Below are 68,863 nucleotides of genomic sequence, written 5' to 3' on the forward strand. Positions count from 1 at the left end.
TTTGAAACCAGGAATGGTAGAAAGCACACAGAGGAAAACCGGGGCTCTTAGAGGTGCATCTGGCCTAAGGAGGGCCCCAAAATCACTTCAGCCCATCATCACCTTCTCAGTCCTGAAGCATAGGGTTGAGCAGTAAGCATACGGCCCCTCCTCTGCATTCTCTGTAACCAAGGATCCCCATGTCAGGGGCAAAGCCAAGGAAAACAAGACAAGAATGATTTACCTGAAGATGAGCTATGATTTGGGACCCGAGGCTGAGGAAAGACAGCTTCCCAAGGTCAGTGTTCTTGGAGGGTTCAAGGTTAAAGATCCCATTTAGAGCAGAGCTTATAAGGACAAAAAAAAAAAAAAAAAAAAAAGATTTTCTGCCAGAATCCTTCACAAGGGATGAAGTCATCATTAATGATCTTCATTTCAGAATGACACTTATAGTCTAATGGAAGCATCTGTGGGGGAGATTTTCAGCCCCGGGCATGTGGATGCCTTTTCAATTAGCAAAGAGAGTTAGCACCATGTTTTAGAAAGGTTTTACATCAAGGAAAATTAGGACCAGGTAGACTTGGGTCGTATTTCTGTCTCTCCCTTGTGCCCTTTGAGTAGTTACTGTGGTCAAAATACAAAACACACAACTCTCTGGGCCTTGAATTCCTCAGCTATAAAATGTCAAAGGAGCTTTCAGGATTAGAAAATAAGGTGGAACAAATCCAGCACTGCACACTGCACATCCCGAGTGTTCCAGGGAGGGCAGGGGAGGTGGTGGTGATGATGGTGAGCCGGATGATACAGGCAGCCCTTGTCACCATTTTGTTCTAATGCAACACAAAGAAATCTAAGATCAGACTCAGATGCACTATACGGCTGAGTACATGTATGTCTCCATCCACTGGACGGGACTCTTCACACTTCCTTTCCAAGAGCAGCCAGACTTTATTTCTAATGCCATTAGCATATGAAGCCCTCCATGGGGAAGCATGGTTCTAACTATGCAGTTGTTGGGGACCGCACTAGCCCCACGTTGGGGTGGCCAAAATAAATGTTGCAGCCCAGGCAAAATGTTGAGGCCCGGGCCGACCCACATTTGGTTGGCCACTGTATCCCGGCCCAAGCTGCTGCTTCGGTCTTCAGGTCGGGTTTCAGCAAGAGTGAGGGTGAGGCCAGATTTTACCTAATGTCTGAGATTCGTCTCTGATGATCCCTCTATAGTCTCTGATCTCAGTCTATATTCTCTGATCTCTGGTTCTGTCTTCTGTAGTCTGACTAATGTCTTCTATCGTCTCAAATCTGATCTGTTCTGTCTCTGCCTTTTATATGTCTCACTTCTAAGCCACGCCTCTAAGTTACACCTTTAATCATGCCCTTAGGTCTTGTCTCTAACTCTGATCTCTATACTTCTAAGTATACTATTAAGTCACACACCTTTAATCTCACACACCTTTAATCTCAAGGTATCTAAACCAAGATTATCGGAGTGTGCTCAGCTGTTGTAGGCTATTGTAATCCAAGTCTCATGTCAGGGTATATGGCTCAAGATGGCTGCAAAGCTGATAGCCGCTTTCTGCTAAAAGTCGGCCCCCAACATGCAGTCTCTTAGCCTCAGCTGTACCACTACCCTTCACTGTGTGAAATCTCCTACCCCACAGTTTTGTTAAATAAACACTGCTTCTCACCCCACCCCATCTGCAACCCAAAGATCTTTGGTTTAGCAGTGCTGAAGGTATGATCTGGGACATACTGGCGAGGGTCTGGGAAACATGGGGAGACGAGATGAGAGCCAGGCATGGAGTGACAGTGTGGGCCTATTACAATTCATCCAGGACCAAAGAGGTTTCTGTGAGGGCAAAGGAGAGAGTAGAGATATGACTAATGTTTAAAGGAATTACAGTAAATTCTTCGTGGATTAAATGAAGCCATGCTACCACCGAACACTTCATGTACAACGCAGATGGTGTGGATCCTGAGAGGAAATGCAAGGATGAGCAAGGTACAGCCCCCATCTCAGGACTGTCCAGCTCACTCTTATCTACTAAGTGTAGACCAAGTTCAAGGCTGACTACTCTGGATACCTGATCTTGGAGATCTTACAGCCTTAGGTGAAAGAATGCGTTAAGATCATATCCAAGAACAGAGTTGAAAGTGCTTTGTAAGTGGGAAATCTCTTTGTAAATATCACTGATGTTTGTATTCAAATTGGGTTAGACTAAGGTCCAGTCTGGAGGGCAGGCCACGCCAAGTGCTGAGGCAAAGCTTTGACTGTAGGTAGCCATCCTTTGAAGGAAGAGGAACGGACCTTAGAACAAGGTGCTATTGTCTCTTTCAACAGATAAAGAGATGGAGTCTCAGAGATAGCAAGCTGTCACTCAAGGCCACCATGGGCTTAGTAAGGAGCAGGAAGAGATGTAAATCCACACAGAGTGATGACTTGATCTGGGACAGAAATGCCGAGGGTGGGGGGTCAGAAAGGAAGAATGGCCTCCAGTATACCAGGCTGAAAATGACTACCGAATAAAGAGTTCTCACCAGCATCTCACATTGTATACAAAAATTAACTTGAAATAAGTAATAGGGATCATGTAAAAGCTAAAACTATGAACCATCTAGAAGAAATTTTGAGCTATGAGGACATAGCTCAGTGACCCAAACACCTACCTTACATGCATAAGGCCTTAGGCTGGATCCACAGCACTGGACAAAAAAAAAAAAAAAAAAAAAATTTTTTTTTTAGTTGCTGAGAAGTCACAAGAGAAATTTACAGCCCCAGTAAGCAAAACCTTTATTTATATGCAGATAGAGAAACATAAACTGTAACAGAGAAAATTGATGCTATACTCCATTAAAATAAAAAGGAATGTCTTTAACTCTGAAGGATGTTATTAAACGCCATGAATGCGCGCCACAGTCAAATGAAATGTTTGCTATGGGAAGGCAGAGTCGTGCACCAAACGCATGTAAGGGGCAATTAAAATTGGATGAAAAGAAGGCAGCTCAAAAAAAAAAACAGCCAAAAGATTTGTACACTACAAGAAAAACTGTTCAGCATGAATAGTTACCAGGGAAACGGCATTAGAATGTCAAGAGAAGCGGTTCTGTAGCACTTGGAAGGATACACATTGGATATCAATCTGGCAGTTTGCTATAACTTACCCCATAACCCAATAATTTAACGCCTAGGTATCTACCCATAAGATCTGAATGCATATGCCTCCCCAAATTTATGACTAAATGTGCATAATAACTATATTTGTAGTAATAAAATGAAACTGGTGTAACTCAATGGCTGGACAAATGGCAGGTCACCACATCATAGCCGAGTTCAGCAGTAAGAATCAGTGACCCACATGTCCATCATTGGGGATGTTAGAAGCAGAGTGCTGGATTGGGTGGCTGGAGGAGGGGGCACAGAGGAGACAGTGGCCTGGACCAGAGGCAGATATGACTTGGTTCTGAGAGCAACTTATAGCCTCCCCACTCCTCCTCGCATCCCCTACCTTCCTCCCTAGAAATCCATTTTCTCAGCCTCATGACTATGCTGTGGGAGGGAGTGCGGGGTCAGGCCTGAGTCTTTCACATCCTCCTTCAGACAAGTCAGAGGAATCAGGCTAGGACAATCCCAGCACCCTTCAGACATCCTCATAAGTACTATTCTTTTAAAAAGTTGGAAGGTTAGTTAAGGAGTCTGAGACTATTCTTAGCACTGAACTCTATAAAAAGGAAATACCAATGACAATCTTAGATGGCTGTATTTTTACAAGAGTTAATTCCAGCCTCCCTCTGAGAGTTCCCAGTCTGCAGAAATCCTCAATAAAAATACTACCTCGGATCAGACCCTCAAACCCCCTCTTAACATTGCTAAGATTCTTTGGGGACTATTTGAGTCAGGGACTGACTCGAAGAATGCTTATTGCATCCACTCGTATGGACACCCCTTCCTGAGATGCCTCTATCTGTTCTATCAGCAGAAAACAATTAATGAGTGGACCGACAGACAGTCAGACATTTCTGGTGACTGGACAGAGAGGCAGCATGCCAAAGGAATTAGTAAGTAGCAAGCTCTTGTCAGGCTCACCTATGTTCCAGCCTTATTAGGAGGTCCCTCAACCTCTCTGAACTTCTTGCATGAAAGGGACAGTTGTGGGACCCACGAGTCAGTGCCTGGTGTGGCCACTTAGCAGATTTTCAGCAGAGGTTAATGCATCATTGTTGTGTGTCCAATACACAGGGATTATGAAAAATGTATTCCTGCCTTTGAGAAGTTCATGCTAACTGTTATAGGCAGCATACAAGCAGGATAAGGAAACAGAATTGGTGATGGTGTGTATTACAGAAACTACTGCAAGCACTGCAGAGATGGCTCAGTGGCTAAGAGCGTGTGTACAGATTTCGCAGAGGACCCAAGTTTTGTTCGAGTCAGGCAGGTCACTACCACCACCCCTAACTCCAGCTCTAGGTGATTTGCTCTTCTGGCTTTTGAGGAGACCTGCATTTGTGCATTCACGTGCATACCCCCACTCAGACAGACACTTACACATGTAATTAAAAATAAAATATATTTAAAAGAACATGCCTTTTGGTTTTCACACAACACTAGTCCCCTGCTTTGGACTTTGTTGGCGACCAATTTGTTACTCTCTCTCTCTCTCTCTCTCTCTCTCTCTCTCTCTCTCTCTCTGTGTGTGTGTGTGTGTGTGTGTGTGTTGAGAATTGAACTCATGGCCTTGAACATACTAAGCATGTAGTCTCCCACTGAGTTACACATCCAGCCCCTCAAGGGTTTTAAAGATGCCTTTTGCTTTTGACCTAGATTTCCTCTTGAAAATTTCTTAAAAAAACAAACTCATGGAAGGCAGCCTGGCTGTTTTTATTCAGAGGAGAGACAGAGAGAGAGAGAGAGAGAGAGAGAGAGAGAGAGAGAGAGAGAGAGAGAGAGACTAAATGTCTAACAATAGAAGTACATGTAATGTAGATATCATAAGTAATGACTGTTTCCACAAAGCAGATGACAAAGCAGAGCTACAATGCGGGTTCATTCTGAGGCTATGGCCCGAAGCATTGTTTTTATTAAGGATTTATTGTAACCAGAAACTCTAAGAAGGAAGCCTGAACTTTTCCCATATAAAAACACAGGCACTGAGATATTTATATACACACATATATGAACTTTGGCTTAACAATAGTGCTGTGTGTAATTTTTGAGAGGACTTTTTTGCTTCATTTATTTTTATTTCTATAGAGACTATTATATATACATACATACATGTACACAGAAGCAAAAAACAAAACAAAACAAAACAAAACAAACAAACCACGAAGGTAGGTGAATCTGAAGTGTCTTTGGTTTTACTTGATGCTGACATTTCTTTTTCTATTCTTTCTTTCTTTTTCTGCTGCCCCACCCCCATACCCCTACCTTTTTTAAAGACAGCTCTGGCTGTCCTGGAACTCACTCTGTAGACCAGGCTGGCCTCAAACTCACAAAGATTCACCTGCCTCTGCCTCCAGAGTGTTAGGATAAAAGGCATGGCCACTACTGACCACTTCACTTGACATTTCTAAGAACTCTATATCCTTTATTTAGCTTTTCCCAAATATACTGACTGTATGACACGGGTCGAGTTCTTCCCGTCTCAGGCTCCGAGTTTTTCACCTATAAATGCACATGTTAGGCTAGGTCAGAGATAGCAAACTGCTTTCACCCTGAGAACAGCCCCACATCTCGGGAAGTAGCAGGGCCACCTCTGCCAACAGAAAGGATATCTGCTAGGAGGTGGGAACTGGTAACCACTGGTTATGTCTTCTGTGGATCTAAGACTGAGAAGCAGCATAGGAGAACTATGCAGCTCTCATACGTAGAATAGAAAACTGTTAAATTTCCTTACACCTGATGGGTCTGGAACATCTTTAAGCAAAAGTGTTAGCCTCTACTTTGAAAGTCCCAAGTGTTAGAGATACCAAACTTCATACATTCAGTTTTGGCAAGATTGTACTAGATCACCAGGTTTCGACGGTATACCAAAGATTCCAAGACATAATTTAAAATTTACGGATTGAGGGCCGAAGATGGCTCAGTGGTTAACAGCATGTGCTGCTCTTGCAGAGACCTGGGCTCGGTTCCCAGCACTCATATGATGGCTCACAACCATCTGTCACTCCAGTTCCTGGGGATCTGACACCCTCTTCAGACCTCTACAAGCACCAGGCATGCATACAGTACCCAGATATACATACAGGCAAACACTCGTGTACATAAAGTAAAATAAATCTTATTTTTTTTTCCCACTGAAGAAAATTCACCACAGCACTGTCTCTGTTGTATTTACACCCATTGCCTACCACACCAAGATCAAGAAATAAGCCTGCAGCTGTTAACGCAGCTTCTTCAACCTGAAACAGTTTGAAAGTGACAGCTGTTGCAGGCATAAACCTGGTCTTGGCTTTGACCTTGATCCATGTCTCAAGTTTCCTTGAATTCTCTGAAAACCACACTTCAGAGAAGTGTGTGCTTCTAATTACCTACCCCCATGCTGGGGGTGGGGGGTGGGGGAGAGTAAGCAGAATATTGGGATTTCCAGCATGGGACAGCATCAACTTCCATCTTGAGTTAATGGTCCCAGGTCGACACAGGGCTGACACTATACCCAAAGTCATATGTTAAATTTAATCAATCGCTAATCTTACTCAGTTGGCAAACAAACATGGATTGACAGAAGTCAGCAGTGGGCTCTAGTGGCTATTTGGAGGAAGGGACAAGCTAGAGGGCTTGACTGCATCTCAAATTAACTATGCTAATCTGTCATAGCTTCCACAAAGAATAGCAGGCTGCATTCAGGGGTCTGGGCAACAGCTGTGCCTTCCAAAGCAAGACCCTGTTCAGGAAGATGATCCGAGTGTGGGCTGTGTGTTTTAGCAGGATTTACTGGGACTTTCCAACTTAAATGGCCCTTTGTGCTTTTAAAAGTCGGGACGCTGACCTCACGAGTGGCTAACTAACGCATGATGTCTTGGAGGTCTTGATTTACATTTGGCTGGTGGCCGGCCGGGACTGAACTGTCAAAATGCCCAGATGACTGATGGACAGTGCTGGGCTTGTTCAGGCTTGTTTGGAGTGGAGTGGGTGGATTCTAGGACACTTGCTCTGTCCAGGTTTGATAAGCTAAACAAAGCCAGACTGTTAGAAGGGCTGACTCCACAGTTCCTCTCTGGATGCCAGGATGTAGAGTCTTTAATCAGTCATCTCTTCATTGTCTTTATTTACATTCCCCCTCTGTATCTACTCCAGGGTCTACTGGAGCACTGCCTATTTGTTCCAGGAAACAATCCTGCCCAAGACTGGCGATGAATCTTGTATCTGTATTTGTCTTTTCTACTCGACTCCTAGAGTCATCTGTTTGGTCCTCTCTTTTTCAGGAAGACACTTTGCAAGTAGGAGGTGATTCTAGATTTCTTACTGCTCTGGACTATCACAGTAGATACAGGATGTTAGAAATGGAGCAGCTGCACCCTGCCATTTAGGCACCGGCATTAAGCTTGCTCAGTACATCTAGGAAGGAACATGTTTTTACCAGCCTTCCTTATCCTTCAAACCAGAATGGAGGACTATTTATGTTTGGGGAGGAGCTGAGGTTTTATGGATCCTGTGGTAGTTCAGAAGTCTTAATTTCTACAAAGTATATGGTAGAAACACCGGGCAGCTTGAGCCCATTAGTAGACCCAATGACCAGGAAGATGTCAAGACGGGATAGCTAAGTGCTATACCTGTCATGAGGAGGACAATCACCCAAATAAAAAGTACAGCTAAAATGCTTTCACGGGCCACATAAGCAGTAGCTGCAAAACAAAACAAATCTAAACTTGAAAAGAGATCTGAAATAATCCAATGAAAGAAAGAAATGGGCTGGTCATGATGGTGCATGCTTTTAATCCCAGCATTCAGGAGGTAAAGGCAAGTGGATCTCTGAGTTTGAGGCCAGCATGGACTATAGAACGAGTTCCAAGACATCCAGGGGTACACAGAGAAACCCTGTCTCCAAAAGGAGGAGGAAGATGTGGATGAAGAAGAGGAGAAAGAGGAGGCAGAAAGAATGAAGAGAGAAGAGAGAAATGAAAGGAAGAGAAAAACTGAATGAATGAACACCTGGGATAGCAATAAAGGCTAGTACAAAGGCAGGGAGAGGCAGAGTTCCATTCTGAAGGTGTGCACATTTGTTGGGTGGCCTTGAACTGGTGCTATCTATCCTCTTTAAGGCCTCTTTTAACTGGACAAATAAAATAAAGACCATAGCAAATAAAGACCTATGGAGAAACTTGTTAGGAGAACTGTGTGAGGTAGTTACATAAATGATCAGCTAGGAGAGAATAGTAAGAGCTCAGCAAGCGTGGCTTCTGTTGACTGATTCATCAGCTACCTATGGAGTATACCCTTGTGCTTTAGGTGCCATGCTAGGCTCTAGAGGCCACACATTCAAACGAGAACTGTAGTGTTGCCATTCTCTCTCTCTCTCTCTCTCTCTCTCTCTCTCTCTCTCTCTCTCTCTCTCTCTCTGTGTGTGTGTGTGTGTGTGTGTGTGTGCACGTGCATGTGGGCTTATGGATGCCATGGCACACATACAGAGGTCAGAGGACAACTTTTGAGAGAGAGCTCTCCACTTTTACCAGTAGGTCCTGGGAATCAAACTCAAGTCATCAGGCTTGGCAGCAAGTGCCTTTACCCATTGAGCTATGTCACTTAGCCCTATTTGTAGAAGTATTTTTTAATGTCTTTAATATTATATTGCTGTGTGTGTGTTGTATGTGTTTGTGTGTGCGCATGTCATTTGTGTGTGTACAGGTCAGAGGATTACTTTCCTTTCACCACAAGTTCCAGGGACTAAGCACAACTAACCAGGCTAGCATGACACATGCTTTTACACACTGAGCCATCTCACCAGCCCTTTACAATTCTTATTTTGAGACAAGGTTCTCATTAAATTCCCCAGGCTGGATTTGAACTCACCCTGTAGAACAAGTGGACCACAGACTTGAGATCCTCCTGCCTCACACTCCAAGTAGCTGGATTAATAGACCAGAATCACCAGGCCAGTGCTAAAAATAAATAAAATGAATAAATAAAAAGATTTCTCAGTTTATATTTTCCAGGGTACAAATCATCCTGGGAGGATTTTGAACCTGCTATTTTACCCTCTTCCACCTCTATGTTGTCAAGAGCAATTCTCAGCTGGGTAATTGCTTTGAGCTTTAAATGTGGAAAGGCACTGAACTGTTGGGCCTTAAATTGGCATAGGCAAGGAAGGAGAGTGGAAATTTTGCGGGTGTTATCATGAAGTTCCCCAGCACGATTTATCAATCTCTTCCTAGTGGGCTTTACAATCAGCTAAGGAGCCTTGCTTTTCAGGGCTCAGACTTTAATATTCAGACTCTGGAGAACCAGGATGATATTCTTTTAGAGGTGCCTAGGTACTACTTAGTACCTAGGGACATGGGGAGCACTGCTTATCTGATGCCCAATGAATTTCACTGGCCTGTGAAGCTAAGAATGTAAGGCTGCATCCGTTGTCATGTTCACCAGTACACACGTCTTTCTGGTCTGTAGAATATAGCTTTGGTCCTAGTTGATCACAAAGGAGCTTAAACTCTAGTGACAGATGTACACATCTGCCTTGTGGCAATGTAAAGCAGGAACTTGGCTTAGGCTGTGAGGGCTTTTGCCTGCGTTCTGGAAGACAAAAGCCTGTATTAGGAAGAATCTGATTCAGCTTCATGTGATAGAGAAAACCAAATTCTTGTGGATTAGTGTGGCTAGATTTTCTTTTGCTTTCATACAATGTTGCCAATCCACCCAGTCCAGATGTGGTGCTCACCTTGTCTTCTTAACCATTTTCAGAATGACGCCTATACAGTCCAAGATGGTTGCTAAGATCCCAGCTATCCCTACCATATTCCAACTAATAGGAAGGTCACATTGGCAGAGAGGCATAGCATCTCTCTTTAAACATAATTTTGGGACTATCCCTTGGTATCTTAGGAGTCCAGAACTCAGCTACTTGACCATATCCTACTTCAAGGGCTGAAATAGCGTATTTCAGAATGGCCACATACAATAGAATTGTAGGGTTCTGTTACCAAAAGAATAAAGGAATGCAGTCACTGGTGACAGCTGGGAGTTGTGTAAACTGAGATCTGAGGAAAGAGGCAGGGCAGGGACAAAGTGTGGCTCAGAAGGGACTGGAGTGGCCTTCCACGAGGTCTGTTCACCACCCTTCATGCTGTGGTCCAAACTGTACCTGGGGCAACTTTATCTGCCCCAGCTACTCAGTTCTGGTGTCGACACTTCCACCCAATTCCAACCTCACATCCCAGCACAGAGAAAATCCTCTTTTTGTCAGAATGAGATCACCTGGAGATTTCACCACAGGGTTGGTAAACTGGAGTCCTTTTCTGTCTTCTGATGACATGGTTAGATGGGTTTGTAAAACAAACTTGAAAACCTTGTTCAAATGGTGCAGTGTCAAGGGGAGGTGTAAGAACTGCTAAAGAAGTTTATCCAAGATGTAATCCAGCCGGGTGGTGGTGGCATGTGCCTTTAATCCTAGTACTCAGGAGGCAGAGGCAGGCAGATCTTTGAGATTGAGGCCAGCCTGGTCTACAGAGTGAGTCTCAGGACAGCTATGGCCACAAGGAGAAACACTGTCTCAAAACAAAACAAAACAAAAACAAAAATCAAGCAGATTGCACTATAAAGATTCCGGCTTGCCACACTCAGATGGAGAGAGACTGATTCTGTGCATCTAAGGAACAGTAAGTAGTCCCTTTAACAGGGGCCTGGGGTGATTTTGTGCTCGAAGAGGTTCCTAGAGACAGGATCGGGATAACAGCTGCTTGAGTCACAAGAGGTGAAGGTAGGGACTCAGACCAGGTGTCCACTACCACATGGGACCTGGGGCTGGAACTCAGATTTTTAGGCTTCGAGGCAAACCATCTGACCATAGAGCTGTCTCAGTAGCCCCACAATAAAGTTTTATTCAGCTGTAAAGACAAATGAAAGTATGTCATCAAAAGGAAGGTAGATGAGAGATACTGTATGAAGCAAAATAAGCCAGAGTCAGAGTCACGTTTTTTGTCATGTGTAGAATCTAGATTTTATCACACACACACACACACACACACACACACACACACACACACATTGAAGGGGGAGACTTTCAGGGAAGAGACAGGAGATTATTGGGGAAACTGAGGAAAGGATAGTGGAATGTGAATATGGTCAAAGTAGGTGGAAATGTCCTTAAGAAATCCTTCATAGGTACAGTGAATTTACCCTAACACAGTTTTCTTAAACATGTCAAATGTAACTCCGACTTCTCCCCCAGGCAGAACTCTCCTGACAGCTGGTTGACAGTTAAGAGCACATCTGCCTCTCTAAATTCTTGAATACATTGTCATCGTTCATTAAAGACCCAGTTTAATAGCCAGCAGTGAATTACAACAATTACAGGTTTCAATTCTTTAATCTTTGAAGACTGTTAGACACAATTTTTTAAAAAGTTTATTCAGACACTGCTTTTGTTTAGCAAAGCACTTAAGGTAACTGTTGTGGAAATCTATGTGTGATGTTCACAAACCTAAGCCACAAGCTGTCACTTGACAGCATTTTCCAAAGCATGGACTAGGTGATATCAGTAGACACTGTTAAAATAAAAAAGGAGTCACAAGAAGGTAAGTGTGAAACCTTGAGACATAAGACCTTTGGTGACATTATCATGACAAGTGGGGCATGACACCAGCTTCCAAAGTTGTCTGACCAAATTCAGTCAGAACATGGAACCGCTGGAAACGTTCCTCTCTCTTTCCTAACTTGGCTTCTCAGGACAGCACCTTTCCTGTCTCCTTGCAGTACAATGGGGGTTTTTAATTTGCAAATACTTGGGAGTACTTATGTCTAGAGTCCTGAACAGTGTGACAAGTGAAGCCTTCTGACATTAGAATATGCTTTGAAAAGGAGATTTGCATAAGAAACCCCACAAAGTCCCACTTAAGAACGAACCAGTCAGAAACTACTTGTGGCTTGGAGCACTGAGATTTCCCTCACTAGTGAGAAGCAGATGCCCTTGGGGGAGGTGTGTTTAATCTTCGAACCTCTAGTCATTGGTTTAAAAACTTGTAAACAGGTGTGAGTACTTTGGAGGCTTGCTCGATTATCTGTAGTTGGTCTTCCCTAAGTAATATGCAGCTTTCTGATCCAATTCACACGGTGGTTCTAGAAACAGCCTGAACTCCTGACCTCTGGTGCCTGCCTGGAGAAGAGGAGATAAAGCCCTAGCTACTGCACAGCTGTAGAAGGGGCTGAAGAGATGGCACAGTAGTTAAAGGCACTCCCTGCTCTTCCAGAGGACCCAAGTTCAGTTCCTAGCCCCTATGTTGGATGGCTCACACCCTCTTGTAACCCCAGCCCCATGAAACCCTATGTCCTCTCCTGGCTTCCGCTGGCACGGCACACAATGGCGCACACACAAACATATCCACACTGAGTAATAATTCCTTTAAAAACAACTGTGCACTGACTGCTCGACCAGAGGCCCTGAGTTCAATTCCCAGTAACCATATGATGGCTCACAACCATCTGTAATAGGATCTGATGCCCTCTTTTGGTGTGTCTGAAGACAGCGACAGCGTACTCACATACATACAATAAATAAATCTTTAAGAAAATAATGAAAATAAAAACAACTGTAGAAGAAATCAGAAGTGAGAGGCTACCCTAGAAACAGGTAATTAGGAAATGGTGAACTATGACCTTTACCTTTCTGCTGTTTTACACTGTGATGTCCTCAACCAATCTGTCTGCAAGATAAGATCTATGATGAAAGCCTTTTAAATGAGATGGGATAAAAAAGGTCAAGCTGTTGCACACATTTCTCCTAGACATTAACTCTATAACAGATAGTCAGTATATAAACAATGTTCCTTTAGTTCACACATAAAATGACATGATATTTGGATCATCCAAGAAATTCAGGACTTGTTCTTTACACCAAAATTTCCTGTGCTGAGCAATTAAAGGATATCAAAGCTGGAGAGAGGGCTCAATGGGGGAAGTTGCTTGTTTTGCAAACTTGAGGACCTGAGTTTATATCCTCAGAATGCGTGTAAAACTTAGGCGCAGTGGCACATATCTGTAAGCCAGAACTAGGGAAGACGGAGACAGTGTGCTCCGGGCTCAGTGAGAGTGACTGGGGAAGACAACCATGCCATCCTCTGGCTTCCAGGCCTGCATTCACAGGTGCACACACACACACACACACACACACACACACACACACACACACACAAAGAGCTTCAAACCGGAAAATAGAAATTATAGACGTGCAAACATTACACCCACAGCTTGAGAGTACTGAAACATTAACAACAGTAACTTTTAGTTTAGTAACAAGGCTGTGGCATCCCAGCAGTGAATGATACACACTGAACACCACTCTGCTCAAATGTCTGCTCTATTATGGGACAATCATGGTTTCCAGCCGATCTGAAGTTCTAAAGAAAGCTTTCCTGGACATAACTCTTGAGTCTTAAAAAAATGTTCAAAGGTTCACCTCAGAAAACAAACATTTTTCCTAACAGCTTTGCAGCAATACTTTGCCGTTAACTTTCAGATGATGACAACAAGGTCTCCTTTCAAAAAAATCTCATCTCCACTATCCAGTCACTGGAAGCTCACACTTACAAAGTTTAAGTAAGGAGACTTCAGTTTATACAATTTACACAGATGCCTGAGGGAAGTGTCCCGATTTGTGGCAATTTCCCAGCAATTCACTTTCTTCCTGGTAGATATCTTTTAAAATGATCTCACCTCTGGCCATCTTACTCTATTCTGAAGGGGGTCTTCTTTATTCACAAACGGATGCTTGCCAAGCTGTGACATCACAAATGGCATTTTTGTTGGTTGTCAGTATGAGTTAAGTCTCAGAATTGTAAGTAAATTCCATGGTCTTTGATGAACCCAATAATCCCTTTGAGCAGTGTTAACATAGCGGACTTGCATAATAGCATTAGAATATACATACACATCTTTGACGGTTCAATTTCAAACCTCTTGCAAACTGTGATAGGAGATAAATGTCTTGGCGTGTCTGAGGAAGTCTGTAGATCAGGTTAACTGAGAGGGGACGGCACACTCTAAATGTGGACGGCATCATCCCATGGGCTGGGGTTTTTGACTTATAAAGAGGAAGCAACCTTAGTACCATATTCATCTGCTGCGTCCTGAGCACAGCTGGAATGTGGCCAGCCACCTCACGTTCCTGACACCATGCATTCCCCCATGATGCACTGCATCATCAAACCATGAGGCAAAATAAATCCTCCTTCGAGTTTTCTCAGGTATTTTGTCACAGAAATGACACATGTAATTAATATATGAACTACCAGGGTTCTGTGCCACTCTGCTGGTATCTAATAAAGTATCTGCAGGTGGCATAACAGCTAACACTCCTGACCACACTCTGCACTCATCTACCTCCTCTCAACAGAAAACATTTAACAAGAGCATTTCCATCTGTTTATTTAGTTACAACAACAATATAACAATGCATACCAAATGGGAAAGATAGTTAAACTGATGATAAAATGTCCAGTAACAGAAATGACTATATCTGAAGGAACTGCCCGGTGTCATTAAAATACATTTTTAACTTATAATTGGTTATTAGTGTAAATTAAATTTAGCAACTGAGTTCTAGTCCATGTCTACAAGTTATCAAAATATTTTCAAAATGTTACATAAAAACTGACAACATCCATAAATATATAAACACCAAAATTTTTTCAGAAAAATAAAATAATGTACCCTGAGATAAAAGGCTAATCACACTTGCCATGTAGATATACTCACAGGTGTCCTCACATGCCACGGGGAGCTTTCTCTGTTTCGAATTTTCCAAGATAACGTAATGCTATCACATGTTGGTGCAAGTTTCAGCCATGACAGTAACTACTTTAGGTTTTATGATCCCTATGCTGAGGCATCGGGAGTCCAGGGTCACTAAGGAGAGCTTAGGAAGACATGAACGGCACTTGGTTCTGACTCCTCACATCATGGCTGAACACGCTCAGCAAAGCATCCTAGGCTTTTTTTCTCACACCAACTGACCCAGAATGTATTTTAAGAAATGTTTATTTTCTGCGCATATTTGTTTTAAACTATAAATTCCTGAGCACTTTTTCTTCTTCCTCCTCGTCGCTGTCAGTGACATTGACTTGCTGGACACCAGAGGGAGCTGACGCTGGGGCTGTGAAGACATTCTCCAAGGCTCCAATGTCCAGTGGAGGCATGGGACTCAAGTACTCTTCCCCACTGTGGCCATGGCTGTTGTAGTACGGGGGTCCATCCATGCTCTCACAGCCCCGAGAGTCTTCACTGTGTGTGTGCTCATCTGGATAGTCTCTGAAGGGATAGTCTCTATTTAAAGCTGAAAATATAGCCTCATGTTTTTGGTACCTGTCTTCATAATAACCGAGACATTCTGGCATTGAACTTGGAAAATTTCCATAGCCAAAGGGAGGCCGACTATAAGGGCACGTGCTGTGACAGAAAACAAAAACAGACAAAATGACATCAGATCTTGCCCACAATGCCTGGCCCACAGACAGGGTTAGGTGCGTTCCCTTGAGGGCCTGGAAAGCATTTCTTTGACATCTTCCCACTGCCTATCCATTCCCACCCAAAACACACAGGCAGTTTGAATGGACGCCACCCCCGACATGATCACCTCCTCTTCCTAGTTTCTAGCTCCTTACCTTTGATAACCAGGATAAAGATAGCTCCCCGCCCCCACCACCTCTCCACTACCTCACACCACACAGGGTTGGACATGGAAATACAAGTTGTATGACAACAAAAAGGGCAGGTATAATGTGTAAACTGTAAAGTCGCTCCTGTTCTTCCTAGAATGGGAAAGGAGGGGCTGCTAAATACTGCAGCCTTGGAACACAAAACTCCAGCTTAATTTTACCAATGACACAGTAACAGAGTACATTAAGAATATTCTCTGTACTATAAGACATTAGAACTGATTCCACACTATGCTTTTGCAAACAAACAAAACACCATGGAAAAAGACTGGAAAAAAACTTCTGCAGTTTTACAACTGACTTTTGAAAGGCAAAGCTAATAATCTTGTCACTCAAATCCAGTTGCCAATTCTCTTTAAGTATTCATCTCTTTGGAGGTGAAGATGAATTACACAGAAATTGGGGTCATGCACGCCATCTAGTGACAGCTAACACAATGACAACATTCATTTGTAAAACCCATGGAATGCCAGTCACAGCTTGATGAGGAAGGAGAAAGAGAGCAAGGGAGAGAAGAAAAAAGGGAAGAGGGTAGGAAGGATGGTAGGATGGAAGACCAACTCTCTTTCCTTTCAAATGTATGAGAGATGGACCAGACCACTGTCTCAAACTCTCTGAAGACGTCCACTCCCAACCTTGCAATACAAGGTAACTTGCTAGCATTGAATACCACAGATACAAGTCAGTGTTACATTTTTTTAGGTTTACAACCATACTGCATCATTCTACTTCAGGTATTTAGAATTTAAAGCATGTGCTCTGACTTTGTGCCCTCACTGCCGTGACTTTGATCACACAGCTGAAGGAGGAAGCCTTCAGGATCTTCCATCCACTGAACTCCATGTGGATGTCAGAGAGCATATCAAATCTACTTCCCATATAAAGTCTTCATTTACTGCAGACATAACTGCTCAATTAGGAACTGTCTTTCAAAAGATCCAGTTTCAAGACATGGTAGAAAATTTAAAAACCTTAAATCCTGATATACATCAGACATGTGCTATAGTTTGAAACACCAATATTGCAAGACTGTATGTACTGTATGGGAAAACCAAGTTAGTGTCATATTCACAAGTCAGTTATGACAAAGCTTGTCCAGGGTTATGTGGGTAAAAACGAGTAGCTATAAAAGCATTCCCTCCATTAGGAAAAACATCTGTTAACTTGATTAGAAAAATAATATTAGCCAATACACAGAAAGAATATTGTATGCCTTCTAGATACTGGCTGAGGGTTTCACACAGAGCAAATGAACCTTACAGACATGTATGTGTCATCCAACAGAATGGAGCACATTCCTCTCAACTGCACATGGAACATCCTCTCAGATAACTCATAGAGTCGGTACACCCTAAATCAAGTGTTGATAATGCTTTTAAATCTGAAATAATAGCATGCACCTCCTCGGAGCACAATGGATAAACTTACAAATCAGTAGCAACAAGAAGAATGGAAAGTGCAAAAACAGTGGACACCGGGAGGAAGAAACTAATGGGTAACTGGAAAAATTAAAAGGAGAATAAACATTTTTTAGCAGCAAGTGAAAACAAACCTCCCAAAACTATGTAATATAACCAAAGAGAAATGTATAGAAATATCCCCATACATCAGAAAACCAAACAGCCTAAAGCCAACATTGAGCAGTGCATCTCAAGCAACAGATCAAAAATTAATAGAAGGAAAGAAACAGGGAAGAAATAAACTAAAGGAAAAGAAGATGGACAAACGTCAAGGTAGACCACACACACACACACACACACAAAGAGAGAGAGAGAGAGAGAGAGAGAGAGAGAGAGAGAGAGAGAGAGAGAGAATCTCAAACAAAATCAAAGATGAAAAAGATAATGTAACAAACAGTCCAGAAACACAAAGGGTCATAAAAGCTATCATGAGAAAGTACATACTGAAATAACTAGACGCCTAGACGAAGGGATGAATCCACGAGTAGCACACACAAAGCACCACAGCCGAGTCAGTCATAAACAGAAGTAGGCACGGTGGTTTGTTTGTAACTGCAGCACACAGGCAGAAGTGGCAGGAAGATTCAGGCTGGAGGCCAGCTAGGATTCATACTGAATTCAATGCAAACAGTGTGGCTGGCTACACAGAGAAACAAACCTTGGAAAGGTAAATGGGAGCAGGGGTAGAAGAAAGAAGAGATGGAGGTAGGGAGAAAAGGAGGGAAAATCTAAGCTGAACAAACCAGTTCTGAGTAGTGAGACTGAAGCCTCAAGTGTAAAGGATTTTCCAAGACCTAGTGAATTGACTACTGAATTATACTGTTCATTTGAATAACTAGTTCCATTTCTTTGAAAACTATTTTAAAAATTGAAATGGAAGGAACTCTGCCAAACACTTTTATAGGTCCAGCTTTTCTCATCACCCTGGTATGAAAATCAGGAAAACTATAGACCCATATTTTGGATAAACATGGCTGAAAATTTTCTCGATACTCGTGACCCATATTTATTGGTACATGAAAAAGTTCAAACTCCATGATAAAATGAAATTCGAGAATTTAACATATACAAACCAATAAGCATAACACATCACCACAATTCAGGACTGTAATATATCTTCATCACCATACACAAAGAGTGTGCAATAAGATTCAATATTCTATCACAGCAAAAACACCTTTACCAAATGATATACAGAAAAAAATCCCCTAAATACTAAAGGCTGTGTATGCAAACCCCACAGCCTATATGACACCAAGCAAGAAAACTGCAAACATCTTCTCTAAGGTTGTAAACCACAAAGGTATCTATCTGATTTCACCACTCTTATTTAACACAGTACTGAGAAGTCTTAGCATGAGTACCAAGAAGGAGAAAATAGAATATCTAGACTGGAAGTTAAATTATCCATATTTGCATATGAGATTTTTTATAGAGAGAAAAAACTAAATTTTCCATCAAAAAGCTGTTAGAACTGATACATAAATTTAGTAAAGCTGAAGACTGTGCATTAAGCATACAAAAATTGGGCTTTCTCTGGACAGCCCTGGCTGCCCTTTGAGCTCAGTATGTAACTATGGCTGACCTCACCCTTGTACTCTCCCACATCGTTATGATGTGCTCTAAGATTCCAAACACAGGCTATACAATGAAATTGCTGGAAAGGAAAATAAGAGATCAACCCACTCACAAAAGCCATAAAAATAAAACGTTTACAGCAAGGTGGACAAAGAAAATTGGGTCTTTTACTAAAGAGTGCTGGAACAATACATGTACACAGGCAGCAGAACACTGCATCCCATCCTCTCACTGACAGTGGAGCAAAGGCCTACACGGAAAACATGAACTTCTAACATCACTGCAGGAGCAGGAGGAAGGCTTCCGTACACTGCTGTGATGTAGGCAATGACTTGGTTTTAATGACAGTACCCAAAGGCACAGACAATGAAAACAGACAAACGGGATGATGAACTAAGTTCTCACCCAGTAAATAAATGAGATCTACAGAGTAGAAAAAAAACACTTGCAAATTATTCATTCAATGACGGATCAATATTTAGAATACAGAGCCACTAAATACCCCAAAAGGAAATAATCAAATGGCCATATGCAAGTCCCCAGCTAGGTAAGACACATTCAAAGCTGAGGTCATTATACCAGAAGATACTTATATTCCCATATTTCTTATTGTACTATTCACAAATACACAATCAGTCCAATGCCCTTCAATGGATGAACAGATAATGATGCTGTGGTATCATTACACACTAGAATACTATTCAGTCATAAAAAGAACAGAATATGAAAAACCATTTGCAGAAACGAGTAGAAATGGGAATTATGTTAAGTGAAAAAAGCCAGACAGAAACACAAAAGCCATGCTATCATTCATTTCTGGAAACTAGTAAGTTGGTCTTGGGGAAGAACAATGGAATCTGATGGCTGGAGCCTGGAAAGGACAGAGGATATGGCACCAAAACACAGAGTGACAGGATACTGGTTCTTCTCTACAACTACTAGGTAACTACTGGTTCAAACAATCTGTGCTACATCTCAAAATGACTAGACAAGTAAAATTTCAAGCACATAACATGATTAATACTAACAGATGGAAATCTTTTTATTATCCTTTATTACATATAGTGTAGATACATCAAGTTCCATAAAGATGTACAGCCATTAAGTCTCAAATACAAAGGAATGCTGCTGCTAAGGCTCCATCCATAGCTTCTGATTTTCTCCACCTAGGGTAGGGCCTAAACACTTGCATTTTTCAAGTTCTAGTGCATTCTCAACCTTCCTAATGCTGCAACCATTTAATACAGTTCCTCAGGTTATAGTGACCTCCCCATAGCCATACAATTCATTCATTTCTGCTTCCTAACTGTAATTGTGCCACTGTTATGAAACAATGTAAATATATGCAACCCCCAAAGGGGTTGCAACCCATAGGTTGAGAACCACTGTCCTCTTGTGCAAGCAGCAAGCTGCCCGGGAGCTGAGTGTGCACTGGCTCAGCAGGAAGGGTGATGGAGACAAAACCATGCCAACACCATATGGATCCACAGGCATTCTTAATGTCACTAGAGAGAAAACCAATTTTAGGTAGTCCTTCATGAAACACACAACCTATGCAGGTACTATGAAACATATGACCTATGAGAAGGAGGAAAAGGAAAAAGGGAAGAGGGGGAGGAGGAAGAAGAGGAAGGGGAGGAAAGAGAGGAAGGGGAAGAAGGGGAGGAAGGGGAGGAAGAGGAGGAAGAGGAAGAGGAGGAAGAGGAGGAGGAGGAGGAAATAGCAAAGATCTTGGATCTACATGTTGATGCCCCAAGATGTAAAATCCACATCCAAGGTGTGGATAAGCTTTTGTTTCTTAGTAAATGTATAGCCACGGCGAAAGCTAAGGAGATAATCCAATAATAAGGAGATAATACCAATGTGTATACTTGGTTGGCTCTTGATTTAGACACCACTTGTAAAAAGACAGGTTTGAGACAATAAGGAAAAGCAAAGGCAGATGAATTGTTGGTTAATAATAAGGCACATGAAAATTTGAGCTATGAGATGGTAGGCAGTCGTTTTGTAAATCTGTAATGAGTAAGAGTGTGTGTGTGTGTGTGTGTGTGTGTGTGTGTGTATACATGCACACACAATGTATTCTTTATCCAAAATGTTTAGAGCCAGAAGTGACCTGATTTCTGGATGTTGTGGTTTATACGTATTTACTCTGGGGAAGGGACACCTGTACTACTGTGCATGTGGGGGGTCAAAAGACAACTTTGGAGTTGGTTCTCTCTTTCCATCATGTAGGTCCTGGGTACGCAACTCAGGTCAGTAAGCTTAGTAACAAGAGCCTTTACCCACTGAGCCATCTCCCCAGCCCTGAGTCTTGTTTTGCTTTTGAGTTTTGGAGATTTGCATAGGCTTTCTTCACAAATATTTCTGTTTTCCACATTTGAAATTGTGGAAACACTAAAAGTTTCTCCTCCATGGTGAAGGCAATAAGAGCCATCCTCTGTCCTTACACTTACTACGTTGGACCTTTGTACTCACTGGGCTGGTCACTAAGTCCCCAGTGACCACTGTAGCTGGTGGCACAGGTCATCTTCACCTCTAGCTGAATTGAGGGTACCAGAACTCAGAACCTGTTCTTTGAGAATGCCCAGGAGCTGTGAAATGTAGATGCGAGATGACAGCACAGAACCCTGCGCACTCTTCCCCTCCCATGAACTGCTCTGACCTATATGAAATTACACACGTGTCTTCTGCTCCAAAATAAAGTACACCTTGAGTCACTGGCTTGGGAAATGTCTTAGGGGAGCAAGTCAACCAGCCCCTGCTACCTTTGTTTTAAGCTCAATTAGTGGGTTGAAGAGTGCCCCTTCAATATTCATGTCTACCTAAAACCTCAAAATATGATTACTTGGAAATAGAGGTCTTTTCAAGGTGACATTATATTGAGCAGAACATGATTCCAGTTATTTGTGTGCTTATAAAAACAAGGTGTATGCAGGTATGAAAATTTCAAATAATATTTTGTAAAAAACAAGAAAAGGGCTGGGTTTAGTGGGTAAAGCACTTAACATAAAAGCATGAGGGCATTTCAAGCCCCTATAACCCATATAAAGACCAGGTAGCAGCACAAGGCTTATAATCCAGGGAACTTTAAAGAAGCTAAAGATAGAGACAGTAGAATCCCTGAAAGCCCATGGGCCAACTGGCCCAGATTAAGCAGTGGCAAACAACAAAAGAGACTTTGTCTCACTGGTAGAAGACAATGTCCAAAACCTGAGATTGTCCTCTGACCTCCATATCACACTTACACGCGTGCCTGAAATTTCAGCAACTATGAAAGAGTAATTAACTTATACTGTTTAAACCACTAAGTTTACAATAGTTTGTAATAATAGCAATGTTGAGCTATCTGCTTAGTATTCAAATTTTAGATTTCTATCAAGCCTATAATTAACTATCTATAATATAATCTAGCCTATTATATAAATTGTTTACAAATTCCATTCTTTAGACTCTTAATAACTCTGACTCCTTACATCTGTCTGTGCAGATGTCTTCCCTAATGGCAAGCTTCTAACTTGCAAAGAGGGAAGTCACTACTCACTATATACTTAAATGTCCTAGGGAACTGGCAGTTTTCAGAAAAGCCCATGTCACATTCATTTCCACCAGCAATAAATGTGAGTTCTAATTTCTCCAACATGCTAATTTAAATCATTACCTTGGCCCATTCTAGCCAGGGATTCTGGAGTTACATTCCTGTGCTTTTACTGTGTATTTCTGTAATGACTATTGAATCGTGCAGGCCATGTACTTATTGGCTACATGGTCATTTTCTTTCAAGAACATCTACTGGGATTGTGCCTCCTTATAAGATGAATTGCCTTTCATTGCATTGAAAATGTTGTCTGTCTTGATATAGGCTCTGTACACACGATCTGCACACTCACATTCTGTGAGCGCTTCTGTTTTTGGATACCTCTTGACGCAAAAGTTGTTTTAATCATGATGTGGTTTAATCTACTTTTTTTTTCCTTTGTTGCTCATGTTTCTGATGTAAAACCTAAATGTCACCAAATTCAAGTCATAAAATGTACCCTTACAAGAAACCTTTATGGTTTCTCCTAAGAATTGTATGGGTTTAGCTCTTATTCTAGGTATTCAACAATGAGATAAAAAAAAAAATTATAGTGAGGGCTAAGAGTGCAATTTAATTGCAGGTATGCGGCTATTCCTATTCAACTGTTACTGTACCATTTGTTAAACACTCTTCTTTTCCCCACTAAAGGGTTTTGGAACATCCCTGCTGAAAATAAAGTGACAGTAGACTTCCTTTTTTATAACTGAGTTCTACCCCATTACTTACAACATCTATCTTCATGTCAGTACCACACTGGGGTTTTCTTTTTTCTTTTCTGTGCTTCTTAAAAAAATTTTGTCTTTTACAGAAATTTTAGGCTCATAACCAAACTAAACATTAGTACAAAGAATTCCTATATAATTCTCCCTCACAATATACACAGGATCACGCCAACACGTCTTATAACAGAGTGGTCTATGTTAAAAAGTGTATATAGATGTTACTCTTCACGATGTTAATAAATGTGGAGGAAGACACCCACTGACCACAGTGTCTTTCCCAACAGCAATTTCACTGCTCAACACATTCATCCCCCACTTCCCTGCTGATGACTGGAAACTTCAGAGTATGGCTTTGTCTTAGTTTCTCTGTATACCATATTTTTGCACCATCACTTTTACTGGATATAGCAATCTGTTGGGGTTTTTTTTTAAAGAAAATAAAATTTGTTTATTATTTTTATATGTATAGCCATTTGGCTTACACACATCCATGTACCACATGTATGCAGTGTTTACAGACGCCACAGGAAAGCATCACATCTGCTGGGACTAGAGTTACAGAGCATTGTGAGCTGCCATGTCGGTGCACTGGAAGAGTGGCTGGTGATCTTAACTGATAAGCTATCTCTTCAGTCCTTGGATAGATAGCAGCCTAGATTGGCATTTATTTTCAAGGGATGAAATACATCATTCTATGCTTACCTAGTTTTTAGGGTTACTTGCAAGAGATCTGATATTAGCTGATGTGTTTGCCTTTGTAGGTGAATTGGCAGTTTTCCCTTAAAGCTTTTAATAGTTTCTTTGTAGTTCTGGTATCTTAATGATCACAGCAGTTCTAAACTTTCGGTCTAAACCCCTTTGGGAACACATATCCAGATATCCTACACATCAGATATTTACATTATGATTAATAACAATAGCAAGATTACAATTATGAGGTAGCAATAACAACAATTTTATGATTGGGGTCACCACAACATGAAGGAAAGTATTAAAGGGTTGCACAGCATCAGGAAGGTTGAAAATCACTGGAGTATTATGTATTTCAAGACAAGCAGACACTAGGGAAGGTCATTACCATCCTACTAGCACTGAAAAGATACTAACAGGAATATTATACTCAGAAGAAAGACAGCCTCAATCATGGGAACACAGAAAAGGAATAATGTTTCTGAGGACTAGACAAAGGAGAGCTAAGAGGGAACCCATCATATCCAGTACAATGAACCAGCAATCTCTTAATGCTAGTACAGATTAAAAGACACAATGAACAATAACCCAAGCATCAAGATTACAGGAATTGGTAGACATTTTCAGCAATACTTTAAATATAGTCACAATTCATAAATCAAGAAATATGAAGTAGCTGATTAAGTGGGAAAAAAACAAGATCTAACTATCTATAGTTACTAAGAAACATAGCTCATTGGTAAAGCTATCCACAGAATAAGATGAAAGTCAACACATCAAGAAAAACTAAGCCGGAAAACAATCAAATTAAAAACTACATGGAAATTCCACCTTACTTCAGTTATCATGGCTACCATCAAGTAAACTACGAACAACAAATGCTGATGAGGATGTGGGTGAAAGAAGAATGGTGGAAAAGAAGACTCCTATATACTGCTGGTGGAAATGTAAAATTAGATTAGTCACTATTAAAACAGTATCCAAATTCCTAAAACAACAACAACCCCCCCCAAAAAAACCCAAAAACCTACCACAAAACCCAGTTGCACTTCTACTTCTACATGGTACACATTCTAAGAAATATAAGTCAGTAAAACACAAAGATACTTGCATATCCATATTTGCTATGGGTCTACTAACAGTATAGAATAAGCCTAGATGCCATTTAACAGAAGAATAAATAAAATGTGACATATGTAAGTATGTATGTATGTGTAATGGGAGTACTATTCAGCCACAGAGAACATTGGCATTATGCCATTCACAGAAAAATAGATAAAACTGGGGGTTATACTAAGCAAAATAAGCCATCACAGAAAGACAAATATTGCATACTCTCTTATATTAAGAATCTAGATTTTTAAAAAGTATGTATACATAGGACATGAAAGTACCAGAGGGATGAGGAAGAGGAAGGGTTTAAGGGACCAAAGAACAAGGGAGTGATGAAGGGAAGACAAATACTGTATGATTTCTTTTACATATGGTATCTATGTTTATACACACATACACACACATGCATGCACATATACATATGTGACATGAACTGGAAAAAAACTGATAGTGAGGAAAGAGAGTCAGAAGCACAGAGGGGACTGGAGAGAAGGCAGTGTGAGATGAATATTAACAATGTAATGCTACCTGTGTGTGAAAACAATAGAATGAAATCTATTATTTTGTATGTTAATAAAAATGTTATTTACAGCAAGATGTTTTCAAGATTATTCAGATAGTAAATAGCTAAGAATAAACAATATTTGACAATTCCGATATACTATAGATACCTGATCTTCAAAACCATTAGAGATCCACAGAATATGATATTTAAAGTTGTTTCATTATTTTAAAAAAATCTTTTTTGATTATGAGACAGGTCTCCTGATAGTGCCTCCATTCCACTTCAAAGATGATGAACACCAGTAACTTCCATATGGAGTTACTTCAATTGTGGCAAGCTAGCCACTGGGCAAAGAAACTGTATATGCTACAACTACAAACAAAATGCTGCCCAGAAAGGACAAACCAACACAGGGAAGCTGACTGGAGGCCGACTGGAAGCAGATTGCCAAGCTCTGCCAAGACAAGGTAAACAAGTCCTTCACAATTCCTGCTTAACAAAGAGTCTGTCATATACTGGGCCAGAAGGCTGAAGGCAGATACTCCAGTGTTATAGAGACAATTCTGGAGAACTCTTCAAGCAGCCAGCTATGTCTGTTTTTAATATACTCTTGTAAGCTGCTTGCCTGCACTTAGTACTTACTCAGACAACAATTGTTCCTTCTCAAGTCTCAGATGGGGTTGAGGACTAGATAGCTGTAGTCTCATAATTAAGCTTGAGTTGTTTAGGATTTAAGAAGATGTTTTAGGTCTAAGAAGATGTTTTTATGTCAGTAATGCAAGTTAGAATAAAATCTAAATTAGGCACAAAACTTTAAAATACACCAAGATAGGATAGAAAATAGAGATTTTCCCTTAATTGTCAAATAGTATGGACTAACATTGTAAATGTGTATCATATGTCATGGTTTTCATAATTGTTTCATAATTGTTATTGTATATAGTGTATTATTATAAGATAAAGACAAAAAAGGGAAAATACAGGCATAATGTTTTTGTACTGTGTAAAGTTTACCCTTGTGTGTGTTATTTAAATGCTGGTTTTTCTGCCCTCATATTTTGTTTCAATCTAGACATGGCTTTGTTATGTTTATTCTTATACATTCCTGTCTCAGGTTTGTATAAACATTGCTCCTATTTCATTCTCTGCCTTGCCAATAAAAGCCAATGAGCCACTATAGAACTTTAGAGAGAACTAGGTAGGGCTTCCAATTCTAGGAGTGGTAGAGAAAGAGAGAGGAAGTGGAATAAGGAGCCATGAGGGAGGTGGATAAAGAACATGAGGAAAACAGAGCAGAATCAAGAAAGGATGAAAAAAGCCTGAGAGGAAGCCTGACTAGTATGGAGGTTTAGAATAGAGTAATAATTGCTTAGTATTTGGATCAAGGCAATTTTAATAAATCTTAGTTTCTCTGGTTATTGGGGAATTAGCTGGTTAAGAAATACGGCCACCAGATTAATTCACTGCTTACATTAATAGTAAAGATAATTCACTTTACAATGTTGCTTCTATATATCTTTCATCTTCCCTCTTTTATTACCATCAATAGGAAAACTACATCTGTATATATTACAAACCCTAGTATTACTTTATAGAATTTTATATCTACTAAATAAACCAAGATGTGAATGGGCATTAAGTAAATACTTATATAGTGTATATTAACACTATTATTTACCACTTCTGGGTCTCTTCATTTATTCCTGTGTGTTATTACCTGGCTTCATCTCCTTTCTCTGAGACAATTACACATTTACTAGCTGCTTCTGTCAATGTATAACATTCCTATGTATTACTGTCCTCTGCTCCAAGAAAACACAACTGTTCCATGTGGTATCTTTTAAAATCAGTTAAAGGCCATAGAATGACCTTGCCTCTGCTTCCTGAGTGCTATGATCAAAGATGTATGCCACTACCACCTGGCCTATTATAGTATTTTTATGTTATGTAATTACATCAATGGTACTCTTTGTTTGGATTCATGTTACCACAGAATTTATTTAGTTTCAACATAATGAACATCCTTTAAGCCAGGAATAGTGGTGCATGTCTTTAATCCCAGCACTTGGGAGGAAGAGGCAGGCAGATCAAGGTAACCTGGTTTACACAGTGAGTTCCAGAACAAGCAGAAGTAATAGTGTACTCAAAATAAAAAACAAAATAAAAAACAAAATAAAAACACAAAATAAAAACACAAAAAAAAAACCTTCATGAAAACAACAAAAGGACACCCTTTACTATTTGTTTCAATCCCTAGCCCTGTAAAACATTACACACACACACACACACACACACACACACACACACACACACACTTGCATATACATACCTCATATATGTCTTTATCTCAGGTTTTGATTATATGAGAACATATTTATCTTACTGAAAGTTAAGATTCATCAGCTAACAGATTCTTGGTGACCAGTTTTATTCTTTCTTTGGGTGGAAATGCTGACCTACACAGCTTCTACTGGAAAGTCAGTTATGGATCTCTAAGAGTTCTTTTGATTACAATGATCCAACTTTCTCTGGCTACTTTCAAGATGACTTTTTCTTTCAGCATTTTACTGTAATGTGTCTAAGTGTAAATCTCTACTTATACTCAAAATTTCCTGGGTTTCTTGAATATCGTTTTCAACACAATTAGGTAGTTTACAACTTTTTCATGTATATCCTTTAAACTTTAGTATTATTAGTTTGCGCATGTGTCTATGCTGTTGGGTGAGTGCATATGGAGGTCAGAAGACTAAGGAGTCATTTCTTGCCCTCCACCGTGGGGTCAGGGTTCCAGTAATTGATGTTGGGCTTGTGGGATTTAGGGACAGGGCAAAAGGCAGCTTTTATGCACTGCAACATCTCACCAACATTTTAGCCTAGTATTTTCATGCTTCCTTCTTTTTGTACTTCAATTTCATATATATGCTGTACTCAATGATGAATCTGTACTCAAGTGGTTCAGAGGCTCTGTTAATTTCTTCTTCATTCTTTTGTCCCCATTCTGTTCTGACTGTGCAATACCCATCAGTCTATTTTCAAGTTTGGTGACATTTTCCTCTGCCAGTTGAATTCTGTTTGAGGCCCTCTGCTGAATTTTTCATTTTGGTTATTCATATTGGTTCAACTTCAGAATTTCTATTTGTTCTTTTTTTTTTAAGCCATCATCAGTATCTTCAATTTAATTTTAAAAAAATTATCAAGGCTAGAAAGATGACTCAATAGTTAAAAGCACTAGCTGCTCTTCCAGAGGATAGGGATTCAATTCTTAGCACCTACATGGCAGCTCAAAACTGTCTTTAATTCCAGCTCCAGGGGATTCAACACCTTCAACACACATACACACAGGCAGGGAAAGTACAAATGCACTTATAAAATCGTTAAAAAATGATCCATGTCTTTAAGCATAATTTTCTTTAGTTATTTAAAAATATTAGTGATGGCCTATGGTCTTTATCAACTCAATTCTAGACTCCCTAATAAAGTTTATACTAGTTTTCTTTTATTTTTACCCATTTGCTCATCAGTTCATTCATTCACTTTAAGGTAGCTCAGGTTACTTCCTATTAAGTCTAATATTTGTTATGAAACCCAGGCTGGCCTTGAACCTATACTTCTCCTGCTCCAGCCTCTTGAGTACAAGGATTGCAGGCACATGCCACCACATCCAACTCTTAGTTTTGCCTTTGAATGGAGTGTGTTTTATTGTTTTTTTTTAGTTAGTTTGCTGAAAACTGTATATTTGGCTAATATATTGTTACAGCTCAATAACATTTTCTCCTACTTCTCCAAGGCCTATTCCTCTAGGTTTCTGCCTCTCACAGACCATTGTTCTTGCAATACATATATTTTGTATATTTTTACTGTTTCACTTAAAGGCGATTCCAATCCCTATAACTGTATTTCAGTTTAAATATAAGTCTTCATTAATTATTCAAAATACGTATTTTAGTTTCTTGAGGAGTTTTCAATTATCTCATATTCTTGAGATATTAATCCTATTTCTAAGTTCTATGTACTCATTCTTTGTGTGGGTCTGTGTGTGTGTACAGGTGCACATTAGGAAGCACAAAGCATTTATGCATGAGTGTATGTGGAGGCGAAATATCAACCCTGAATATCCCTCCCTCAGCAGCTTTTCACTGCAATTACTGAGGCAGGGTCTTTTGCTAAGACCTAGGATTTGTCAATTAGGCTGGGCTGGTGGGCCAGTGACCCCCTCCTCCATGTATCTACCTGTCTCTGCCTACCTAGAACTCAGGTTTCAGGCTCTACTGACTGAGCCATCTCCCCATCTCCACACTCATATTCTTAATGACTCCTTTTTCTCATGTTTTAACCACTTCTCTGCCCCGTTGAAAAGTTCCAATTTGCCTAGGTAGTGGAAGTGTTCATCTAAAATAATTGCCCATGTAACCTGCAACCAATCACACATGGATTTATCAAATTAAAAATGTCTTTATCAGGTAGACTGAGGGTATTTTACATTCTAAATTAGTGTGTAAATAATGCACTTTAAGAATCAAACAGAACCCCAGGCAAAAACATATTTCTCTTTGTATTTTATCTGAGTTGAATATAAAAGTTTTCTTTTTTCTTTATTAAAGTTGAAAAGGCCTCCTGTAGTTCTAGTTTATGGGGAGGTTTTAGTTTGAGACCATGCATAAGCCCAAGACTGGATGCCTTCTCATGTAGGCATTTAAATCCAACTTTATAGCCATTGAGACCATGTCTGAATCTGAAAGCCATCTCTAGGACCACTAAGTAGTTTTCAGTTTGTTGGCCATTTCGGCTCTTAAGGGCTTATTTTCCTTTCTGATCAGTTCATCTATTAAATAATTCATATTTAAATTCCATGTCTCTAGGTAACTACAGCAGAAAGCATTCTAGAGTAACTAAAGTCATCATATGTGGGGGCTATAAATGTTCCTTCTCCATAAAAGTTCAGGCAAAAGTATGCATGTATACATGTGACTATAAAGAGTACATAATTTCAATCAAATCCTTAGGTCTACAACAAATACTTGTTCAGAAGAATTTTAACCTGTGGGTTTTTTTTTTAATTTGATTGTTTTTTTTTCTGTCTAAATTTAACAACTGATTGCTATGTTTTTATAAATCAGGACTCTCTCAACTGTGTTCTGTACTATATGCATACCATTTGAGTATACTTTTCTTTGAGGGTAATAAGTCCCCATTTATCTTTCATATCATTTTCAATTATTTTTCATTGCAATTTCAATGAACAACATAATGAAGACTCAATATATCTCCCTTGCATATAAAGATAAAAATACACTATAGTGGACTGAAGAGATGGCTCGCTGGTTAAGAGAACATGCTGTGCTTCCCAAGGACCAGAATTTTAAGTTCCCAGTACCACATCAGGCAGCCCACACGTTAATCCAGTTTTGAGATATCTAATACTCTTCTCCTGGCCTCCACATACACATATACACATAAATAAAAATAAATCTTTTTAAAAATATGCTATAAGAAGGAGATAAAAGAAAGATAAGAAAGAAAAGAACTAACCAGAGGAGAGAATGTTGTCAGAAAAAAAAAGAGTTTCACAAAAACACAACAAAATGGCTGATACTCAAAGGCAGGAAGACAAGACATCAAAGCAGTGTGATTGTGTCTACATGTCCATTAAAATGCCTAACTAACTTAATTTTGTTAAAATGTAATAAATACACAAAATACATGTGTATTCCTATTTCAAACACTCACTACAATCATTGTATTGGAGCACTTAGGGAAAATATTCTATATAAAATTCCATTATCAATTTACAGACAAGAAAAACTAAAAGGAAATCAGTTAATTTTGTCCATTTTTCCATACTAGATTTTCTATTTAAGAAAGCATAAATATATTAGTCATTCCCTGGGAAAACCTCTCATCAGATATATATGAACAAAAGTCAGAGAACCATGACAAAGGATTTTAAGTATGAAATAGATCTCATTTTCCATTTTGAAAAAGTATTACCTTGATATTTACATTTGATATACTGCATTGGATTCCTAAGTCCAATTAAATTCAAGTTTAAAAAGTATGATATCACTATTTATGCACTTTATTTACTATGCTAATTAAAAGAATTGTTTCTATATTCCAAGTATTTGTTTTCAAAACCTTCTTATAAAGTTCTTTAAAGTATCAGATCTACCTAACAATAAAAGATTGATACCAAACATTTCAGTACTCTAATCACAACATAAATTGTATTTATATACTTAAGAGCAACAGAGAAGTAGAGGATATTTGCAAAGTGAAATTTCAATTTGCTTTCAATTTGCTGTAGATATTTCTCTACAAAAAAAAAAATCTATCTTGTTGATAATTTACATGGCAAATTCTCTGGTTTGGTAACAGGGACATAAAGAAGACATGTAACTTAACTAGTCATTCTAGCTCTCTTAGCTTGAAAACCTTCCCTTTTCCACCCTCATTATCAAAATGTGATCTATACAAACAGAACTGGCATCTCTTAGGAGCTTATTAGAATGCAGACCCTTAAGCATGGTAAGGCTATTGCTGTACCCTAATAGTCAAGATCTGCATTTAACAAGATGTCACACAATTCATATACATAAACGCAGCTGGAATAAGGGGATCGCATAGCTTCTTATGACTGTTTTCTATGAAACCACATTTAACAACACTGAAACCATCTTCTCACAGGGTAAGAGCTGGCTGGAGTGGAGACACAGCTGCCCCCAATAGATGGTGATGAATTCTCTCTAGCTCTAGCTCCCTGGGTCTCCATGTGGCCCCCTCATCCATTTGAATGGATTGCTTGGTTCTTACTCAGCCTCTAAAGTTGAATGGAAGCCTGACTGAGAAAGCCCAGTTCTCACCAGGAAAAAAAAAAAAAAAAAAAAAAAAAAACGCCTCCCACAGTAAACCCTCATTAGGAGTGTTCTAGGTAAGAGGTAGAAAACTGTTCCTTTACCTTGACGGGAAGTAATGAGGTCCAGGTAGGAAGTAAGGGTGATGAAAGGAGAACCGAGGTGGTGTCCCAAACAGTGTGGCTGGATGGCCAAGGGGCGGGGGCTGATAGACGTGTGAGTGTGGAATGGGAGTAGCTGGGGGTATTGGAGTGCTTCGGGGACAAGAGGAAACGCTGGCATACTCCTTGGGAGGCTGGATAGGCGAGGTTGCAAATCTGGCATGGGCAGTACTTGCACCAGCTGGAATCCTGTTGGTGCTCTCCAAAGAGACTGGAGTGGGTCTCTTCACAGAGCGACTGGTTCCCGAAGGGAGCCTATGAACGTCAGTTTGGGAAGGCCCAGAAAAGCGCTGAGGTGGGAGTGATGGGCGGGGCGTCAGGCTTGGAGGTGGGACGGCCACCGGGCCAGTGCTGGAGACGCTGGGCTGGAACAATGTGATGGGACTTGGGCGCTGGACTGCAGGTGTGGGCAGCTGGATGGCAGGCGGGGCTTCACCTTCAGAAATAAAAATAGCAGAGTTAACCACTATTAGTCTCCCTACTGGTATCTACCACACCGTGAACTTGTGAACTTGAACTTGGATCTTTGAAATTACACACACACACACACACACACACACACACACACATCTCCATCCTCACCTAGTTAGTAGTGGTATCATATCAAGCCACTTTCCTTTTTATTTATAGTATTCTGACAATTCTGAAGTCACTGTCATTTCTTGTGAATCTACATTTTTCTCTTTCTGAACTAACCTCTGAGTGCCATAAAGAGAGAGACCTTCTGTTTTGTTTACGACAGTGAACAAGCTCAGCCTTTACCCAGAACAGAATAGGTAAGTTCTCAACAAACTTTTGGATAGGTAAATAAATGAAAAAATTTATTATTGATAAATTAAAAGAACGAATGCATGAAATGTTGATTTCTAAACAGAAATAACAAAACTACCGGCAACAGTTATCACTAAGGAATGATCACCTAGGGGTGGGGGACAAGATACACGGGTAGTAGGAGACTCTAGATGTTCATCCGATAGTATTTGGGTTTTGGTCAACATGATATATATTAATTTTATTTTCATGTAAACAGTAGTTTCAGAGTAGCACTTTGGGTCATTTTTCCTTCATTTTGCGTATTTTCTACATTTAAAGTTATGGCACATTTTAGTTGAAAAAATTAATCAAGAAAATGGTTTCACTTTACTATATTGAAAGTGAATATAGCTGGAAATCTCCAAAAAGAATAGGATTTACCATGGGTTAGCCATTTGTGACAGACTTGGAAAGAATCCTAGCAGGACATGATTAGAAAGGGCAGAGGTTTTTTTTTGTTTTGTTTTGTTTTGTTTTTGGTTTTTCGAGACGGGGTTTCTCTGTGTAGCCCTGGCTGTCCTGGAACTCACTCTGTAGACCAGGCTGGCCTCGAACTCGGAAATCCACCTGCCTCTGCCTCTGCCTCCCAAGTGCTGGGATTAAAGGCGTGCGCCACCACCGCCCGGCAAGGGCAGAGTTCTTAAAGGTAAGTAAAAGTCATATGATTTATCCTTCCATTACCAATGAAGGCAGCACTGCTGGCTGAGGTGCTATTACATACCACACAACACACGCAGACTAAATTGAACTAAGCTTTCATGACAAAATACAAACAAAAGCCTTCGGAATAGAGTCAACTAGGTGTCTGTTAATGAAAACAGATTCCAAGTACAGATGCTTGGATGACATAGTTCAAAATGTCTCTCAATGGCCCAACATGTAGACCTTCTTTCAACTTTATTCAGGTAAGACTTCCCTTTCCTTCCTTCCCTTGGTAGAGGCAGGTAATGCCCTTCTAAGCCTCAGTAGGAAAAGCCCCATCCATCCATTTCAAGGTGGTTCCCTGCCCAGTGAAGTACATCAGGAGGGTGGAAATGAAGCTGTCCTGATCTTTTTAGCCCAAGATTGGCCTCAGGCTCCCAATCATCCTGGCCCAGCCTCCTGAGATAACAGGAATAACAAGAACTAGGATAGCAAGCATGTATTATCATGCTAAATTCGGTTACTTATGTTTATTACCAGGATCTAGCCAAAAACCTGAATTAAAAACCAGTCCAGAGGGCTTGGAGAGATGGCTTGAGGATTAGAGTGCTTGCTTTGCAGTCATGAGGACAAGAATTCCGATCCCAACACCCATATAGCAAGCCAGGGCCTCACAAGCACCTGTAACTCCAGTTCAAGGATTCAACAGTCCACTTCTGGCCTCTGTACATAGGCATGCACAGGGACAGACGCATACACACATAGAAATACACACACACAAATCTTTATAGAAAGAATTAAGACTTGATTGAAAGAAAACAATTAAATCTAAGCAGACACTTCTCCACTGAGCTGCTGCAAGGAAATCTAACGTGCCTAGCAATAATTACAAGGCTAACAAATTTGAAAAAATCAAAATTTTATTTCTTGAATTACCACCATACTCAAGACATTAACCTGACAATCTATGTTTGACATTGAGCTCTTTTTCCTATACTAAGCATAAGCACTTAGTTATCAGGAAAAAAATATGTTACAAGAACTTTACAGAACAATTGATCAAGTTTCAATCATTGAAAGGGGCACATTATCTTCTCCAGTGTTCTTCCTATCTAAGATAGTTGTATAAAAGAATCGAGGAAAAGGAGGCCTAGAGTGATAACCATGCCTCATTCAAAGACAAGTAACTGGCATATAGCAACTACTTTATTTAGTTACAGAGTTATCTGGAAACACTTTAAATGTTAGAGTTCAGGTTGATAAGCAGATTAAAAGTGTGTAAGCTTTAATAAGTCAGTGATATGGAGGATGGAAAAAATACTCAGTGCTCTAATGACTCAAACAGTTGTTAAGCTAGAATAGACGCTAACCACTAGCAATAAGCCAGTGATTTGGCTTCTTTTTTCTAGTACACAGCAGAACCACAATGCCCTAGGCTCCCTGCCATTTAGGAGCCGCTTAGAACTACCCAATAAGCAGTGTCTATTATGGCTGCAGTGAGTGCACTCACATGTGGTCCTCCATGTATTTGCTGCTTTGTACAGGTTTGAATGCATGAATACAGTGCCCTAGGAGGCCACATTCTAATGATGTCAAAGCTACAGAGGGGAAAAAAGCCTTCAACCATTAGCTGCCTTTTGAAAGAGACATATTTAGCAACCAGAAACATCCACATGTGAGTAAAAGATAAGCTCGCTGTTAAAGTAGACAGAACGGTCCAACCATCACATGAAATAAAGGGCAGCTTTGATACACAGGGACAAAAGAGAAAATTCCAAAATCCAAATAACCAATGCAAGTCTAAAAAGCAGAATAGCTGTAAAAACAAAAATTCCTGTGTGTCTCCATCACCAAAGAAGGAGGAACCACTGCAGCTTTGTGGAGTTAATGAGGAGAACCAGCAAGTGGCTTGGGATAAAGAGAAGAGAAAGGAGGAGACTGACTGAGAATTGGGAAGGTATTTGGGCCACTGTTAAGAAACGTGGATTTCTGGGGAAAGAACAAGGTAACAAAAAACCCAGAAAGATGAGGTGAAGCTTGTGAGGCATCCTCAGGAGAACTTACAGTGAAGAACCGCACCACTTCTCTCTTTTGCTGTTGTTTACTAAAGTAGATTTTTACTGACAACGTCACACATTTTGATGTATTCACTGTCCTCCCATGCACAACTCTTTCCTATGTCCCTTCCACAGCTGTGAACCTCCTCCAATAAATCCCTTCCCCACACTCCTGTCTTTTAGTTTTGTTCTGTGGCCTACTGAGTTTAATCAGGGCCACCTATGTGTCCGTGAGCTTGGAACCACCCACTTGAGCCTGGTGTGCTCACCAGTGGGTAAACAGAATCCACCACTAGCCAGTGGTACAGGCAGGAGGCCTTATGAATATGGAGCCCCTCCTTTCATGCCTGTTGACAGCCACAGCTGCTATAGTTTCAAAGTCAAAATAGTTATGTCCTCCCTAGAATTATGCAACTTTTCAAGGAGATTTTTGGAGAGTCATGGAGAATTTTTAATGGATATAGCAACTTCTTAGAATGGATCTTAAGGCTAAGACAAACCTGCTGACTTTTGGATTAGAACAGTAATGAAGTTTTATTTCTTCTTGTTCTATTTAAGAAGTACATAAGCTAAATGGCACACCAATGCAAATATTGGTAGTAAATATTACTAAAACATTTAGAGAAAAAAGTATGAATTCTGGACAGTATTGGAGTGTCAACAAAGTGGTGATATAACTAACAAAACTGAGCTCAGGCTGGACAAGCAAAACAGAGAGAACTCAGTAACAAAAAAAAATGTGTCTATGTGCCAAGTACATATTTAACATCTGATAGAAGAGATGTATGGTCTACAGAAGTTCCAAAGCCTGTATACAAATGTGAATATTGATATGAAATGAGGATGCTGGTATAAGTACCACCAAGATATTTGGTAAGACATACATGAAGATTCTAGACGACCATGCCATAAGCACTTTCAGAAACTAGAAGCAGAAGAGCTTAGAGTGTGATGTTAAAGCAGAGCAAACGATGCACTGTACAAGACAAGAAGCTGCTATAGAGTTTGAGCCAGGGAATAGAAAGTTTATTTTATCTGTATCTATCTTCTGCACAACCACATTATGAAATCTTTGACAAGACACTCTATGGGAACATATTCCTATTGTCCCTAGGCCATAGCAGGTACCTGATAAATATTAGGGAATAATAGATGGGTCAGACAAGCAGGCTTGCAACTGTGGCCCTGAATTCACTCAGAAGATAGTGGATATAGAAAGACTCATGGAAACAGAAAATCTTTAAAGTGCACTTTCAGTTTTCAAATATATTTAATATTTTAATGTCATGAAGTGTTCTGGGAAAGCATGATGCAAAGCAAATGGTTGCTTATTAGAATATGCAGGAAGCTTGGTAGAGTACACAGGAAAATGGAGTAAGCCTGACTGAACATCAAACAAAAGGAAAGATTACTAGAATGTCCATGAATTTGGTGTGAAATATTTAATAATGCATTTCTAATCACTAATGGAATAATGAGGTTTTACTCACTCTCTTGCATCACAAATGTTGGTTAAGGGTAGAAGGCTACTAAGGGTAGAAGAACAACTATAATAAATCATTCACAGAAAAGTGGCTGTTTAGCCAATAATGCTAGAAGCAAAGAATAAAAACACACTCGTAAATTATAAAGTTGTTAATTGGTCAAATTAAGAGAAACTTATCAAAATCTTATATGAAAAAACTAGTCTAAGTGTTTTAAGTCAGTGCAAATAAAAATTAGGCAGTTGGAAGCTGGAGAGATAGCTCAGCAGTTAAAAGCACTTAACTGATCTTGTGAGGACCCAGGTTTGATTCCTAGTGTAGGCATAATGTTTCTGTGCCTACAAATACAACAATGTGCATTATTCAAATGCTGATTTCTCTTCCCCTGTAACTTGTTGAATCCAGACATGGCACTGTAGTGCTATTCCAAGAATCTCTTCTCTCAAGTTTGTATAAACGTTGCTCCTCATTTATTCTCTGGTTTGTCAATAAAGGCTGATCAGCCAATGGCTGGGCAGAAGAGAGAACAGAGTGGAACCTCTGCCAGTTAGGGGAGAAGAGATGGAGAGGGAGAAGAGGAGATTCAGCCACAAGGAAGGGGTCCTGGAGATATAATGAGAAAACACCTGAAGCCCAGAGAGTCAGACCAATACTAAAATGCAGATATCTTTGGGATCTGGGCTGAGAGGTAACCAGATTAGTTTAGAGGATTAGAATAGATCAGTGACCTTCATTCATTCATTTGGAAGCTAGCCGGGGATAAAGAAAAACTAACACTTTAAAAATTCTTTTACATCCTAGCACTCATGTCACTCACACGTGCACAATTTATACACACACACACACACCTTTTTAAAAAATTGAGTATTTGGAAGAAAAATGACAACAAAAATCAAGTGACTCTAAGGCAACCTGACTTGATAAATTCATCAGAAAAAAACAAATAATTGAAACTGCTCAGATCAATAGTTTTCAAACTTCCTAATGCTGTGACACTTTAATACAGTTCTTTTGTTTTGATGACCCTGACCATAAAATTATTTTGTTGCTATTTTATATCTCTAATTTTGCTACTGTTATGAATTGTGATATAAATATTTGATACACAGTATATCTGTATACCCTAGAGGGGTTGCAAACCACAGGCTGAGAAACACTAGTCTAGGCAGTAATAGTTTCAAAGGCAACTAAAGAGTTGTGGAGCCTCAACACAATGATTCCTACTATCTTAGGATTCCTGAACCTAATTTTCACAGAATAAGTTTGAGAATCTTAGATTATAATACAATAGAATAAGTTTACAAACTGACAAAAATAAATCTCAAGTATCATTTTCATAATTATTGTAGAGAAGCTCAAAGGTAAAGCATAAGATATTGAATAAAGTATATAGAAGTAGTTCTTCCAGAGCAATTTTGCTAAGTCTCCATCACTTCTGTGATGGTTAGCTTTAAATGTTAACTTCATACAGCCTGGAATCACTTGGGTCTCAGTGAGGGACTGTTCATGTTGTGTTGGCTTGTGGGTATGTCTGTAAGAAACTGTATTAATTGATATGAGAAAATGCAGCCCACTGTGGGTGGTACCATTCCCTAGGCAAGAGGTCCTGGTAAGAATAGAGAAATTGGACTGAGTGCAAGCTAATAAAAAAACAAGCAGCATGCAATTATTTAGTTTCTCCGATCTTGTTGGTGGATGTGATGTGACCAGCTATTTTAAGTTCCTGCTGCCTTTACTTCACAGAGATGGATTATGACCCTAGAACCATGAACTAAAATAACCCTTCCCCCACCCCTGAGGATATTTTATTACAACAACAGAAACAAAACAAGAACAACTTATTATTATTCAAATGGTTGATTGCCTAAATAATATCATAAATATATAAAAATTACTAGAATTATTTCTGTAAAAGAAAAAATATGCCTCACTACTTTGATAACATTTCTTCTACAAGAATAAAATGTTTAAATGAACAATATTACTATGACTTTATGTTTAAAACATAAAACTAGCTCAAAGAAACAAAGAAGCAAGGCATTTTAAAATCAGTATCTGCAAATAATAAACCTATGGGTTTTTCTGTTTGTTTGTTTGGTTGGCTGGTTGGTTTTTGAGACAGGGTTTCTCTGTGTATCCCTAACCATCCTGGAACTTGCTTTGTAAACCAAGCTAACCTTGAACTCACAGAGAGACACCTGCCTTTACCTCCCTAAAGGTGTTTACCCCTATGCCTAGCCAATAACTATGGCTCTTTAAGAGACTTGTGACAGCATCTATTAACTAACTTTAGTAATTTTATGGATACTTTAGAATATGAAATTTCCAAACTTCCTAGTTACACTATTACCTCTAAGTAATATAAGCTGATGGAAATAACTAAACATATTTCAAAGTTGCACAACTGTACAGCATGTTATCAGGTAAAAATCCTCACCATAAATAATACTTATCTAAAAAGAATTCTCAAATTATCTTTATAAAATGTTTTGGCTTATCATTTGAGAGCCAAGAAATGAATCTTTACCATCTCTGGCCCCCACAAGAAATATTATTGTAAACAGTATTTTAGAGTAGCTGACAAAGTCTCATTGTCACATTTTGTTTACTGTTGTGCTTCAGAGCTGCTTCCTAGAATTCTGTCTACAGTATTTAAGTAGTAAGATCATGATGCATAAACCCTACCACTATCAGAAAAAAAATCTTTAGTCTTCATCTAGACCACACCTTTGCACAGATGGTGTATAAGTGATATATTGTATAAAGTCTCAGCTGCTTCAAATAAGAACATTGATAAATCTGTACCCAAGAAACATGAGCATTTAAAAATGTACAACATAGATGCAAGTAAAGTCTGGGGTAGGGAGAGGAGGGGACAAAAAGAAGCATGTACTAAAGTAAAAAATAGTATCTAACAGTGCAAAATCAAAACAAAGATATAGTAAAGCCCAGTTTGAAACAATTTTCAGGCAACACTAAGAGTGCCTGACTGTACTGCAAAATTGAGGCTACAGATAAACTTTCTACATCTTCCACCTGAACAGAGGTATCTTGAGTGCAGCTTTGTTTCTCCCATTGGCTAAATGACACAGTTTAAAGGACACTGAAAATGGGGCTGGAGAGACAGCCCAGAAGTTCTGAGTACTTGCTGCTCTCACTGAGGACCCAGATGTCCCAGTGTCCAAACAGCAGCTTACAACTCCAGTCCCAGGGTATCTAACACTTTCTGATACACACACACACACACACACACACACACAGAGAGAGAGAGAGACAGAGAGAGAGAGAGAGAGAGAGAGAGAGAGAGAGAGAGAGAGAATTTAACATACAGGAAAACAAAACACTTGTATATATAAAATAAAAATCTTTAATTAAAAAGTGAAAATGTTTAATATTACTAAGTCCATTTTCATGTTTTATCCACCTCTAACTCATAGGGCCAGTTTATCATTAGGAAAATCAGATAGGCAGAAACTGGGAAGAGCAGCTTTAAGACAAGCAACACCAATGGTGAATGGATACCACTCTCCTTAACAGATGGTTGTAAAAGTTTAAGCCAATGATGCAACAGGTAGTTAATATTTGAGAATCTCAGGTTGTAAAAGTTTTGGAGGAACAAGCCAATGATGCAACAGGTAGTTAATATTTGAGAATCTCAATTTAGCATTCTTTTCTTACCATTCATAGACCAGACTGTAAGGAACATGAACCAAACAAGAATTTATAAAAAATGGATAGCTTCCATCGCTTTTCTGGAGCAGTGAGAGAATGATCTTCAATAGATCAGTAGCCTTACTATGTTCCATTGACAAGATGCCTCAAATCCTGTTAGTTCTTTTATGCTGAAGTGATAAACATCCCTGTGACGTATTTAATTATACTAGCAATTTCCTTTATCATCTGACTCATCTAGGTGCTCACCCTGAATTGCTTACAAAGTCAGAGTTTTCCACATGGATCTACTATTGCTCCTTCTCCCATTTAATGTTTCATTTTCTCCCTCTTTGATATTATTTCTTTACTATTTTCTAAATTATAAATTTAGCAGAAACCAAATTTCAGCTGAAGAGATAAAACTGATGTATGTATTTACAAGTCATCTACAATATGACTAACTCACCAGCTGGATGAGTGATGGTGTTCTGAAGGCCGGGAATTACCACAGAGTAGGTAGGTGAGCGGTAAGGATAAATTGTTGTCGGATTTGTAGAGATGATATTCTGTGTGGTACCAGAAAACACATTGGAAACACTTAGAGGGAAGCGTTTTCGCTTCCCTGGACGAGGCTGATAAACCCAACCTACAGAAAAAGAGAAACTTTTAATATGAATATACAAACTCAGGCTTTTTCATATGAAAACACAGCACACTTTAAAGTTTTAAAATATGGGTTGTCTAAAGTTCTATTTTCCAGCTCCATGCTATTTCTGTGAACAAATCCTGCACTGTGCATTTTAGCATCCACACAGCGTCTAATTCTGTTATGGTAACCCATAATGGGGAAGAAGGTCAAATGCCTTCCACTCAGGGTCAGAGAATGACAGAATCTACTCCCAGGCACTGAGTTTCAATCTCACAGCCTTTTCTCTGGTGAAGAAAAATGTCCCATAAGACATTATTTATCTCCTCCTCTTTTCACATTCTATAATATACAAATGTCAGTGGCTTACAATATAATAGTCACTAATAACCAGTTACTATGTTTATACTTGATTTAAGAAGTCACTCTCTGAGGCTTGGCAATTGCTAAAACCATAATCACCTTAATTTCTTCCCAAAGTCAGAAGTGTGGCACTGTCATGTATACAATCACTGCTTCCGTTCAGGTGATACCTCATAATCTTGCCTCTTAAAATATTTCTGCTTATATTTCAGAAAAAAAAAAGTTCTTTTCCCACTATGCACAGTTCTATAGTCCATAAAGAATGCATAGTTTCCAACCTTTATCTCAATGCCCTTACTGTTGAGGATGAACCAGTTGGTTCAAACTGTATCATGCTAGGAATTAATTAATCAAAACATAGGACCATGTTCTGATAACCACTTAACTTTGAAATGGAAAAAGATATAAATTCCTATATTTTTATTATCTTTTAAGTGGAAACTGTTTATTCTGTTGCCATGATTATTTAATATGTCTAGTATATTACAAAATGGAAACATGGAGATTTGCAGTAAACTGCAAAGCTATAGCTAGCTATGTATGTTTGTTATGTATCTATGTTTATTTCATCAAAACTACAGTAAAACCGAATGTCTCCTGATTTACGGTAGCTGGTAAATATGAGATCAGATATTTCACAATGGCATTCTATTTAAGAAAATATATGCTTAGTATTGATTCAATCATCATTATAATATTAACCATTATTCTCTTTCTCACAGATACATTAGGAAATCTCAACCTAACTTAATCTTTACCTAAATAAATTTAAAAGAAATTGGAAAGAGCCTTTGTTCATTTCATTTGATTACCAGGAAATTCCTCTCTGTGCTTCTCTTTAATCTTTTGTGCTTCATCATAATAAGGTTTCTTTTGTTCTTCACTAAGTTTGTTCCACTCTAACCCGAGCTGGACACTGATTTCTGCATTGTTGGCGGCTGGGTTAGCTTTGGCTAGTGCTGGTCGGTGGATTCTTGCCCAAACCATAAATGCATTCATGGGTCGCTTCACATGACCATTTCTGTCCTTACTGAAGGGAGTGTCAGGTATTCCTATATGACAAAAATTAAGAGACTAAGTTAATGTGCCACATATGCAATTTTAAAGTGAAGTGTCCCTTTATCTATACTTCTAAAGTACCTGGAAACATACACTATAATATAGCCAAAGTACTGCCAAGATTCCAAAATTCCTCATAGTCCCTGAATTCAGCATTCTAAGTTGGAGCTTAGAATGACTCCTAGGGAGTATAATATTGTTGAAGATACTGAAGATATGTTAGAGACATACTGGATGGCTATTTATTTCTTTGAGCTTCATTAATATCTCTTAACAGTAATTAACATTTAGTTTATTTCCCACTAATATTAAGGAGCAGTCACCTTAACTATGCACCTAGCACTATGTAGGTGTTATGTAAGATTAGTCATTTATAGAAGCAGCTGTAGTGTCTTTAAAGCAAAAATATTTATGCTCAGTTTTTCACTAGGAAAGTGAAATTCTTGCCACACTGAATTATTAAAACTAGTCTCATGTCCTGGGAGAAAAATTATACATATAAACCTGTAAGTCATGGTACAGTTAAAATTCTTATAAAGGAAATTGATGAAATTTGTATCCCTATGCAGTTCATAAAAGCACTATCTATGAACTTTTCACATTAATTCATTTTAGGGTTACTTGATATGTAAAACTTTTTTGATGTGCAAAGGGTGTTTAGAATAAATAATCCTGACTGAGGATGTAGCTCAGTTGGTAAATACTTCCTACTATGCATCGAGCCCTGGGTTTAATTCCCAATGCCATATAAATCAGGTGTAGTAAGTGGCATGTGCCAAGAACAATTTGTGAACATGTCTGTGCATGAGCACATAAAATAAATAGAAAAGGGGTACTTAAGTTATTTAAAAACAGAAGTGGGTAGAACCGGCACTGAAAATTAAAAAAACAATAATAAACATAAAAGTTCATGAAAACATAAGAATGAGTATGACCTCCCAAAACATTCAATGACACATCGTTCTGTGTGAACTAATCCTAAGGACTTGCTTAAAATATACTTAAAAATACTGGAAAGTAGTATTTGGTTGTAGTCATTTCTTTTAAATATATCTATCTATATGCTTAGATATGTGCTTTAAATATATCTTAAATATAATCACTTCTTTTAAAAACTTGGCTTATTATTATTTCTAAAAGCTTTAGCTTTTAAAATAGAATGCTATATGTCTGTTTTCTCCCAGAAAAGTTACTGTTCATCTTTAACCTAGTCAATATAAACAACTATCATCATTTTTCTCGAAACACTGGCATTGTTCTAAGAAGTTACAATAGAAAATTTGATGTTACTTTTGTATAAGCTGAGGAATCTGTATTACCTAACAAGGTGTTGTTGTGTCTATTATCTAAACCTGTTTCCTAAGACTTAAGTGTGACTTTAAAAAAATTTGTGGAAATACTTCGGTGTATTTTTTCAGTATATGGGCAAATCGATCAGAAGCAATCCCTGTACAGGGTAAGAATGGAACCATGATCCTATTTTTTCAAGCTTCAGCTCCTGAACTGCTAATATGTCTGTGCAACATAGACCTAACTGTGAAAGCCAGATTCCCTTGGCTTCTAATACCTGCATCTGAGGGAAGCACGGTGAGGGGGACATCTTTGGTTTCAATTTTTACAGAAGGCTCCAGCAAGGACTGCATTTTAATAGGCACTGGTGTCAGGGGGACCTTGGACAACCGTATCAACTCAGAAGGTGGAGGCCCCTGAAATTGGATACGGGCTCCAGGAGGGACGGTGTGGAGAGTCAAAGGGAACCTTAGGTCTTGTTGGTGTGGCCCAAAAGCACTGGGAGGCTGGGCCAGGATGGCCTCCTTGCTGCTGTGGACCAGGCCATTGGACGTGGCCTCCGTGCCCAGCCTACAGTCGTCCCTGAGTCTGTCTGGCTCCTCGGTCTTGATGACTCCTTCTCCGATGGCCAGCAGGCTCCTGCCTTCCCCGCCTTTCAGGGCATCCCTCGAGGCCTCCTCTGCCTCCAGCTTGGCTTTCTTCTCATCTCCTCGGCGGCCGTCGAGGGCCTTCCCGGTACCATCCAACTTGGCGGCCCTCGAGGCTCTAGGGCCGGCCTCGGTGGTCCTCCGAGATCCCACCGACAGGTCCAAGCCCGTCCCCAGCTCCTGCTTCTCGGCCTTGACGAGCAGCGTCCGGGGCTGCATGGGGCGCAGCTCCGGCCTGCAGGAGCCCCCGTCGGCCGCGGACTGCGGCGGCAACAGCAGCAGCTCCGGCCTCAGCTGCAGCAGGCGCGCCTGCGCGGACGAGGCGGCGACGGCGGCGGCGGCGGCGCCCTCGTCCGGAGCCTGAGGTAACAGCGGTCCCGGAGGCAGCAGCAGCACCTGTTCCGGCTTCACTTGCAGCAGGCGTCGCGCCCCAGCCTGCGCACCTGCCGCCGCGGCCTCCCCGCACGACGAGGCCACCGCGGCGATGGCGGCCGCGGCCTGAGCCGACGGCGACTGGGAGCGCTCTGCGGCCGCGGCCCGGAAGGTGGCGGCCTCGACGGGCTGCGCGGGCGGAGCGGGGCGCAACGGGCGCGGAGGGGTGGGCCGCGGCGGTTGGCGCGGCGTCGGCGGCTCCGGCTCCGGCCTGGCTCTCTCCATGGGGGAGGGGGCGGCCGGCCAGGTCGCGGCCGGGATTGTGAGCTCAGCCGTTTGTTGGCGGCCTCCCCCTCCCCCTTTCGGTTAAGACCCTTCCAAGGCCTTGGCTACCCAGAACCCTACGCGCTCCACAGACTGGCTCGCCTCGCCCAATCATGAGCGGCTCAGTGTCCCCCGTCAGCCAATCACAGGCACGCTCCTCTGCTCCTCCCACTCTTCACTCTAGCCTTGTGCGAGAACCCTGGAATCATCCGCCATAGCCTGGGCCGAAGCTCTTGTGTCCCATTTTCCACGCCTCTCTACTCTCCCTCTCTTCCGGATTCTCTTTAGGCCTTGTTCTTGGTTACCCCGCCCCCTCCTGGAGCGCGACAATGGCGTTGCCCAGGAAACCCTTATGTTCCACGCCTTTACCAAGGACCTCCGAGGATGAAGGCGCGGGCCTTTCTTGCGGGCTGGGCTCACGGCCTTGTGTTCTCATTAAGCCTGAGTCTAGTAGGGTCTCTAGACATTCTCAAGTATGGGGACAGCTTAGAACTTATCGCTGATCGTAGTAATTGATCTTACTGGAACTGGTGTTTGACTAAGTACAACTGTTTGACTAGTTGAATTTTCAGTCACTCTACTTCCAAAATGCGACCCAGATTCATCCACTTTTTGGTGTTCCACCTGCCATTATCCTGACCCAAGCTTCCATCATCCTTCACTTCCTCCATACGGATGTTGCAGTACTCTTGTAGTCTTGCTCTTCACCTATGTCCCACGACTGCCAGTAGTTCTAAAACTACAAGTCTAACCCTACCACATTTCCCCAAATCTTTCTGCTGCTCCCACTTATGAGAAAAAAGTCCGAAATTCTTACCAGGCAGAGCCCGAGAAGCCTAGTTAGTGGCTTAGGCTCTACCTACAGTTTCTTTGAGTTTTCTACACTTCAACCACACGGCCCCCATGCCATTCTTTTTTATCACAGGGGCTTTAGCAAGTCAAGTATTTATGCCTCTGTAACTCCCGCTTATTTTTCAAATTGGAGCTAAACTGGCGTTTCAGAGAAAACAATGACTCAGCATCCGTTCGAATCTCTTTTATGCACTCACACCTGATCACATCCTTTGAAGTGCTTTCTTTGTGTGATTATTCTGTGCCTCTTCCAGTTGATTGTTACCTCCTTTGGGGAAGAACTGCTTGTGTTTTGCTCATCATTGACTCCTCCGTGCCGACTGTTGAGTAATTGTTCAATAAAAGCTTATTGAATGAGGAAATAAGTAGGAACTGCCACAGCCTAATAAAATAGTAACACAATGTATATTAAGGACTCATTTTAAGTTTTTTTCCAAGTGTGTGCCTCGTCTTTTAACAAGGAGTGTGTCCAAGTAAATGAGAAATTATCAGCATTTACTAAATCACTAGACATCCTGATTAAAAGTTAGAGCTCTATCTTGAGGAAGATGAACAGTATATCCAAGGCAACCAACGATAAATTCTTTCTAATTCTCTGTTGTCAGAGGTGCTAAATATAAGTTCATACATCTATACATGGAAGAACACAACATAAACAGACAACTAAACCTATAAAATGTGCTTAGGAGGCTGAGGCAGGAGGGTTGCCACAAGTTTGAGGCCAGTCTGAGTTTTATGTCAGTTACAGACCAACACTGGTTACAATATGAAATTCTGTCTCAAGCAGACCATACAAAATTGGATTTTTAAAAGCCTTACTAGGTTCAACACCCTAGCATCCAAAAAAAAAAAAAAAAAGAAAGAAAAAGAAAGAAAGAAAAAAAGAACTTATCTTAAAGAATAGAACAGAATTTAATTGCTACACTAAATTTTTAATTTTTAAATTAAAATACTACCAAGAGCCGGGCGGTGGTGGCTCATGCCTTTAATCCCAGCACTTGGGAGGCAGAGGCAGGCAGATTTCTGAGTTCGAGGCTAGCCTGGTCTACAGAGTGAGTTCCAGGACAGCCAGGGCTACACAGAGAAACCCTATCTCAAAAAAAAAAAAAAAAAACAAAAAAAACCAAAACTACCAAGAAATGAGAAAAATAACATGGCCTTTACTGAAGTTAAAGCTCCAATCAGTGTTGGAAATAGGTTAAAGGTCTATTTTGTCTACATAGAGTAGATAAAGTAATAGAGAGGGAAGGATATAAATCGGGTCACAGAGACACCAAGCAAACAATGATCATGAGAGATTCGGAAAACTATGTTGATACATATTTTAATATAAGGAATCCCAGTAGAGACAGACAGGACATTTTATAATAACAAAAAGACTATCAGAGCATGATACTTGCCAGTACAGTAGCCACACAACCTCACTGCCCCAAGATATATGACAAAAAAAAAAAAAAATGAATGGAAAGGCAAAAGACTACCCAGGCATTACATTGGATATGTCAATATTTCTGAAATTTTTAAAAATTACATTTATTTATGGTATTTTGGGAGTGTGTGTGTGTGTGTGTGTGTGTGTGTGTGTGTGTGTGTGTGTTAGGGGTAGGAGGTTATGTACATGCCACAGCATGGGACCCTGGGAGTTCAGGTTGCCAGGCTGGTAGCAAATACTTTTACCTACTGAGCCATCCTAGTGGCCCCTCGATATTTCTTTTTCATTAAGTGGTAACAATGACTGGAATAGCAAATCAGAAAGATTTCAGAATAGCTGAGCAGTGTTGCAGGATATTTGATCATACTCTGGCTCCTGAGATTGTGTTGTTTACTGGAAAAAAAAACCTGTTTTTAGTTGTGGTGTGGCTCAGCCTTAGTACACACCTTTAATCCCTCTGACTGTAATACAGACACACCCTTAGTACACACTTTTAATCTCGAACAATGAAGATGAAGATAATTTGTAGAAGGACGCACCCATGCCTAAAATTGATGTCTAATTGAGTGGCAGACAAAGTGACAAATCAGAGAAAGATTTGACAGAATAGGATATGCCCAACCTCTCAAAAAGAGAGAGAGAGAGCTTAGAGAGAGTATCGTGGAGAGAGGAGACAATTTTACTGGGACAGTTGTACAGAAACAGGTTGAGGAGAGAACAAGCTAGACACGGGTGAAGACTGAACTAGCCAGGCAATGAGAAGGAGCCAGAAGCTTGTCAAAGTTAGTATGAGGCCAAGCAGAGCAAAAAGTCAGCAGCCAAGAGAGAGGCCATATTGAATTAGTCAGCTTAGAGAGAAGAGATTGAGTCAGATCCACTAGGTTGAATGAGCCAGGCAGAGTTCAGAAAGAACAAGAAAAGATGAGTGTATTCAGCAGTCAATCTCAGAGGCCAAAAACATTCTAGGCTTAGATAAGACTGTGTGGAGACTAAAAGCGCCAAAGACTAACTCTAGGTTAGCAGACTAAGGCAATAAACCTTGGAGACAACAATTGCATCAGGTTAATAAAAGTTACTTTTATAGAACAACTCTTAGTCAACAAGAATGCTCTACTCAGTAGTTTTCTACATATATTCTTTTGAGTCAGACTGAAGTGTTGTCAAGGGACTGAATGCAGTGACCTAAAACAAGCAACATGGCACTTGTGAGGATCAAAGTTACACCGTCCCTGGCCACATGAAATTAAATTACAGGTCAATAAATAGCAGGAAAAAAATTATTAAAGTCTCACACAGTTTTTAAATAACTGATGGGGATTACAGAAGAAATTGGGAAAATAAAAAAAATCCTACCAAATCAAAATTAATGGAAAATAATTAGATCAGTTCAAAGGAGGAAATTTATTTTAAAAAATTCAAAAGGAAGATTTAAAAATCAATAATTAAGAAATATCCTTTAATTTAATAAACTAAAAAAGGGCCAATATGAATGAAATAGAAAGTGCAACAAAGTATCATGGAAGAAACCAATGATAGCAAAATAATAGAGAAAAACTAATGAAGCTTAGAATTTGTTCTTTGACCTTTCAAAAGATCTAGGCCATCTATCTTATCAAGATAATAAAGAAAAAAATGAAATAGATTGCAAGGTTAGTAATTAAAATGGAAACATTCTGAACACTGCAGAAAGACAAAGTATTATAAAATAATATTGGAAACAATCTTTATCAACAGTTTATCTGACCCCTTAGATGAAATGGGAAAATTTCCACTCAGAAATGATAGAGTCAACCTAGGTGCCAGTCAAAAGAAAAATAAAGAAAATGTGACAGATATGCACAGCGGTATTATTTAGTCATAGAAAAATATGAGATCACTTCATTTGCAAGCAAATGGATGGAACTGGATGTCATACAAAGCTAGACTTGGACACTGCACAGTTTCTCTCACTTGTACAATCTGGATTGAAATGCAAAGAACCACGAAAATAGAATGCTTCACTTAGAATAAGTTTTTTATTCACTGGAAACTATCTTTTGCTTTGGTGATGAGATGAATAGATTTTATCAGCTCAGGGTGTGTTCCAAAATTGGAAAGGCAAGTTGGAAAGAGAAAGGGGCAGTGAACTGGGAGGGAGCAAGCTAGGAAGATTAGAGATGGCTATGATCAAAGTATATTACATGCTGGTATGAAATGTTATCATGAGACCTATTATTGTCTGCAATTATTATATGCTAATGGAAAAATGCACACTCAGAAGTATAAAATCTAAGTATCAAGTAAAAGCATTAAATTATGCTGGGCATGGTGACACAAGCCTGCAATTCTGGCACTCAGAGCTTTCCAAGAGTTTGCTAGGTTAAAACAGTTTTCACCATAACTTTGAGACAATATTCTTTGGACTGTATTATCTCATAAATGCTTTCTAATTAGGAGTTGAAAGCCAGCTAGGGCCATATAATTAAACCCTGCCTCAAAGATAGTAAGCCTCAGACTGGGGCCATAGCTCAGTTTGTAGACTGATTGCCTACTATGCAAGAAGCCCTGGACTTGAACCCTAGTATGCATATAGGGTGAGCATGGTGTCACAGACTGTAACCCCACCACTCCCGAAGTGAGAGTGGGGAGATCAGAAGTTCAAGGTCACCCTCAGCAACACAGCAAATCTGGGACCAGACTGACTTATGGGAAACTCTATCTCAACAACAACTACTCAAAAGGCATCAAAACACAGGAAGGTCAGAATTTGAGAACATCCTTCACTATATTTAGAGCTCAAGGACAGCCTAAACTACAATGACATCTCTTCTGTTTTTTGTTGTTGTTGTTGGTGGTGGTGGTGGTGGTTTTTTGAGACAGGGTTTCTCTGTGTAGCCCTGGCTGTCCTGGAACTCACTATGTAGACCAGGCTGGCCTCGAACTCAGAAATCCGCCTGCCTCTGCCTCCCAAGTGCTGGGATCAAAGGCGTGCGCCACCACCGCCTGGCTGACATCTCTTCTTTAATGAAGGTGTTTATAAATAAAAGAATCCATAGATGAATGTGATGTTATTGGCAATTAGTATAAAGACACTGGCTACCAACGTAAGCTTTTACATTGGATCCCTGGCTTCCTAATCCTCCTCTGTCACTTACTATGTAACCTTGAATAAGACACTAAATCTCTGAAGACTGTTCCCTCAGCTATATAGTAAGTATAGTAAGTTCACATTCTTAACTAGTGGGCAATAGACACTCTATAGAAAAGACTGAGCCCAACATTTGGTCCCCAGTAAGGACAATGTGGGGCTTTTACTATTAGTGAAGAGTAGAGATCAGCTGATAATGACGCAATTTTCAAGTCTAGTTGAGTGGGAAGATGAGGAGGAATCTGGCCGAAATTCAAGGTGGAAATGGAAAATGCAATAAAGTTCCTCTTCAGGCTTATAAAATAGAGCCCACCTATAACTATAAAGTAAAGAAATGTGGGGCACCTCTAATCAGGTAACACTGTTCTCCTTAGTTCTGAGTTTTACTGCAGCTTCTCATTCTGATTCTTCAATGACAGAACCATATCTTACAAATACTTTAATGGGAAGATCACATTCAGATTATATCTGTGATGAGTCAAACGCAAGCATGCAGGAGTTGCTGGTGTTAGTCATCTTTAAAACCAAAATATCTTGGAGAGAAAAAAAAAACAATTTCCTTAAATGGTGAAAAGTCACATAATGTTCATGATGGAACGTCGTTCAGCCTCTGAAAGTCTTTGAATTCTCTTCCCAATTTAATATTTCTTCCGTGGTAATGCTATGATGAGAACTTTAGGGTTAAATTGTCAAGGTCAGGAACACTGAGAAAGGCAAACAAGGTTTGCAACTGAGTATAAGATAGCCAAGCTACCAGATAAGAACAGGCCTCTGGGAAGAGCTGGCCTGGGCAGCCTCTGGTCAGTTCCCATGAGGAGCTCTCTGAGGAACATATACTAGGCATCATTGCCCTTTCCCCTAGTAAACTTCTCAACTTTATGGATAGTTATATTTTCATAATATTCTTTCAGCTAATTGTAAAAGACTGGATTGTGAGTAAAGGTGCGGTATTATGTTGGTGTTGCTATGCTAAAATACTATATCCAAAAGCAACTTATGGAACAAAATGCTTATTTTGGCTTTTGGCTCTAGAGGGATAGGAGTCCATAGCAGAGAAGCCTAGCAGCAGGTGGAAGGCATGAAGGCAAAAGCAGGAAGCTGAGAGCTCACATCTCCAACCACAAGTAGAGCACAGACAGCAAACCAGAAGTGAAGCCATGAACTCTGACGGAGCATCCTCAGGAACTACTTTCTCCAGCAAGGTTGTACCACCTCCCCAAATAGCACCACCAACTAGAAACCAAGTGTTCGAATACTTGAGCCTGTAGAGCATGTAGAACAGTTTTCATTCAAACCAACACACACACACACACACACACACACACACACACACACACACACACACACACACACACACCTCTGCCAATTCCATGAAAGGAACCATCAAAGACTCCACAGATGGTACAGCCAAGCTCGCCGCCCAGCTTGGTCCACCCTCTGCTCTGGAGGGTGTATTTACTTCCTACTTTTGCTTTCTCACCTGCTAAAATAAACCTAGATTCCATGCCTACTTTACCCTCTACCTATGCACTGGTTTTATTTAGTTATTTATCTATTTATTTTGTAGCTAAAATTAAAGAGGATGTCTTATTGAATTACAAGTGGGAAATAACCCACTCAAGCAAACCACCAATCCCATACTGGATTTTCTTTTCTCTTGAATGTCTGCTCTATGAACATACCAGCCAAATAGGATTCAAAGCAGCCTTCAGATACCACGTTTAGATCGGCATGAAGATTTCAAATTGACTTGTTTAGCCCAGTCAATTCATTTTACCAAGATTAAATGGAAGTATATCTGCCTGTGTCAATCTGGCTATCTAATTAGGGCCCACACTAATTATGAGGCACAAAGTTTCACAGGCCTATAAATAAGTCCTTGTTACATGGTATAATTTAGAATTCATCAAGCATACCTCTGCCTCCATATTAATTATATTTATATTGTTTCAGAACGTCTTAACACCTTACATTTTAAAAATAGATTTAAAACTGCGATTTAAGACCTGGAAAACATTTTGCAAAGAACAAATTCTATCAAACTCTGCCTTTTAATCAACGCTGCATATCTGAAATATCTAGGTAGACTGTCAGTTGGCCTAGATGCCTCCAGGTTCTCTTTGTTCTCCTTCACCCCTCAGATCTCAGCCAAATTAATTTCCCTAAAACACTAGATACCACAAAGCCAAAATCCTTAGCTCATACTTTAGCTCAGGTCCAAATTGTCTCATGGTTTTTTTCCCTACAGCCTGCTTGCCATCTCTTTTCAGTATCTTCACATGCCCTTCAGTCCACCTGTATCAGACTCAGTTCTTTAGAGGGGCAAACCTGGCAGGCTGGATGTATTTTATAGTAGGGGCTTTATTAGATTGACTTACATGGTAGAGTAAGATGGTGGTAGCAGCCGAAGCACCAGTAGGGGCAGTCCAGCAATGGCCATCTGCATGCTGGAGAAGCTGAAAGCCCATAGTTTCTCAGTCCATGAACCTAAAATGTCTCAGCAGTCTGGTTGCTGAAGCCTGAAGCTCCATGCAACATTACTGGTGTTGAACTCACATCCGAAGGCCATAAGAGCTAGCATCTGATGTCACAGGAAGATGGTGACAGCAATGATAGATCCATGTATTAGGGAAGGAGCCACAACAGAAGGGCACACAGAGCTGTTTCCTTGGCTCCCTTTATACCTGGGCTTCCTTGAAAATTTCTCAGCTCATCCTCTCTGGAAACACTCTAACAGAGAGCCCAGGGTGTCTTTGAGGTAAAATTCTAAAACCCATCAAGTTGACACTCAAATGCAACCATGTGCACATCCTGAACCATCGTCAGAGTCTCTTTTTAGTTCCATCTGTGGGAATTGCTTTTGATTCCTCTAAAACCTAATAAATAGGATTTGAGAGTTTTCCTAGTATTCTTGAAAGCATGCCAAAGGCTCAAAGTTGAAAAGATATAAAATACTCCATTTGTAAGTTCAGAGACATTAGAATTCACTGGTAGCCAGATTTGGTGGCATATGCCTTTCATCCCGGCACTCAGGAGGCAAAGACAGGAAGAGCTCTGTAAATCTGAGGTCTCCAGAACAGCCAGGAATACACAGAACAATTCTAAGAATCTGTCTTTAAAAAAAAGAGAGAAAGGGAAGGAAGGAAGGGAGGGAAAGAGGAAGGAAGGAAGGAAGAGAAAGAGGGAGGAACAAAGAAAAGAAAGGAAGAGAGGAAAGGAAGAAGGGAGGAAGGAAGAGAAGGAAAGAGCAAAGAAAAGAAAGGGAGGAAAGGAGGAAGGTAGGAAGGAAGAGAAGGAAAGAAGAGAAAGAGGGAGAGAACAAAGAAAGGAAGGGAAAGAGGAAAGGAGGGAAGAAGAAGGAAGAAAAGGAGAGAGGAGGGAAACAAAGAAAAGAAATGAAAAAAAGAAGGAAAAAGGGAAGAAAAAGAAGGAAGGAAGAAACAAAGGAAGGAAGGAAGGAAAGAAAAAACCCACTGATAGTTTGCACACACCTCCTTTAAGGTTTGGTGATAAAAACAAATCTGGTCGCTATTCTTTATGTTACTCTTTGAAACCACATTTTAGTTTATTTTTGCAGGCAGGGGTGAGCAGGAAAGTGAGAGGGCAACTCACAGAAGTAGGTTTTTTCTTTTAACTTTTTATTGATTCTTTGTGAGTTTCACATCATGCACCCCAGTCCTGCTCAGCTCCCCATCCCCTCGTATCCACCCTTCACCCTTGCAACTTGCTCCACAAAATAAAAAAACACACAACAAACAACAACAAATAAACAGACAGTGTGTCCCACAGCATACCCCTCTGTCCAAACATCTTCATTTGCAAATGTTCATTGCAATGCATCGTTCATCTGGTACAAAATCTCTGGCTCTATGACATCATCAATATTGGATCCTCAGAGGGACTCCTCCCCGTTATCCCACTGTTGCTGTGTCATGGGGATCCTGAAGCTTTAGAACAGCAGGACTGGCCCTTTCACACATCTCAATCATTTGTGGTTGATACAGATTTTGAGGTGGGCCAATTCAGAGCCCTGGATCTGGGTCTGGGTGGTAGCTGAGTGGTCAACTTGACTCTTCCTTATCTGTACCTCCAATGCAAGTTCTCCAGTACTTCAGCTAGGCCACCCAAAGCTGCCATCAGCTCACCTGCACCCACACCTCCAGAGCCAGCTCCACAGTGCTACCTAGTCAAGGTTGGGGGCCCACTCTTCTAAGTGCTGCAGCCTGTGAGGGGTGGGGCCAGCTCTCCTGCTCTCACACCCTGGGGGCTAGCTCACCTGTGCCATTACTATCAGAGCCACCCTCACTGTATTGCCCAGGCGAGGTGCAGGGCCCTCTCTCCTGAATGCTACAGCTAGTGAGGGGGCAGGGCTAGCAGGTGGTGAGAGAGGACATCACTCCCACACCCACATCACCTTCAGGACCAGCTCACCTGTGCCCACTCCATCAGGGCCAGCTCTACTGTGCTGCCCAGACAAGGTGCAGGGCCCACTCTCCCAATTACTGCTTCATTCAAGGAACAGGGCCAGCTCTCCCTCTCTCACGACTCTGGGGCTAACTCTCCTGTCAGAGCCAGTACCCTTGACAGGGGGAGTGCATCATCCCTACATCCACACCTCTCACACTAGACGAGTGGCAGTACCAGCTCCCCTCCCCGCCTCAGGGCTGGCTCATCCATTGCCCCTCAATCAGGGACTGGCCTACTGTGCTGCTCAGGTGAGGTACAGGGTCTGCACACCGGCTTTCAGGACCCCAGAGTCAGCTCTCACAGTAGTATGTTCTTGTAATTCCATGTAGTTCAGGGGCTGAACTCAGATTTTCAGGCTTGGTTGCAGGTACCTCTACCCACTGAAACATCTTGCTGGACCCTGGCCAAAGATTTTTTTTTTTTTTTAATGTAATCACTAACTACCAAGAAATAAGAAAAGGAAAGAGTGATTATTGGAAACATTTATATTACTTTATATATGATTTATACCCTGATAAATTAAGAATTTTAAAAATCCCAACTGTTACATATACAGAAAAAGGCATATATGGTCTTAGGAACGTGTTAAATGTTTTCTTAGCATAAAGGATAGAGCCTTGAAAATATACAAAACTTTGCATGGTGTTACACATTTGCAATGCCAACACTAGGAGGGGAGGAACTGAGTCAGACTGTTGTGAGTTTGGAGACAGCCTGTACTGTGTAGTGAGACTCTGCCTCAAACACCCTCCTTGACAAATTAAACAAAGTGCTTGTTCGCCTGGAACTTACGGGATCCCAGGGATGTCTCTGGTCAAGCCATGGCACTCAGAAATGCCATTGAAAAATTTCTGCACAGTTTTTCAAATTGTCTTCCCTTTATAGGGATTATGGGAAACACTGAACTCATTCACCTGGTGTCGCCAGATATATATCTCTGATTCTGTCCACCCATGTCTGAGAAACTGGAAAGGCTACTACAGATATGTGAACTCATTACAGGGAGGACAGGCAAGGTATGAAGCCCAGAGTGGGCTGTACTTTACCAAGCCTTCTTCAAGTACAGGTCTGAGTTTGCTCAGGGGAGACCCAAGAAGAGCAGAGAGCTCTTTCCTAATTTGCACTGTGCTCACCCTGGAGCAAAGGTAAGAAAAGGTTATCTCTGCCTGAGCCACTTGGTCTGCATATGGGAACAGACTGTTAGGCTGCTATGGCCTAAACTTAGAAAGGTAATGAGTAATCAAAAACTATGGCTATATATTTTGTTCCTTAAGCCATGAAGAAATGGGGTAGTACAGAGGACGCTGGACTTGGAGGCAAGAGAACTGATTTCTGACTCCAGTTCTAGAACCCAGATTCTAGGAAGACACTTCATTAACTGCCCCTCCCAACCTTTTTATTTTATGATGTTGAGAATTTCCCTCTTGACTCACAAACAGACTCACTGGGGAGACCTTGTGTGAGAGAATGGTTTAGAAACTCTTATCTTTTCTGCCTGTGAAATGGTTAGACCTTGTCCATTTAAATGGCCTTGAAATCATCTAGGAGATACACATTTTGAATGTGTCCTTAAAGGTGTTTCCAGAGAGATTTGACCGAGGAGACAAGACTGTTGAGGTTTTGTCTTTTACTGTATATTGTAACGTTAAGTGGTGGTGTTGGTGCGGGAGTGGGCAAGACCTCGAGTCTGCATGTAACCCCTGTGACCCTGCCTCCAAGTTTATTCTGATTGGTGAGTAAAGATGCCAACATCCAATAGCTGGACAGAAGAGACATAGGTGGGGTTGAGGATTCGAGGGCTTGAGTGAGAGAGGACCATGAGGAGAAGAAGGAGAAAGAAGCCACCATGGGATAAAGGAAGAACATACAGGAGGAGAAAGAAGTGTCCATGGGCCAATTGGAGCTAAGAGCAGCCCAGATGAAACATAGTAAGTAATAACTTCGATTTATTGATAGGGAGATAGATTCTAACAGCATGGAGGGTAGGCAGTTGCCCAGCTATTATGCTGATTAAGGCTTATTGTAAATGCAAAGGCTGTGTGTGGTTTGTTTGTTCCCCCTCCCCCGCCCCCAGGAACTCAATGATCAAGGCAGGACAGAAGCTCTGGGCTGAGATTTTAATAATTTAAACCACACAAGACTGTCCTGAATGTGGATCTCACAGTGCCATGGGCCAGGGTCCCAGAAGGAATAAAAAGGAAGAGGAGAAAGTTTTGAGGCCAGCCCTTATCTCTCTTGCTTCTCCTCTGCTGACACAGTCTGACTAACAGCCATATGGTCATCATCATGGTGGACTTTATCCCTTCAAATGTGAGCCCCCAAAACCTCTTCCTTTCTAAAGGTTTTCTTTGTCAGATATTTTGTCACAACAGGAAGAAATGTGACTGACAGCCTGGAAGTTGTCACCGTTTATTATCTTTCCAGACAGTACCCCCTTTCACATACCGAAGGTGCTCAACAGATGTTTATGAATTGTCTGATCCATGAGATGAAAACTCATTTGCTCAAAATTTTATACAGGCAAACAGCTTAGGCAAAATGTTCAATCAACATTACAACAGAAGATTCCAGGAACGTATGCAACAAGCTGTCAGCCTCATGATGGGTCTCAATTCAAACATTTTTTTGTCAGAGACATTTTCATGAGTAATCCCAGCTCCCTAAACAGGGCAGTGACTGCAATATACCTTTAATCATCATCTCAGCAGACCAGGAACTCCACTAGGCAGGCACCACCGGCATTTCTTTGTTTCACCAGATGGACATGTAACATGGTAGAGAATTAAGAAACATTTGTCCCGTGATTGAGTAAATTCATGGAATAAATATAACAAACTCTAGTGGACTAGGAAATCACATCTGATTTCCAACTTTTGTTCTACTGACCTCCTAACTTCTTTTCTTCAACCCTCTAGCAAACAAATCCTTCTGGAATTCTGCTTAATAGAGCAGTTGACTAAATATATCCATTTAAGGACACACAATCAATGATTATCTTAAAATAAAATCAACTCGTTCTGAGCTATATATGAGATATCTTAAAATACACACACACACACACACACACACACACACATAAAATCAAAGCTCTGTGATTATCCATTTCTTCTAGAATACTCATTCCACTGTTTGGAAACTGTGACAGATCCATCCAAGCAGCCTTTCCTGGAAGCACATCTGTGACTCAGACAGAAATCAGATTAGAGTGGTTCACAGGGAGGAGGATTTAGGGACAAGCTAGTCCTTCTTACCCTCTTCCACCCTGAATCTCATTTGCATAATGCAGCTCTTACTGAAATTGAAATGAGTCAGCATGAAGGAAGACAGACTGAAATATGACTTCCATACCTAAGCCAATTACTTCTCGTTCCATTACAGTGGTCTTTAAAGTAATAGAAATAATAAAAAGCAGAGGCCGGTACAGATGTAAGCCATAAATGCCTGTCATGTTCAGAATGCTTTCTGTCTTCTTAACAGTGGGAAATTATACATAACATTTAGCATCTTGGCCATTTTTAAGCATGCAATTCAGTACAACTACAAAACTGTGAACCAATCCCCAGACTTCTTTTCATCGTATAAAACTAAACTCTCATTCCATTAAACAAAGAATCACTCCACGCCCACTGCACCCCATCCTCAGCAGCCACCAGTCTACTTTCAGTCTCTGTGGACTTGACTACTCCAGGCACCTCACATGAGTGCAACCGCATGCCAGTTGTGTTTTTTGTGACCGGTTTATTTCATGTGGCATGCCGGCCTCAATGTTCAGCCATGTTATAGCATGTCAGTGTTTCCTTACTTTTTCAGACAGAAGAGCATCTTGTTATACATACAAGCCACATTTCATCCTGCCTGATCAATCCATTAGGCTATGTCCTCATCTTAGCTATGGTCATAGATGCACAAATATCTCTTTGGAATCCCAACCAGATTGTATGGTCAAACAAAATCTAACATCCCTTCAGGATAAAAACCCTGGAGAGACTAGGGATGAAGGGATGATATCTCAACATATTAAAGGCTATCTATATATGACAAACCTATTGCCATCTTTGTGTTAAATGGAGGAAAAAAAAATCAAGCATTCCCACTAAGATCAGGAACAAGACAAAGGTAGCCGTTTTCACCACTCCTACACTCCTATTCAGTAGAGTCCTTGAAGTCCTACCTAGAGCAAAAAGACAAAGGAAAGAAAGGGGATGCATACAGGAAAGGAAGAAGTTAAAGCATCCCTGTTTCTGTATGACATGATTCCATACCTGAGAGACCACAAAGACTCTACTAAGAAACTCCTAAAGCTGATAAACATTTTCTGGAAAGTGGCAGATTACAGAATTAGCATACCCAAATCATTAGTCTTTCTAAGAAAAAAAAAAAAAAAAAGACTGGGGTTAGGGGGTAGACCTTGTGTCTTATTTAGGGTCTTATTGCTGTGAAGAGACACCATGACCAATGCAAGTCTTATAAGGACTACATTTAATTGGGGCTGGCTTACAAGTTCAGAGGTTCAGTCCATTATCATCAAGATGGGAACATAGCAGCATCCAGGCAGGCATGATGCAGAAGGAACTGAGAGTTCTACATCTTCATTTAAAGGCTGCTAGAAGAATCCTGGCCTCCAGGCAGCTAGGAGGGTCTTAAACCCATGCCTACAGTGACACACCTACTCCAACAAGGCCTTATCTAACAGTGCCACTCCCTGGGCCAAGCACATACAAACCATCACACCTTGTTATAAAGCTAACCAAGAAAGTGAAAGATCTATACAATGAAAATATTAAGTGAGGCAGTGGTGACACAGGCCTTTAATTCCAGCACTTGGAAGGCAGAGGAAAAAGACCTCTGAGTTTGAGGCTAGCCTGGTCTACAGAATGAATTCCAGGACACCCAGGGTTACAAAGAGAAACCTTGACTCAGAAAAAAAAAAGAAAAGAAGGAAGGAAGGGAAAAAAAGAAACAAAAAAGAAAGGAAGAAAGGAAGAAAAGAAAGGGAAAGAAGAGAAGACAAAAGAAAAGAAAAAGAAAATCTAAAGCATCAAAGAAAAGAAAGTGGTTTTGGTTCTTCTGAGTATAAACCCCATAAAGCAGATCTTACGTTAATTCTGTTTTGTGTGGTTGGTTGTTTTCTCATGAAACAGATGTGAACAACTAACTCTACCTTTATGTTCTCCATATGCTGAGTTTTACAAGGTAATTTTGTGAGTTCAAAGAGACTTACAGCTTACTGGTCCTCTCTCAGAATTCTCTGTCCTCCCTCAGAATTCTCTGAGGTGGGTTCTTATGGAGCTCAGTGAGTGAGTCTTCTAGCAACACCCCCATTTGAGGAGGGGTTGCATCTAGTTTGAATTCAGATTGAACCCTAGAGATCTGATATGTCCCCCAGTTTCCTGTTCATTTTTTCATAGTGTCTCCACAAGCTACTGTATAAAACTTGTACACAGCTGGCACATGAGAAGAATGATTCCCAACACGGAAGCTGGGGAATGAATCCAGATGCTGCATCTTGAACATTTAGCTCAATGTCAGTTAATAAGGTAGATGGTAGTAACTGAGGAAACAGTGTGATGCTAGAAGTGTAGAAATGCATCATGTCATTTACTGACCTCCCATCCTTTATCCACATCAGTGGTAGAGCCTGTTAATATCTCATTCACTTTGATAACACAACCTCCAACTTTGCAACCCCAATCGGTGACTACATCGTTACTGAAACCGTACCTCTGTCCCAGCACAGACTGTGCCTTCTGCTGAAGGGCTTGCAGTGGGAGATGGTGGATTCGGCTCCCACCCATGCACATAACTGGAGTGGAGTTGAGATACATGAGCTGGCTCTGAGTTCTCTATACAAATGCTATCTTTTCAAGATATGATTCCTGTGGAGGCTCAGGCTGGAGAGGCGATATGTGGCCTTTGGCTTTTGACATTTAAGCTAGAAAATGCATGCTGAGTGCTGTGCTGGAAAGTTTCAGTATCACCCTGACCCTCCATTGCTATTCAGGTTTCTTGGTTATAAGAACAGCTTTAGATCCCATTGGCCCTGCCGGCTATCTGTCGCCAACTTCATCTAAGATGGCTTAGTGCTCCCATGGGCTACTCCTGGCTCCAGACTTGCCCTTTAACCTCTGAGACCCTTACTGAGCCCACCATGACCTTTCCTGGGGCTGTGAGAGAAGGCAGTGAGGTGATCCCACTCTGTTTTCAGGCACACTATACTTTTCCCCTAATTTGGCCCAGCTACTTAGGAGAACTGTAATTGTGACGTCACTAGTCACTGACTTCAACACTCATATGCATTCTCCAAACTCAGGAGACCCATGGAGAGATGGGGTTCTATGGGTGGCTCTCCTGGTACCTTCTTTTGTAATGATAACACCAGAAGAATGCAGTAAAGTCCTAGATTCCTTTTGGGAAGTGAGGGGACTGTCCTCCTTCCTTAGCTTTCCCAGAAGACTCCACAACACACCATCATCTATTATTGCACCGGGGTGGGGTTGGGGGGCAGGAGTAAGGCAGGTGACAATCAGAGAGGGTACACAGAGACAAGGGAGAAACATTTTTACCAAAAAGTCCCAACACATCTGGTCTCCTTCCTTTCCTTCTCTTCCGCTTTTCTAGATGAGCCGTGCATGTCTCAAGGTAACCAACTTTCTACTAGCTAAAGTAACTAACTAACTAACTATGCACCAACATTTACCACTGATGGATACTCCTTGTCTGTCCTTGAAAGCATTGAAACATGCAGAAAGGAGTTCTTGCCACCTTACGATTATGCCTTATAATTAATTATCCCTTATGATTATGCCAAAGAATGGAGGTACAGGAGGTTAAAGCTGATACAGAACTAAGAGTAAACATGTGAAATGAGAGATTTGTTGTTTCTGAAGAATGGACAAGGCTGGGATAAACATCTCCTATATTGATTGGACTGAGAGACTATCACAGTAACAAGGCTCAAACAATCAAAATATAATGCAGATGAAGCCAGAGGTCTGAAGGTGTATAGAGAACTTCCAGTACAACACTAAGTGTCATAAGTTTCCTAGGGCTGTTCTACATTTGGGATTTTGGCTTTCATTTAGCTAGAGCATAGCTCATCGCTTATCTAAAAGCATTAACTTTCACTTTAAAATATTCTTTGAAAACTGCATGTTAATACTTTGCTGTTTTAGTATAATGAGATTTAGGATGAAAACATTATGATAAGCCCTGCTCAAAGAAAGAAAGAAAGAAAGAGAGAGAGAGAGGGGGAGGGAGGGAGGGAGGGAGGGAGGGAAGGGAGGGAAGGGAGGAAGGGAGGGAGGGAGGAAGAAAGAGGTGGCTGGAGAGATGGCTCAGCAGTTAAGAGCACTGACTGCTCTTCCAGAGGTCCTGAGTTTAATTCCCAGCAACCACATGGTGACTCACAACCATCTGTAATGGGATCCAATGCCTTCTGGTGTGTTGTATGTGTAGTGACAACTATAGCATACTCATATACATAAAATAAATAAACAATTTTTGAAAGAAAGAAAGAAGGAAGGAAAGATAGAAAGAAAGAAAGAAAGAAAGAAAGAAAGAAAGAAAGAAAGAAAGAAAGAGAGAGAAGCCGTTCCATCTTTGAGTACTTCATTTCTGGTGTGTGAACGTTTTGAGTTGTCTTGTAGCCAGTGCAGCCAGAGTTCTAGAAAACTTGCATTATCTGTTTCTTTCTCATTACTAGATACTCTTTAGATTTTTTTCCATCAAATATAAGTACAGCATAAATCCATGTGAGGAGCCAGCGAACATGGAGCTGTTCTCCATATTTGTGTGCATATATTGTTTTGGTACTAACTTTTGTATCCTATACATTTAGTTCACCATTTATGTCACCTCCATCCAAACATGTCAAACATGACATTCTTAATCATGGGGAGGAGTTTTAAGGGTGTGAAATTAGAGCTTGCAGAAACTGGACACTGAGTGTTAACCAATTCCCTTGATGTTACAGACAATAATAGACTAGTTGAGAGCATTTTCCTTTGATGTTTATTTTTGCAAGGCATACCTAAAACTAGGAGATGAAAACAAGATGAGAAATAAATGTTCTAATATTTGCATAGAAAACCCTTCAAAATGTCTTTAATTTTTTAAAAAAATATTTTAGTATGTGTGTATGGACGTGAGTGTGTATATATGTGCACCACATGCACGCATGCAGGTGCCCACAGAGGCTAGAAGACATTGCCATTTCCCCTAGAACTGGATTTATAGGTAGTTATAAGCTAACATGTGTGTGCTGAGAACTGAGTCTAGGTCTTCAGCAAGAGGACTTAACCACTGAGCCATCTCCCCAACCCATTTTTAAACATTTATTTGTAAGTATATGTGTGTGATGAGGTGATATGTGTGCCATGATGTACACTCCCCTGCCGTACAATCTTGGCACCTGGCTATACTGTTCCAACAAATACAGAGCAAGCATAGGTCAGAGGACAACGTGGGACAGTTGGTTCTGACCTTTCAGGGTGTTCCAAGGTTCTAATTCAGGTCATTAGCTCCATGACAAGTACCTTTTCCTGCCTAGCCATCTTGCCAGTCCGACACAGCTTTTAATGGTACACTATATGTATTTTTCACTTTGCAAAATAGCTTGCACCAAGAGGCGCTATTTTATTTTCAGTACCATCTGCCACAACTCTCAGTTTGGGTCTTCATGGATGATGAAACAGCTATGTAAAAATCAATAGTGAATTTTTATAATAAGTCCTGTAAGCCATTCTCAAAATAAGCTTAGGTTTAGGGAAAATAAACCAAATCCTAATGAAAAAGTACTTTCTGAATGGAAGTCTCAGAAATAGAAATATAACAAAAACACGTTAGCATTTAAGAAAATACTTCGGAAAAAAAAAAACCTTATTATTGGAAGACAGTCAGGTGCCAGACTTTAAAAAAAAAAAAAAAAACAACTTTATGTCCTGGCCTCTTCTAAAGATAAGAACAACCAGAAATATGTAAGCAGAATTTGTGCCACTCTAGTGAAAAATGCATAAAGAGAGGTGATTTGTCGGGAGGTATGGCCTTTAGCTGCCTTTTCCTTCCTTCTGTTGGGAATATAGAAATGATGATGAGAGCTCCAACCACAGAAGATAGAAGCTGCAAACCAACGCTAAAGGACCCAACCTCTGAGAGTGATGTATACAGTGCAAAATTAAGTGTGTGCAATGTGGCTAGTTCACAGCCAAGCACTGAGCATACACTTTAAAAAAATGGACCAGATAAAGGTACAGACATCAGATATCTGTTTGGACTTTAAGGTATTTTGGTGGTATTTCCTACTTTTCTTTTTTCGAGACAGGGTTTCTCTGTGCAGCTCTGGCTGTCCTGGAACTCACTCTGTAGACCAGACTGACTTCGAACACAGAGATCTGCCTGCCTCTGCCTCCTGAGTGCTGGAATTAAAGGTCTGCACTACCACTGCCTATGATAATTCTGTACCTTTGATTAATGAGTATTTCCAGTAGATTGCATTACTGTTCCAATTATTTACTTCCCCCTTCTGTGTAAGAGGGTAATATTCCCCTGCCGTACACTCTTGGCATGTGGCTATACTGTTTTAACAAATAAAGAGTAAGCCTTGAGTTGTTGCTAAGAACAGAGGACTATAGAGTCCTCAGGTCTGAACGAAGCATTGGAACTGGCTCCAAGGTGCAGGGAATGTCATGGAAGAGGGGGCAGAGCAGAAAATGAAACGTTGTCTTATGGTAATAGGGCGGCCATTGCAGTCATGAACACACGCAGTTCAAGGCTACAAGCACTAGACCTGTGCTAAGAAAACCAAGATATGAAAGTAGGGTTGGGAAACTAGTTGGGGAGAAAGTGGGTCATGACGGGTGTGAGGTAGATGAAGACAATGACGGAGAGTGAATGTGATGACAGAACATTGTATGTGTACGAAACTGACCTAATTAATAACGGAAAAAAAAACTGCTGCGCCACCCAGTGGTGAAATTTCTCAAATCACTTCCTGGGTTTTGCACTGAGGCTTTTTGGGGATCAAAAAACATCTCCCAGGAGAAAAAAAAAAAAAACAGTGGTGAGCAAGACAGGAACTCAACCAGACAGTGGTGATTGGTGACTGCTTGTAGTTTGACCACACCCGTGGATTTAAAGCAGTTTTGAAGGTAATACTGAATCAAGATTTGTCCACTGAGTTTGTTTGACTTTGAAGTCCTTTTCAGTCTGCAACAGCTTATTGGTTAGTTTTTGTCAACTTGACACAAATTGGAAAAGCGGGAACCTCAATTGAAGAATTGTCTCTATCAGATTGGCTTGTGAGCCTCTCTGTGGGGGCATTTTCTTGATGAATGGTTGATGTGGGCGAGCACAGCCCACTATGGGTGGTGCCACCTTGGGTTGTATAAGAAATCAAACTGAACTGGCATGACTGCACATGCCTTTATACCAGCACTCAGTAGGCAGAGGTAGGAGGATCTCTATGAGTTCAAGGCCAGCCTGGACTAGAGTCAATTTAGTTTTAGGACAGCTATAACTACATAGTGAGACCCTGGAGAGAGAGAGAGAGACAGAGACAGAGACAGAGACAGAGACAGAGACAGGAAAGAAATAAAATAAAGCAACTGAGCAGCAAGCCAGCTTTCCATGTCAGTTCTTGCCTCCAACTTCCTACCATGGCTTCCCTCCATGATGGACTACAAACTGCAAACTGAAATAAACTCCTCCCCAAGTAGCTTTTGGTCATTGTTGAAGGCCAGCTTCAGCACCACAGGGTAAACTAAGGAGGGCTAAGTGTGGTGTTTGTGATTGTTTGTGTCTCCCCGCCCCCACCCCCAGCAGTATAACACAACTGAGGGAAAAATAAATGAGACACAAAAGGCCAACTGCTGCTTTTGTTTTATCCTTTCATATGTAGACTCTTAAAAATATGTGTACATGGAACTACTGAAGAAGCAATGGGACCAGGCAGACTATGGATGGATGTGTGAGGACTGGGAGAGGATAGTGGGGGATGGATATAATCACAGTCTGTTACATGCATAGATGAGAATGAAACCCATTATTTTGTACGATCACAAACAGTGAGAAACCAAATACAGTAGAGCATCGGTGGTGGCCTGAGTTCTAAAAACTCCCATGGTGAATCCTACTTTATCTGTGGCAGAAACCAGGAAATTAAAGGAAGTCTAAATTCAACTCACTAAACACTGGAAACCCCAGGACCATCACAAAGCCACTGAGGATTTGATAGATAAATTGATGGAAAGAAAATGGGAACTTCTGGGAAAAGTCATTACTAGGATTTACTGTGTATCTCCACACAAACTTATGCAATACACCTACTCAATACTACCCTAAATTATCTTAGTGTGCACACTGTTTCTACTATGGGTTTTTAATTTTTTAATTTTTTAAGCTTCTTAAGACATGCAAGACATGTGGCAGATATGGCTTATTGGTTAAGAGCACTTGCTGCTCTTTCAGAGCATCTGGGGTTGGGAGGAGTGTCTCACAACCACTTATAACTCCAGCTCCAAGGAATCTCTCTCCCCCCTCCCCCCCCCACACACCAATCTCCTTGGGTACACATAAATACACAAGTATAAAAAAAGGAATATCTCTTTTAAAAGGTGCAAAGAGAAAATTAAGAGAAAGAAAATACACTATTGCCTGGATCACACTTGAAAAGATTCTGTGACCAGCCTGGGAATTGGCAATTTCAAATGTGTCCTCTGATTTTAACATATGGGGAAGACTATGGCCCACTGGAGTAATACTTATGTCAATTGTAAGCAATCCTGTGTCTGTCATGTTGCACTGACATGGCTAGTATGTAGTCATGTCTAGTGGCTGTAGGTTTTAGCAAAATCAGTAGCACTCCCTCAGAGACTAGCTGAATGTGGTAAGTGCTCTCATTTGTGACTGTGCTTTTCTCTTTGTGACCAGCAAACCATCTGGGGGACAATACCACCAGAATAGGGTGTCTTTCACTAATTATATAAATCACAGTTTTAGCATCAATTTTAGCATCCATGCTTGACTTAGTCATTTCAAAGAAGTTTACAGACAAAATGAAAAACAAAACAGATTCTCTGAGCCCACCATTCTGTGTTTGAAACTAGTCAGCACTCTTTTGTAAAGTGCTTCCTCTCATCAACTGGTATTGAATTATAGTTCTATATAAGAGACAAGAAAAAGGCCTTGTTCCCTTTACTAATCAATTGCCAGTGTAAGAAGTTAGTGTAACAATTACCTCCAACACTACCCAGGAACTTTCCTTTCTTTGAGTATTGTTATGGTGCCTGGGCCTTCGATTTTTCCATGTATGATCATCAGTTACTGTTGTTCTTACTGATGCTCAAATCCCCTCAGATTTGCCCAGTGGAAGCACTCCTCCTCTGGGCTCATTCTGTCACATCCGCTTACCACTCAGAGCAGTTCTTTCCCTTCTGCCATGACATGTGTCTCAGTCTCATTTTGTGTTTTCTGTGACACAACTAGGAAGCAGTCACTTCTTCAAAAAGTTTATTCTAGTGGAGAGCTGTGCTGGCAACCAAGAACTGGATGCCCATCGCTTGCAGGGTACCATTTCATCTGTGCCCAATGGGCAAAGCTGGGAAATGCATTTTTAAAAATTCCTGAGACCAAGAGTGGGGAGATAGCTCTGTAATTAATATGTTTGCCAGACATGTATAGAGATCCAAGTTCAGGTTCCCAACATTCACACATAAAGTGGGGTGTGGAAGTTTATACCTGTTATCCCCAGTGTTAGGAAGGCAGAGAGAGGAGACTTCCTAAAACTTGCTGGTCATCTAGTGAATTCTAGGTGCATCAGTGAGAGCCAGGTTCAGTGAAAGCCAGTCTCAAAACTTAAGCTAGAAAGACTGAGGAAGATACTTGATGTCCTCCTCTGACATGCAGATAAGCACAGATGCGCATACACTCACATACAAAATCTTTTAATAGTGATGAGTTCACATTTTAAATTCACCTAATGGCATATGGCAGGGTAACATGGCTCTGGTATTCGCTATTGGAAAGCCTGAGAAAGGAAGGTCACACCATGTGGCTTCTAGGGATCAAATGTAATCACACCTGGCGGCAAGCAACTTTACAGACTGAACTGTCTTACTGGCTCTTTCTTGGTTTAAATCA

General features: G+C 40.6%; 1 protein-coding gene across 2 annotated transcripts; it reads right to left on the reverse strand.

Annotated features, from left to right (window-relative positions):
- Positions 1 to 14,529: 14,529 nt before the first annotated feature.
- Sox30 (SRY-box transcription factor 30) lies at positions 14,530 to 45,944 on the reverse strand. Of its 2 annotated transcripts, XM_034507437.2 has the most exons (5): positions 44,786 to 45,939; positions 42,972 to 43,211; positions 41,617 to 41,796; positions 32,444 to 32,936; positions 14,530 to 15,571 (listed from the first exon to the last, which is right to left on the reverse strand). In XM_034507437.2, the coding sequence occupies exons 1-5, from the start codon at positions 45,810 to 45,812 to the stop codon at positions 15,190 to 15,192; spliced, it is 2,322 nt and encodes a 773-aa protein (XP_034363328.1). In that variant the 5' UTR covers positions 45,813 to 45,939; the 3' UTR covers positions 14,530 to 15,189. The 2 variants fall into 2 exon arrangements, with proteins under 2 accessions (XP_034363328.1, XP_076793121.1); XM_076937006.1 differs by lacking the exon at positions 32,444 to 32,936 and having other exon boundaries at positions 15,306 to 15,571; positions 44,786 to 45,944.
- Positions 45,945 to 68,863: the final 22,919 nt, after the last annotated feature.

The sequence above is a fragment of the Arvicanthis niloticus genome, chromosome 6, assembly GCF_011762505.2.
Source record: "Arvicanthis niloticus isolate mArvNil1 chromosome 6, mArvNil1.pat.X, whole genome shotgun sequence".
Classification (NCBI taxonomy): domain Eukaryota; kingdom Metazoa; phylum Chordata; class Mammalia; order Rodentia; family Muridae; genus Arvicanthis; species Arvicanthis niloticus.

What these genes read in the sequence shown, in the direction of transcription:
- Sox30 (XM_034507437.2), bottom strand. Translation starts at nt 45,812, where the DNA reads ATGGAGAGAGCCAGGCCGGAGCCGGAGCCGCCGACGCCGCGCCAACCG. An exon ending in CACCATCACTCATCCAGCTG is followed by an intron (nt 32,937 to 41,616) that starts GTGAGTTAGTCA and finishes TTATTTCTGAAG; the next exon opens with GTGAAGCCCCGCCTGCCATC. An exon ending in CCTCATTACTTCCCGTCAAG is followed by an intron (nt 15,572 to 32,443) that starts GTAAAGGAACAG and finishes TTTCTGTCACAG; the next exon opens with CACGTGCCCTTATAGTCGGC.